This window comes from Lolium rigidum, chromosome 3 (genome assembly GCF_022539505.1).
Source record: "Lolium rigidum isolate FL_2022 chromosome 3, APGP_CSIRO_Lrig_0.1, whole genome shotgun sequence".
Taxonomy (NCBI): Eukaryota; Viridiplantae; Streptophyta; class Magnoliopsida; order Poales; family Poaceae; genus Lolium; species Lolium rigidum.
In genome coordinates this window covers 12981578-13053666 of record NC_061510.1, presented here as the reverse complement: position 1 = coordinate 13053666, position 72089 = coordinate 12981578, and the positions used below count along the sequence as shown (strand labels likewise).

At 45.7% G+C, this 72089-nt stretch overlaps 3 protein-coding genes and 1 non-coding gene across 4 annotated transcripts; 3 read left to right on the top strand and 1 right to left on the bottom strand.

Moving 5' to 3' along the window:
• The first annotated feature begins 18628 nt into the window (after window positions 1–18628).
• On the top strand, window positions 18629–18702 carry TRNAN-GUU. Its single transcript has one exon. It is a non-coding gene; the product is annotated as a tRNA-Asn (tRNA).
• A 10889-nt stretch (window positions 18703–29591) lies between these two features.
• Window positions 29592–31467, top strand: LOC124694338. The gene is made up of 4 exons (XM_047227334.1): window positions 29592–29970; window positions 30259–30343; window positions 30452–30884; window positions 31147–31467. Exons 1-3 carry the CDS (start codon window positions 29592–29594, stop codon window positions 30486–30488), a joined length of 501 nt encoding a protein of 166 aa, XP_047083290.1. The 3' UTR covers window positions 30489–30884; window positions 31147–31467.
• A 6288-nt stretch (window positions 31468–37755) lies between these two features.
• On the top strand, window positions 37756–41232 carry LOC124701199 (mechanosensitive ion channel protein 6-like). The gene is made up of 5 exons (XM_047233251.1): window positions 37756–39592; window positions 39863–39986; window positions 40086–40379; window positions 40468–40670; window positions 40879–41232. The coding sequence occupies exons 1-5, from the start codon at window positions 37947–37949 to the stop codon at window positions 41159–41161; spliced, it is 2550 nt and encodes an 849-aa protein (XP_047089207.1). The 5' UTR covers window positions 37756–37946; the 3' UTR covers window positions 41162–41232.
• An 11319-nt stretch (window positions 41233–52551) lies between these two features.
• LOC124701198 (DEAD-box ATP-dependent RNA helicase 50-like) lies at window positions 52552–55877 on the bottom strand. Its single transcript, XM_047233250.1, has 8 exons — window positions 55541–55877; window positions 54853–55373; window positions 54439–54630; window positions 54156–54343; window positions 53825–54038; window positions 53442–53573; window positions 53167–53339; window positions 52552–53085 (listed from the first exon to the last, which is right to left on the bottom strand). Exons 1-8 carry the CDS (start codon window positions 55860–55862, stop codon window positions 52863–52865), a joined length of 1965 nt encoding a protein of 654 aa, XP_047089206.1. The 5' UTR covers window positions 55863–55877; the 3' UTR covers window positions 52552–52862.
• Between the last annotated feature and the right edge of the window lie 16212 nt (window positions 55878–72089).

The following is a 72089-nucleotide window of genomic DNA, read 5'->3' as shown; positions in this document are numbered from 1 at the left end:
GACAGTGTTGTCACTCATGAGATGTCTTTGCAACCAATTGCCGAAGGTATTCATGTGTTGACGTGTAATCAAGGACTCGGGCTGGCCCAGGTTTATCTCTCGTACAACATTCTTGTGAATCTCGATGTACGGAGCCACCAACCTGGAATTGTATAAAACTGTGTAGTATGCTTGATTGAAAGAAAGCTTGTCCCTGCACACCATTGCTTTCCTTTATAGTGTGCCTTTTCCAGTCAGCTTCCCCTCATACCGAGATTCAGGAACACCAATCGGCTTAAGGTCACGAAGAAAGTCAACACAAAACTCAATGACCTCCTCTGTTCCGTAGCCCTTTGAGATACTTCCTTCTGGCCTAGCGCGGTTATGAACATATTTATTTAAGACTCCCATGAACCTCTCGAAGGGGAACATATTGTGTAGAAATACAGAACCGGAAATTCTAATCTCTTCAACTAGGTGAACGAGGAGGTGTTTCATAATATTAAAGAAGGATGGTGGGAACAACAACTCGAAGCTGACAAGACATTCGACCACATCAACCTGTAGCCCTGACAAAGTTTCTGGATCCATTACCTTCTGAGAAATTGCGTTGAGGAATGCACATATCTTCACAATGGCTAGTCGAACATTTTCTGGTAAAATTCCCCTCAATGCAACCGGAAGCAATTGTGTCATAAGCACGTGGCAGTCATGAGACTTTAGGTTCTGGAATTTTTTCTCGTTCATATTTACTATTCCCTTTATATTCGACGAGAAACCAGACGGAACCTGATACTGAATAGGGCTTCAAAAAATGTTTCCTTCTCTTCTTTGGTAAGAGCGTAGCTGGCAGGCCCTTCAAACTGTTCTGGATGATTGTTGTCTCGTCCTTTATGATGTTGCTGGTCCTCTCGTGCTTCTGTTGTATCTTTTGTCTTCCCATACACGCCCAGGAAACCTAGAATATTCACACAAAGATTCTTGGTAAGGTGCATCACGTCGATTGCAGAGCGGACTTCCAAAACTTTCCAATATTCTAGCTCCCAAAAAATAGATTTCTTCTTCCACGGGCGCGTGTCCTTCAGCGTCTTTCGGAACAAGTCGACTACCTGGACCCTTTCCAAAGATAACATTTAAATTCTTGACCATGTAAAATACATCAGCACCACTACGAGAGACTGACTTCGGACAGGTTTCTACCTAGCCATTGAAATGCTTTCCTTTTTTCCTTGACGCATGCCTGCGCGAAAGAAAACAGCGATTGTATGGGTACACATTTTTCCTACTTTTTCCTAAATATTTACTTTCTGTCTCATCTAAACAGTGTGTGCATGCATTGTATCCCTTGTTCGTCTGTCCTGAAATGTTACTAAGAGCATGTCAATCATTGATGGTTACGAATAGCAACGCTCGTAGGTCAAATTCTTGCTCGGTGTGCTCATCCCACACACGTACACCTGGTTCAGCCCACAACTCCAAAAGTTCATCAACTAATGGCCTTAGGTACACATCAATATTGTTGTCTGGTTGCTTTGGGCCTTGGATAAGCACTGTCATCATAATGAACTTCCGCTTCTTGCACAACCAAGGAGGAAGGTTGTAGATGCATAGAGTCACGGGCCAGATGCTCTGACTGCAGCTCTGCTCCCCAAAAGGATTCAAGCCATCTATACTTAGACCAAACCATAAGTTCCTTGCCTCACCTGCAAAATCCGGAAACTCTCTCTCGATGTTTCTCCACTGCCGACCATCAGCGGGGTGCCTCAACATCGCGTCTTTCTTACATTCTTCCATTTTCCATCGCAACAACTTGACATGCTCTTTGTTTCTGAACAAACGTTTCAACCGTGGTATTATGGGAGCATACCACATCACCTTCGCAGGAACCCTCTTCCTGGGTGGCTCGCCCTCAACATCAGCAGGGTCATCTCTTCTGATTTTATACCGCAATGCACCGTATATCGGACATTTATTCAAATTATCGTACTTCTTACCGCGGTAGAGGATACAATCATTAATGCATGCATGTATCTTCTGCACATCTAATCCTAGAGGGCAGAGAAGCTTCTTTGATTCATACGTACTTGCGGGCAATTCGTTCTTTCTTGGAAGCAGCTTCTTTAATATTATCAACAATTTTTCAAATCCCGAGTCAGTCACACCGGCCTCTACCTTCCATTTCAGTAATTCCAATATGCTACCCAGCTTTCTCTGCCCATCTTCACAACCTGGGTACAACAATTTTTGGTGGTCCTCTAACATCTTATCGAACTGCAACCTCTCCTTAGCTGTGCCACAGTCTCTCCTTGCATCAGAAATGGCCCAATGAAGATCATCATCACCAGGATCAACTGGTGCCCGTTCTTCACCTTCTTCCACTGGTGGAAAAAGGGGCTTTGGTCGCGGTTGGCAACTGCCATTAGTCGCGGTGGCCCAACCGCGACCAAAGTAGCGCGACTAAAGGCCCCCACCTTTAGTCGCGGTTCCTTACGAACCACGACTAAAGGCCCATACACGTGGGCCGCGAGGCGGCGCCAGGGCGGAGGACCTTTAGTCGCGGTTCTTCGGCCAACCGCGACTAAAGGCCTCCGCAGGGTTTAGGGTTTAGCCCCCCTCCCCTAAATCTGGTTTCTTTTTAATTTGTATTATTTTATTTCTTTTGGGTTTTAATTTTGAAGGAGTTTCACATATTCTACGGTACTCGTATACATACATGCATATGAATGTACAATTTCAAACAAATTTGAAATTAGAACCAAAAAGAATTCAAGAGTAATATACAATATATATTCAATATCGGATGACCATATACAATATATATTCAATATCGGATGACCATATACAATTTTGAACAAGTTAGTTACAAATTCCGGTGCGTATAAAGATCTACGTCATCGTAATAGTGTTCTCCTCTAGGATCGATGACTTCCCTCGCCAACCATCCAGCTAGTTCCTCTTGAAGTGGTCGGAAGCGAGCTTCCGGACTAAGCGTCTTCCGGAGGTTATTCCTCGGGATGTTGTTCTCACACGTCCGGTCCCGCTCATTGCGGTATCTCCGGATCCTCTCACAAACATAGTATCCACATAGATTGGTCCCCGGTGGCTGAGTATCCCCGATCGTCGGCACTCGCCATTTTAAAATGTAGCTCTTTTTTGAATTCACCGACCTTGGTATCTACGAACCATCTCCAAACCCTACGAGGCAAAGAAAATTAAATAAACAAGAGAGTTATTAATTAGTTACTTGATATTAGGAAATGATGAACGAAATAGGCCGATCGATATAGAGCGCAAATGAATGAAAATAATTACTTTTGCATCATTTTTCTCATGTCGCCCCAAAGCGCCGGATCCATATTCGGAGAGTCGTGGACGAGAACCGAGGAGGTCTGAACTTTAATTACCATAAGAATCCAGTGGAACTCGCGGACACGATACATGCACGATCATGCATAACTCATCGATTAGCCACATACCATGCATGGAGTAAACAAAAGAGAATGTGCTCAAGACAGAAACACTCACCCAAAATGGTAAGGAAATAGAATATCACTTTTCTCTTGCTGTTTTCTAATAAACCGCCACAGGTCTTCCTCCACGTCGGCGGGGTGGTATTCTAACACATATGAATTAACGATGTGTGGGTCAATGAACCCAACATCATGGATGTTCCTTATTCGCATTTCCCGCTTCTTCATTCTGCATAATATATAGCGTACACAACAAGATAGTTAGGACAATATATATATATATATATATAGTGCGGGCAATGAACGAGATGGGGTAGAAATTAATAAATCACTTACGTAACGTAGCAACCGATGATAGATTTGTCGAGCTCGCGCAGATTGAACAAGCTGGAACAATTCACTCGGAGGAATTTGTACCCGGTAACGTTTGAAGTGATGCACATATTTAACTTCCGCATAGATATAGTCTTTGGCGTTTTCATGTTTTATGTAACCCTTGTACCAATTTAGCAGACCTTTCATTTGTCGAGGTAGATCCTCTTCTGCGCGCAGGCTCGATGAGAGGGCCATTCTTCACATATGTAAATACTACGTCCTTCATTGGCGCCTCATCAAGGCCTAACACCGCACGAAGAGTGATACCTAAGTCGGCCGCTTGTTTTCCGGCACTTTCTACGATCAATCCATGTGCTGCCGCAGCTGCTATGATATCGGGGGCATCCGGACCGGCGGCTTGCACTATGAGCGGGGCGATCGATTGTTTACTTTGTTCCCCGAGCTGGGCAACTTCTTTCCCCCTTTCTAATTTTTTCTCGGCCTCCAAGGCTTTCTTCTCCGCCAACTCTTTCCTGTTCTTGAACGCGAGTGCTTGCCTACGAAGTTCACGTAAATAGTCGTCAGGCAGATTCTTCGCGGCTTGGGACGGTGTGTTCAAAAATGACTTAGCCCACTGCTTTTCCTTGTCAGAATATACTGGCTTGGGCTCGCCCACTATTTTCTTCTTGACGCTCGCCTGCCATTTCTCTAAATCAGCAGCCGCGCCCGCCTCGACTTCCTCGGCACTACTTTCCCAAGACCTCCTGGGGAGAGGCTTCAGTGATACCTCCGGTACCTTTGTTTTCTTAGGTACGTAAGGGTCCGGGTTAATAACCCGGGACTGCTTCGCTTCTTCGCCGGAGGTGGATTGGGGGCGGTACCGGTGTCCGATCACCCGCCGGACGAGGACGGGGGGCGGCGTCGGGCGACGTGAATGAGGTGTATTAGGTGAAGCACCACCGCCACCGTCACCGCCACCGCCACCGTCACCGCCACCGCCACCGCCACCGTCACCGCCACCGCCACCACCACCACCGTACGGGGGTGGACTTGTTGGCGCCTCGCCCGGAAACTTGATAAATTTCTTACTGCCATAGAATGAGCTGGCGCTTGACATCTCCGAGTCTTTTCACCCCTTCGGGTGTAGCAATGTCAATGTCCAGGTCCTCAAACCCTTGGACTATCTCCTCCACCGTCACACGAGCATAGCCATCTTGAATGGGGTTGTTGTGGTGGAGTGCTCCATGTGGTAAAGCATCGCCGATGGCTACCTTCATGGACATGTTCCCGATAGGATAATACAGATGACATGCTTTCATCTCCTTTATATCGTCCACGGGGTAGCGAGGAGGCTCCGGTGCAGTAACTCCGACCACCAGCTGAGGCTCCGGTGCAGTAATTTCGATCGTCGGTGCACCGGCCGGTGAGGCCTCCGTGGAAGCCACGCTCGCTTCTTCTCCGCTGCCGGCTTCCGAGATCCATTGGATGATCTTCATGCTGCGCCCGAGCTGCATCTCTTTCGGCGACTAGTACACTCACGGTTTTCTTCATCACATCCATTTCCGTTACCAACTTCGCCACAACATCCGCATCCCGATCCATCTTTCTCTTACGGCTTCACGTAACCGTACGGGTCATCTTTCCGGGGGAACCCTAGTTTCCACGAAATGTCCCCGGGCATGCCTCGTACACGTCCTCCGTGTTCAGGATTCCCGAGGGCTTTTGTCAGGGCGTCGTTCTCTCTGTTGAACCTGATCCTCCCCTCTTGAGCATCCCTCATTGCCTCAATAAGGTTTTGGGTGGGTGTAATTATTTTGCCCCGGTAAACACACTCCCTGTCTCCGGGTTCGGCGATCCCCCATGCCCGTACCACCAGCTTTTGGCCCTTGGGTCCCATCCCTCCGTACACTGGACGGATTCCTCGCGCCCTCGGCTCGTTCTCCATCTTCTCCCACTTAGGCTGCCAAAAGCGATACCCTCCCGGCCCCATTTTATGATTGTACTCCTTCTTGGCCGCATTTTCCTTATTTTTTTTCGATAGTTCAAGGAACTGCTCCGATTTCTTTTGCTTCACAAATTCTGGCCAATCATGTTGCAGTTTCTCATATTGTCCTTTGAAATCCGGAGTCTTGTCCTGGTTGACAAAGTCATGGGCTAGATTTTGCTTGTATTTCCGGATGCGTTGGCCATCCTAGAAAGAGCGAACTCGTTTGACTAGCTTGCGCCTCTTCTTGTTTTCCGCAATCTTGTTACCCTCCTCATCGTATTTGCGGTATTCCGGAGGTAGAACGAAATGTTCCATAAGCTTGTTGAAGCAATCTTTTTTTCTCTCCGTTCGACAAAAGTGAAACCAACACGTGCCTTCTTTGGCTCATTCCACTCCTGGCGGGTGATCGAGACGTTGTCTCTAACAACGGCTCCGCATTGGCCGACAAACTTGGTGGCGTTCTTGCTTGGGCTCCAGCGGCCTGCCGGTTGCTTCGTCGACAACATCGATGGTGCATGTTTCTCCTGCTTTCATCGTCTTGGTTGCGCCACGCTTTGACGACGACGTACTCGATTTTTTCGACGATCCGGCCGAGGGCTAAAATAAGAAAGAGAGTCGCGCGCGTTAGTACACACACATTTATTCAAATCGGTTAGTTGTATCACCGGACGCTCAATATGTATATATATATACCTCGGCGCCGGAGGTGGTTGCTACTTCCAATTGAAGATCGTCGTTTATCGACGTTTCTTCGGCATCATCTCGCTTGTCGACGGCGCCCTTCATCTTCACCCTCAAGGTTCGGATAAGAAGAGATATCATCTTCTTCTTCTCCGGTCGGCACAAATGGAATATCGCCTTTTATGATGCCGAAGATATGGTCTTCGGCGACCGGATCATAGTTGTCCGAGAATCGGGTCAGCTCTATCGTCCGCCATATGTCGATCCCGAAAACATGTAGTCAAAACAAATTAATTGTGTATATGCCAGCATTATCATATCTCTTCTACATATAAAGAGAGAGGGCGATGAGGGAGGCGAGAGGGGGACGCAGTGATCGCGTGACCGAGAGAACAGTGGTGGTGGCGAAAGGGGGACGCGGTGACCGCGTGACCGAGAGACCGGTGTAGGTGGGTTCGGGATGCGGGGAGAGGCGGAGTGGCGCGCTATGGCTCGACGCACTGCTGGGGTTGGCGGCGGCTCGATTTGGGGATGAGATTGCCGGGCCGAGAAAAAAAAGATGGAGGGGAAGACGGTGACGTAGGTGGGACCATACGGGGCGGAGGCACGGGACGAAGTTTTCCTTAGCGTTTTCTTTACACAATCTTTTAGTTTTTTCACAATCTTTTTTAAGTCAAGTTTTAGTTTTAGCGTCGCGATTTCTTTTAAGTTACAAATTTAGCGTCGCGATTTCTTTTAAGTTATAAATTTAGCGTCGCGATTTCTTTTAAGTTACAAATTTAGCGTCGCGATTTCTTTTAAGTTACAAATTTAGCGTCGCGATTTCTTTTAAGTTACAAATTTTTAGTTACAATTTAAATTACAAATTTTAGTTACACTTTTAATTACAAAGTTTAGTTACAATTTAAATTACATGTTTAGTTATAATTACATGTTTAAATTACACTTTAATTACAAATTTTTAGTTAAAAAAAACTAAAAAAATTCTCTCCTCTCGATCTCTCTTCTCTCTCCCTCTCCCTCTCTGGTGGACACGGGCGGCGGGCGTGCGGGCGGCGTCTGGCGCGTGCGTGCGGGCGGCGGCGCGTGCGGAGGCGCGTAGGGTGGCGCCTGGCGGCGGTGGGGAAGACACACGGCGCCGGCGGCCGCGCGCGCGCGACAGATCGAATACACGGTAGGGCGCGGGCGGGCGGCGCGGCGACATACGGGGAGATGGCGTCGTCGGCGCGAGAAGAGGCCGAGCGTCGACGAGCGCGAGAAGAGGGCGGCGGGGCGGCGCGGCGGCGTCGTCGTTGGCGGCGGGCGGGGCGGCGGCGTCGATCGGCGGATGGAGGCGACGGCGTCCGCGCAGAAATCGCACGGAGAAGACGAGATGGAGGCGACGGTTCGGGCGCGATTACTATAGCCCCCCCTTTAGTCGCGGTTGGGGAGGCGACCCGCGACTAAAGGGCCTTTAGTCGCGGGTCGCCTCCCCAACCGCGACTAAAGGTTATTTCGGCGGGTTTTTCAGTTCCCGCGCGCAGCGACCTTTAGTCGCGGTTGGCTTGGCCAACCGCGACTAAAGGTATTTTTGAAAATACTTTTCTTTTTCAAAATATCAAAAAAATCAGAAAAATAAAACTAATACAATTCAAATTCTTAAAAATACAAATAATATATCAAAAAAATCATAAAAATTAAACTAATTCAATTCAAATTCTTAAAAATACAAATAATATATCAAAAAAATCATAAAAATTAAACTAATTCAATTCAAATTCTTAAAAATACAAATAATATATCAAAAAATCAGAAAAATTAAACTAATTCAATTCAAATTCTTAAAAATACAAATAATATATCAAAAAAATCAGAAAATTTAAACTAATTCAATTTAAATTCTTAAAAATACAAATAATATATCAAAAAAATCAGAAAAATTCTTCCCGCCACTTTCTTCCCGCCTCTTTCTTCCCGCCACTTTCTTCCCGCCACTTTCTTCCCGCCACTTTCTTCCCGCCTCTTTCTTCCCGCCACTTTCTTCCCGCCTCTTTCTTCCCGCCTCTTTCTTCCCGCTCTCATTTTTCCCGCCATTTGTCACTACATATAGGTAGCCCGGCTTGGCTAGCATTATCACATCTCTACAATCTCTCATCACTCTCTCATGGCTTCCACCGCACCCACTCTAACCTACCAACGAGTGGAGGAGCTTTGCGCCTCGAACTACCCTTGCCCTCCGAGCTACCGCGTCCCTCGCCGGCCGGAGCCTAAGCGCCGGCGGCGTGCCGGTCCCTCCCGTCCCGCAGGGTACTGCGCGTCGGGCGGCCATCACGAACCACTACTACCTCGACCTCACGCCGGAGCAGCGGATGAATCCCCGCTGGCATCCCGATAACCAGCATACTTGGGACGCCTTCTTCATCAATCGGCGTGAGAGGGCGCTCGCCGAGTATGAGGAGGACGGTCCGCCTCCCGGAAACTTCCACGAGGCCGGCCGTCGGCTATGGTGGTACGGCCGGACTCTGCGGAGCGTCATGGACTACATCACGGCCGGCGATATCCCCGCCTGCGCTACCCTCGGTTCGAGCCACGAGCGCCGCCCGACGACAGCGGCGACGAGCGGCGGCGACGACGACGCCGGCAACTTAGAAGGCGACGACTACCGGTACAACGGCGGCGGCTATGAAGACTACGAGTATGCATATTATACGCCTAGGCAGGAGTATGACTAAATTACTCCAAATTTCATGTATGCGGGAGTATGACTTAGTCACTCCAAATTTCCTGTATGCGGGAGTATGACTTAGTCACTCCAAATTTCATGTATGCGGGAGTATGACTTAGTCACTCCAAATTTCATGTATCATCGGTGCTATCTCGAGTCAATTGAATCATTCGAAAATGGACACCAAACACATCACGGGTAATATAATTCACATGATTCATTCAACAAAGTTTGGTACAATAATAAATTATTACACATCATTTCTTCCCTTGTGTCCCCGCTTGCTTACGATTGTGCCGTATCCATGGAGCATCCTCATCATTTAACTTAATGCTTGGGTCGGTGTTCACTTTGAAGGGCGGAATTTCAGCAAACATATTATAATCTTCCGACATGTCTCGTCTTGTCCTCCACTCCCACGATGTTTCTTTTCCCTGAAAGAACAATGTGGCGCTTTGGATCATCGCATGATGTACTCGATCGTTTTCTTATCTTTCCGTTTCCTCGGTTTGCTACTCATGTCCTTCACATAGAAAACCTGAGCGACATCTTTCGCTAGGACGAATGGTTCGTCAAGGTAACCAAGATTGTTGAAATCCACCATTGTCATTCCGTATTGCTGGTCCACCTTTACCCCACCTCCCGTTAGCTTGAACCATTTGCACCGGAACAAAGGGACCCTAAAGGAGGGTCCATAGTCAAGTTCCCATATCTCCTCTATGTAACCATAATATGTGACCTTTTGCCCATTCTCGGTTGCTCGCATGAAAGCGGACACCACTCGTTTTGGTTGGTGCTCTTTTTATCTTGGGCGATCGTGTAAAATGTATTCCCATTTATCTCGTACCCTTGGAAAGTCGTTATAGTCGAAGATGGTGTCTTGGCCAACATGTACAGCCTGATCTACAACCTTATTGTCACTCATTAAATGTTTTCTCAACCAACTGCCGAAAGTCTCCATGTGGGCCTTCCTAATCCGGGATTCGGGCTTCCCGGGGTTGTCCGAGCGTAAAATATTCTTGTGTTTCTCAAAGTACGGAGCCACCAAGCTGGAATTGGTCGGAACCGTGTGGTGTGCTTCGATCGAGAGAATGGCCGTCCATACATATCATTGATTTCCTTCCGATCGTGCCTTTTCCACTTAGTCTCCCCTCGTGCCGCGATTGAGGAAGACCAATCGGCTTAAGGTCGGGAACAAAGTCAACACAAAACTCAATTACCTCCTCATTTCCATAGCCCTTGGCGATGCTTCCTTACGGCCTAGCACGGTTACGAACATATTTCTTTAATACTCCCATGAACCTCTCGAAGGGGAACATATTGTGTAGAAATACGGGACCGAGAATGGAAATCTCATCGACTAGGTGAACCAGGAGGTGCGTCATAATATTGAAGAAGGATGGCGGGAACACCAACTCGAAACCGACAAGACATTGGATCACATCGTTCGTAACCGTGGTAGAACTTCTGGATTGATTACCTTCTCGAGAGATTGCATTGAGGAATGCACATAGCTTCACAATGGCTACTCGAACATTTTCCGGCAGAGCCCCCTCAAAGCAATCGGAAGCAATTGCGTCATAATCACGTGGCGGTCGTGAGACTTCGGGTTTTGGAACTTTTTCTCCGCCATGTTTATTATTCCCTTTATATTGGACGAGAATCCTGACGGGACCTTCATACCGCTCGAGGCATTCAAAAAAGATGACCTTCTCTTCTTTGGTCGGAGCGTAGCCGGCACGACCTTGAAACCGTTCCGGATGCGGGTCATCGGGGTCTTTCAAACTTTGCTCGGTCCTGCCGTGCTTCCTTTGTATCATTTGACTTCCCATACACGCCCAAGAAGCTTAGGATGTTCACGCAAATATTCTTCGTAACGTGCATCACGTCGATTGCGAGAGCGGACTTCTAGGACTTTCCAATATTCTAGCTCCCGTAATATAGATTTCTTCTTCCACATGGCTACGTGCCCGTCAGCTCCCTTCGGAACCGATTGTCCGCCAGGACCCTTTCCAAAGATGACTTTCAAACCCTTGACCATATCAAATACCTCAGCACCGAGTGTGTTCCGCAGGCTTCGGCCGGTGATCTGCCTTGCCGTTGTAATGCTTGCCTTTCTTTCTTTCTGGATGACCTTTCGGAAGAAATCGACGATGCCCAAGGTACACGTTCTTCTTACAATTTGGCAAATGTACACTTTCAGTCTCATGTAAGCAGTGCGTGCATGCATTGTATCCCTTATTTGACAAGTCCCGAAAGGTTACTAAGAGCGAGGCCAATCGTTGATGGTTACGAAAAGCAACGCTCGTAGGTCAAATTCCTCTTCTTTGTGCTCATCCCACACACGGACACCAGGTCTGCCCCACCGCTGTAAAAGCTCATCAACTAAGGGCCTTAGGTACACATCGATGTCGTTGCCGGGTTGCTTCGGACCTTGGATGAGCACTGGCATCATAATGAACTTCCGCTTCATGCACAACCAAGGAGGAAGGTTGTAGATGCATAGAGTCACGGGCCAGGTGCTATGGCTGGAGCTCTGCTCGCCAAAAGGATTCATGCCATCCGTACTTAGACCAAATCTTATGTTCCTTGCGTCAGCTGCAAAATCTTTGAACTCTCTGTCGATCTTTCTCCATTGCGTTCCATCAGCGGGGTGTCTCAACTCCCCGTCCGACTTACGATCCTCTTTGTGCCATCGCAACAACTTGGCATGCTCTTTGTTCCTGAACAGACGTTTCAACCGTGGTATTATAGGAGCATACCACATCACCTTGGTGGGAACCCTCTTCCTGGGTTTCTGGCCCTCAACATCGTCACGAGGGTCATCGCCTCGATCTTATAACGCAATGCGGTGCATACCGGGCATTCATTCAAATTCTCGTATTCACCGCGGTAGAGGATGCGGTCGTTGATGCATGCATGTATCTTCAGAACCTCTAAACCTAGAGGGCTGACAACCTTCTTTGCTTCGTACGTAGTGGCGGGCAACTCGTTATTCTTTGGAAACATATTCTTCAACATTTTCAGCAAGTTTTCAAATGCCGAGTCAGCTACACCTGCCCGTGCCTTCCATCTCAGCAAATCCGAGTGTGCAGCCCGAGCTTTTTCGGACCATCATCGCATCCGGGGTACAACGCCTTCCTGTGATCCTCTAACATGCGATCCAAATTCTCCCTCTCTTTTTCAGTTTCGCAGCGTCTCCGTGCATCAGCAATGGTCCGACCAAGATCATCAACGGGATCATCACGTGCCTCTTCTTCACCTTCCCCTTCACCTTCCCCTTCACCTTCAAGCATCCTCCATGAAAGTATCACCGAAATGAGAAAGATAGTTTTCATCGATGAAATCGTCCCCTTCTTCATCATCTTCCATTATAACCCCTCTTTCTCCATGCTTGGTCCAACAATTATAGCTTGGCATGAAACCGTGCCGAAGCAGGTGCATGTGAACATCTCTTGAGGAAGAGTAACCCTTCTGATTCTTACACTTAACACATGGACAGATAACAAAACCCCCCTGCTTGTTCGCATTGGCCACTACGAGGAAATTTTTCAAACCCGTACTGAACTCGCCGGAGAGTCGGTTACCGTACATCCATTGCCGATTCATCTGCATTATTATAATATAAAATATATAATTAACCATCATGCATTTGTTAAACTAACTAGCTACAAACAATATAAATTAAACAATGAACTACACACACATGCATATTTTATCAAAATGACACATCAAAGGTTCAAGTTGCTAACCGCGATCGAGGAGGAAAAAATAAATGAGAAACCTCAAGTGTGGCTCCAACACTTCATATCATGTTTGTTTCATGCTCTTGGGGCATTTCATCAAACACCTTATGTGCATAAGAGGAACCAAAAGCAAACCTAACACTCACTTGTGAAGTTTGTGAAGAGAATGGCTCCAAATGACTAAGTGTTGGCTGCTGGATGGGTATATATAGGGGAGGGGCTTTAGTCCCGGTTGGCCTGGCCAACCGCGACTAAAGGCCTTCGGGCACCTTTAGTCGCGGTTGGGCTGGCCAACCGCGACTAAAGCCCCCACGTGCACCAGCTGGCCACCGTGCGCCCGGGCCCGAGCCTTTGGTCGCGGTTCGCCACACGAACCGCGACTAAAGACCCCATTAGTCGCGGTTCCTTTACCTTCGCGACTTATGGGGCTTCCCGGATGCCTGTTTTTCCACCAGTGTTCTTCTTCTTCTTCTTCTTCTTCTTCTTCTTCTTCTTCCATTGCGGTATCATCATATTCAGAGAACATAGATCGGTACTTGTCATCGCTATCTTCTTCTTCATCGCCATCTTCCATCATAACCCCTTCTTCTCCGTGCTTGGTCCAAACATTATAGCCGGACATGAATCCGAACCGAAGCAGCTGGCTCTGAATGTCTCTTGAGCAAGAGTAATCCTTCTCATTCTTACATATCAGACATGGACAACAAATAAAACCTTTCTTCGACTTGTTGGCCTCGGCCACAAGTAGGAAAGATTTCACGCCCTCTCTGAAAGCGGGATCACATCGGTTACCGTACATCCATGGATGACTCATCTGCATCATAAGTACAATTATGTATCAGATGCAATCACCATGCTAAAATTAGTATTGTGCGGACTATGTATACGAGAAAATAGTTGATAACCTTTTAGGATCAAAAAGAGGAGAAATCTTATCAAATAAAATAAAGTGGCATCCTCACAAACATTTCATCAAACACCTCTTGTGCACATGAAGAAAAAAAGAGCTAGCATAAACCTCCACCTTTCACCACCAAGGAAAAAATGTAGGGAGGTGGGGGGCTGGCTGTGTATATATGGTCCTGAACCTTTTGTCGCGGGCCGTACCACGACCCGTGAAAAAAGGGGTCATTTTATCGCGGGTCGTGGTACGGCCCACGACAAAAGGCCCAGAGCACTCCAGCTAGTTTCAGAGCGACGTGGCCAGGCCATTTGTCGCGGCTCCAGACGCGGCCGCGACAAAAGGCTTAGACGAAAGCCCTGTTTTCCACTAGTGGCATGGATCTTGCACAATCTATCGGCAGTAATAGGTTAGCCATCATGTCCGACTGTTTGGAGGTGGTGGAGACGATGAAGAACGGAGCTATTAGCCATGGCGTGGCAGCGGCAATCTTTGATGATTGATATCATAATGCGTTTGATGTTGTTAAAATCTCTTTTGAACGTGTTCCAAAAGATTCAAATGTAGTAGCTCATAAACTAGCTAGAGAGGTTAAGAGATCTCATCCATATGTTTGGATGGACGAACCTCCAAATTTTATTTGTATTTTTTTGTTACACGATGTAATCTTGGTACGCAATAAATAAAGTGTGTTTGAGTTGTAAAAAACAGGGATTTGCGAGTTCTCAGCTAACTAAGAGCTCAAGTCTTACATCATTTGATTTGCACCATGATTCATGTTATTCATAAGTTGCGACTAAAATTTGATAACATCATCTATCTCAGTCGACCGAGAAAATAGTCAGATCCAAAAAAATATATACCGTGAGAAGTAGATTACATACTTGCCCAGCTACCTAGTAGGACATTCCATCGATGCATCTATCCAACTTTAACTGCTCGATCCATGGTGCGAACCCAGTGGACAGACCAATCGATGGGGCTCGCAGGTACGCATGTTCTCCTACGGGAACCACATGAACACGCGACACGATCAGTCAAGCCTGACGTGACAGAACTCCATGATCCTGCCTCCTTCTCGCTTCCTACCCACACGCACCAACCAACTAACCATCCATCGTGTAACTAAGCAACACGTAAGAGTTGCATATATACCCATCGACACGCTCCTCCACTTACAGTGGGTCAAACGGCTGCGGTTCCGTCTTATCTTAATTTACATCCTAGTGCTCAAACGCACGTTTGTTCTCAGTAAAAGTTTCATTGATTTTACTGAAGACGAGTACCCTTTTGCATGAACGTGTTTGTGGCAATGCGCGCGTCTGCGTTCTGCAAGTGTGTGTTTATCCTGCAATTGCACGAGGATATTAGTATATTAAGGTGACCAGATCATGCGTCTTAATTTATACGACGTCCAGAAAGCTAATGGCCTTTTCAACCTTGGTTTCTTCCAAGTAATGCATCAAACAAGCAATGCCATTTTTCTTCCGGAGGGACATGGTTGGGACAGCGGCCAACGGATAGGGAGAGTGTGGATGCCGGCGGCCATTCATGTTGAGCTTTTGCTCCCACTGGCTCACTGGATCAGTGCTCAGTCAGTGGCAGCCTCAATCGTCCATCATTTTTAGTGTCCATTTCGGAAGGCTTTCGGTTCAGCGACTTGTCAATCCTTAGGTTGCAACAGGCATTCCATGTAGGTCCACGAAAGCATTATCTAGTTTAAAAAATATTTATTTTCTAAAGAAAAATTAAAGTAATCTTACCGGTTTTTACTAGGACGCGGTGCCGCTTTCCATTCCTACACTTATCTCAATCAGAACTTTTTTCTAGGAGTATTGTGCTATGCTTGTTAATCTTCTGATGGATGGACGAGAGAATTACCTTTTTTTTTTTCATAGAAAGAATCGACGGGACAGATATGCTAGCTGTGCTAGCACCGTGCATGCATGTATCCATTCATGCACCTTCGTATTTGGTACAATTTCTGTACTTCCTCCATTCACAATTACCCGTTTTACGTCTAGTGAAAGTCAAAATTTATAAAATTTAACTAAAATAGGCAACATTCATAATATCAAATGGATATGATTTTAAAACATGATGATTCTAACAATATAAAATTTTATATTATAGATGTTGATTTTTTTTCTAAATATATGATCAAACTTGTTTAACTTCAACTAAACTCAGAACGCGAGATAATTGCAAAGGGAGAGAGTAGCATTATGATGCACATACGAAGCGCCGGAAATCCTTTCAGGCTCATGGGTGCGCGTGAACCGATTGTCTGAAAACACATGTTAAAATCTCATAAAATATGAAATAAGGTCTCCGACATACACAAGTTTTCGGACTGAAAACATATTTTTATGTCCCCTGTAAAAAGACAAATTGTATTGCTCCACCACACATGACCATTCAGGTTACTTTTTTCTGTCTTTTTTACACAGGCAACTTAAAAAAAAAATTCTTCCATGGAAATTTTTGTGCGAACATAGTATGTTCCGATATTTTTTCGATAAAGAGCATGTTTCAATATACATCAAGTTTTATGCATTTTACACAATAAAATGATATGCGTCCATGAGCCAAAACACCACACCTGTCACGCTAGGTGTAACCGACCAGCAAAACCAGCCACTCGAGTGACACCCGATCGAGGCGAGCGCACGCGCGCGAAAGCAAAGCGGATAAGAAGAGATTTGATTGATAAGAGTGGCACTGAGTGCGGGCATATGCGTTTGCTGTTGGGCCGTACCTGCAGGAGATCGATCGAGAACGTAGGCGGAAAGATTGAGCGCGCGCCGGCAGGGACGGGACAGAAAGGGCGCGCGGCGGCGAGGCTGCCGCGCGCTGCCGGCAATCCGGTCGGCGACGGCGGTTGGGCGGCAGCTAGCTCGATCGAGTAGGGAGGCGATGGAGTGGCCGTCCGAATCACCACCCACCGCTGCACGAGCGCGCGTGCATGGGCTATGGAGTAGCTCCTGCAGCTAAGGTTCCATCGTTCTAGCGGCCGGCCTCACATCTTGCAGTTGCACGCACACCGCCGGCGACAGGTCTAATCGTCGTCGCGTCGACGAGCAGCTCGCGGTCATTTGGCAGTGGCAAAAAATGGTTTCCACGTACTTACTTAGGAGTGCCAGGCTGCGAGCCGCTAGGATTTGACTGACAACTGAAAACAAGTCTTCTTTGCCGCATATGCGCGACAGGTGTCGAGACTCGAGACTGGGGAGATGTGTCTTACAGAGAGCCATGGAGGTCATTTGTAAGGAACAAAGTGACGAAACAGAAGAGCAAAAGAAGAGAGGAAGGGCCGGTGTACGGGACGAAAATAGTACACTCTACTACCTCCATCTTACAAAATTTGTCTTGATTTTGTTAAAATTTAGATATAACTATAGATATTATTTACCATCTACATACATATTTAATTTTTAACAAAGTTAAGATAAATTTTACGAGACGAAAGAAGTACTTGAAATGATCCTCTGTCGCGGATAACGCGAGTGTTCCCGATGTTTCTTTTACATTCTTGTCCCGAAGTGCTAGTTGCAAACTCTGTAAACTTTATCTGCTGCACTTTAAGACCAATGAAGTGACATATCTAGATCGAGATGCGGGTGTATCTAGACGTGTTTTAATGTGTAGATATATTTGTATGCAGACAAAACTACATAAGGAGACAGGGCCTTAGCCGCATCGCTCGTGTCCTTGTTGACCGTCTATCGATGAGTACACAGCGAATGAGCGAGAGCACCTACCTTGAATCTATGTACAAATTTTGCCAATCCGTGATTACGGTATTTGGCAAAATTTACTTGAAAGCCATCAGTTGAAGACACAGCATGGCTATTGTCCATCAACGAGGTAAGAGGCAAGAGGGTTCCCATGGATGGTCGGTAGCGTAGATTACATGCCTTGGTAGTGAAAGAACTATCCGTTTACATGGCAAGGTCAATACAATGGCCATATCGAGGAATGCACTTCCATTCTTGAGGCAGTGGCATCACATGATTTGCGGGTTTGGCACTCTTTCTTTGGCACAGCTGGTTCCGACAATGATATTAATGTGCTTCACCGCTCTCCGGTGTTCGACCGGCTTCTATAAGGCACTACTCTTGTGGCGAACTATGAGATCAATGGCAATGCTTACGACAAGTCATACTATCTTGCAGGCATCTATCCTGGCTGGAACACACTTGTGAAGATAGTCTGCAAACCTAAGAAAACCAAGAGGTTTAAGCATAGGCAAGAAGCTTGCGAGAAAAGATGTAGAGTCGGCATTTGGTGTGCTCCAAATTTGATGGGTTCGTCACCCAACTAGAACATAATCTTTGAGATCATGCATGAGGTGATGACTTGCCTGTGTAATCATGCACAACATAATCGTTGGGGCAGAGTGTCCGGATGGCCTCGGTGAAAGTGGATGGGAATTTTAGGGTGGCTTGGTTCGGTTGCGGCTGAAAAGGGATATGGGAGAGTTTCTGCACATGAATGTTGAGGTCTCCGACAACCACATTTTCAAACGTTTGTACATAGATTTAATTGATCACATATGGACATTGGCATGCCACGAAGAGAATGAGGAGTAGTCACTCTCGTCTCATATTATTTCTTAGTTATGAACTATGCTCTTTCATTTTTCATGTAAACTTCATTATTTGTTTGGACATAATAAAGTTTGTTAAACATTACAATGAAATATTTGTAATCCCATGATTTACAAGAAGGCGTCGGGGAGAATGGGGGCGTACCGGTTTCCCTCTTTCTTGGTGTGTTTGAAATGCCGGAACGTCATCGACTGGTGAATGGTTATCAATGTTCTATATCAAAATGCAATCACAAGCTGGAATAGCTCAGTTGGCTAGAGCGTGTGGCTGTTAACCACAAAGTCGGAGGTTCAAGCCCTCCTTCTAGCGTTTTTGGTTTCATTTAATTTTTTTTTCGTAAGTCATCACCTTAGTTTTTCAGCGCAGAATACAAACGTCATTAGTTTTGAACCTTTGCTGCGACGAGACCAGCCATTCGGCAAGCTTGCCGCATCGGTAAGATGATGCGCTAGTGGACGTGTGACAAGTCACGGTGACAGGGATATCATTTCTGGTCAAAAAAAAAAGTTGTCACCTACATATACAAATATTGTTCTACGCTGCTACGTAAGACATCTTCTCAAGTCAGCATCTGTGAAAAATTATTCCAAATTGTAACTCATGTAGTTGTAATCTTGACAACATTGTGGCCACAGTCTAGTTTCGATGACATAAATGGTTCTTTATGGATCCGTGACTAGGGATGGGCATAAAAACTGCTGAACCAAAACCAAAACCAATAGAGCGAGAACGATCATCAAAGATGGGGCAGTAAAATTCAAAGAACAAATTTAGTTCGGTCAATTTGTTCTAGGTAACCAAATGGACCAAACTTTAAGTGAGGGGCGGCAGCTAAACGACCGGGTAGACAGCAAGCAAGCAGTGAGCAATCATGCAATGCGAGTTCATATCTTTGTGGAAGTCCATGCCAAAGTGAATTTCGGTGAATGTTGAGTGTAACATGTCTCCGATTAATTCAGTTTTATACATCAGTCTCCAAATAAAAGTTGTAGATAATGCTTCAACATTTTTTAAACTCAGTCTCCAAATAAAAGTTGTAGACAATGCTTCAAGCTTTGCATAGAGTATTTATTTGCGAATTTTAGATAGATTTTTATCCCTGCCAATTAATAATGAGTTATGCACTGACAAGGATATTCCGGTCAGAATGACAGCTTTGCATAATATTGTACAATTTCTGTGCTTACACAAACCACCACATTCCGGTACTGTAATTTATCGGGTAGTAAAATTGACAAGGATATTCCGGTCTTCAGTTTTGAGAGACTGAATTAAAAATAGATCAAAAATATACAGAATTTTTAGTCACGACTGAACGCACACAGCTACCGTTGACAAACGCGGAACACAATCTCACTTTGGTACTCCACCGATTGGTCCAAGTGTGACACGGTGGTTGGCTTGGGGAAAAGGAGATAGAGACCAGGAAAAAACTAACGGCATTCACTCGCGTACTGTCGCCGCCTCCCCTGGCGCTTCCCCCTTCTCACACACGCAATCTCGCCTCCGCCGCTGCGGTGAGCGCTGATCCGCCGATGACCTCCCGCCACCCACCTCCTCTTTCCCCACCGGCCTCCCTCATCTCCTCCCTCCGCCTTTCTCATCTTTCCCCAACGTCCTTCACCTCGTATCTATCGCGCCGCCTCGTCGTCGTCAAGCAGACGGGTGCTCGTCACCGGCCTCCCTTGGTAGAAGGGCCAGTGGTTGCAGGAGCTGCGGGAGAGGGGCAAAGAAGACCGGGCTCCTTCCTCTCCACGCCGCACGACCAGGACATGTCCATGTTGAGGGGTTGGAGGTTTGGACACAGGGGGCGGGGAGCAAGGCATCTCAGCCTCACTCCACTTTTCCTGCTAAGTTCGCCATGCATGAACTGTCCGGCGTCCTCAAGATGAATCCTCGGTGTCGAAACGATGGATACTGCTGCAATCGTCAGGCCATCCGCGAGGCACCAGACCTAGCAGGTTTGTGCCATGCCCACCATATGTTTGTTGAAACGCTCCAATGCAGCAATAGCTGCAGAAAAAAAAAATAGGACTAAAAACGAATTTCATGTTATGAAGAAAGGGAATACACCGCTGCTGGGAAGGTGATTGCTTTGACGCCAATCTGGTCGTAGGAGCATGGCTTCCCTACATTGTAGCTACCGCTTGTATTGGTTGTCGGCAACGTCATGACTGGCGACATTGGTCGTGGGTGTATAGTCACAGCTGCGGGGTTGTCGGCCGAGGCGGTGGAGTCTAGGAGCATATGCCACCGAGTATGATGGCATTGGGGCTCTGGATTGGCTGCGGAGTGCTGCAGATGAGCTAACACAGAGTACATATGGTAAGTTAGTGATAGACTTCTGCTTGGGTTGTTGAGTCTGCTCTGGATCCCCGTGCTTTTCCTTCTTTTCATTCTATATATAGATAGCCTTCTAATACGAGTAACAAAGATGATCGTTGGTCAGGATCTTTTGCAGTGGAAAATACGTGATGCAAATGGAGAACGCCTACCATTATCCTAGGAGCAGGTCCCTTAAATGATAATCCCTGTTAGGGTATTCATGATTTCATCCTAAACACTTGCATATGCTTTCTTGTTGTCACGCTTCATCTCTTTATTAGGTATTTGGCCATATGCTTGAGTTTGCTTTTGTGCTAAACTGAGGGAGTATTCTTCCACACATCTTAAATGTTGCTTCCTATTCATGTTGTGAAACAGGTAGATTTTACTTGCATGCAGTAAGTTATTGGGGTCCATCTGTTCAGTTTGTTCCTGGAAGATGTGTATGTAAAATCTCATCTCATTTCCTTATAAATGGATGCAATGTTCCTGATGCTCACACATTGACTGCTTTCAATAATGTATCAGGATTCCTCAGTTTGCCCCCATGAAGGCCATCTTCCTGATGCTAAGAGAGGTAACTGCTGCAAAATTTCTTTCTACTGGTCAATATATTTCATCACTTCACATTCAAACATTTTGATTTCTTAATATATCAACCAAGAATGTGATCTACAAAGTTATGCGCATGTACTCCCATGGTATATTTTCTGGACTGGTCTGCTCACGTTCATACTCTTGCATATAATACTTTCTGGTATTTCATTGAAGTAGATTTGTCTGGTTGTACGTTTCCTCTGTTTGCACCCACTTTTTTTTTCTTCATATACACCACATTTTCTTCAAAAATTGATGGCTCAACTAATCTTATCTTCATGCATCATCAGTAGTTCTATTTTACATGATGTACTCGCATATAGTTCTATCGTCTTATTTCACTTTTTCATATATAAGAGTTGTTTTGCCCCCCTCCTCATATGATTAGTCTTTCAAATAGCAGTGTTAGTATACTGCTGGTATTTCACTGCTTATGTTCGTTAGTACTTGCTACAGCTTGTACATCTATTATCGGATGGGCCAGGACCTTCTACCTCGGCGAGTGCCGGCAAGAAGAGAATGCAATCATGCAACTGGTTGTGCCCCTCTCTGTCTACATGCTCACCTCTATGCTTTTGTGTGGAAGCCGCTGCTTTCACGAACATTGCCATCTCCTTTGCTGGTGAGAACGTGGCAAACTCCTCAAGTCTCATCTCCCCCTCCCTTCTTGTTAAATTGTGTGCTAGCCTTTTTTCCCTTTCTTTGCGTCAGATAAGAAATATGTGGTAGTGTACAAGTTGAAATATAAAGGCTGGACCAGAAGCTCAACTAAAGCATTGGACTGAAAATATATTTTGATGGTTTCTTCTTTCCATGAAGTATCCAGATCCAGATCCAGATCAATAGTAGTGATTTAGTGTTATTTTTAGGCTTGATGATGCAGTTACATGTGGTAATTATAAAATTTTAAAGGAACCCAAATTATCGGCATGTACTACCAATTTACCAAATGGATGAATCAACATTTTCGCATGGTACTATGATTCAGAAGGTTTGTGGTACTGTGCACACCAAAGTTTTTTGTTTTCAATAAAGAATTATACTTTCCTTACTGAATTTTTGATGCATATGAAGGAACAAGTCAATGACTACATTTTTTTTATCTTTGAAGAATCTTTAATTAAGATAGAATAGCATGAAGAAAAATGTAAAATTGCAGGCGCTAACTGAATTCTCTACTCTACACTAATTGGACAAAAAAAATGTTTTGTTAGTAGTCTGTTCAAAATAAAAATTTTCATTATGTTTCAAAGTTCTTTTAAGGCGCTAACTGAATTCTCTACTAATTGTCCATTCTTTCAGAAAGCACTCCCTGAATTCTGGTTCCACTCTATAATGGGAGACCTACTGATGGAAAGATCAATTAATGATGGGATTCCCCAGAGGTACATTTCCAAAAGGCACATATGCATGTGACCTTTATGTATATACTCCTATTTGTTAAGATAGGCATCTTCATATTTTGAAATTAAGTATCCAGTTTTGGATAATCACCAAACAAATACAGTTTAGGTGAAACAAGTAATATGTTAGATCTATGATGGGTTACCATTCAATACTATGCCCTACACAGTGCATACTTCTACTTTCTTGTTCCTGGAGCTTCATGTTAACTTTGTTACTGATTACTGATAGAATCAATCTGATGAGTCATGGGACTATATATGCTTTAATGTATTCCTTGTTAGATATACTTACCACTGAATTGGTGTACCCAATGCACTGTTACCCATATCTATTGTTGATTGGATGTTCTGACCGCAAAAGTTGAAATTCTGCTGCTAAGGTTTCATTCATGTCATGTGATTCCAAAGTATCAATTACAAATGTGTGCATTGGGGAGGATGTTAGCTTTCTTGCTACCATTTGATTTTTCAGACTTCTAATATTGACTTGGTAGACACTCAGCATCAATATATATGCACCCTTGCTGAAGCATGGACTGCAACGGTAAACTTTGCAGGTCGACAAACTGAAAGTCTTGCATATTCCCTTTCTAATTTACCCTCGAAAGGAAAGAAAAGAAGGTGTATTGTGGAGCTTTCATACAATTTTTCTATATTTGTATTAAGGATACCTCAGACTTATCATTTTTGATGATTTTCTTTCGGTGTATATCTTCGCCAATATAAAGTGCAAAGTGTACTGTAGCTATTGCCTTCATTGCAAAATTTAATGTAAAGTTAATGGTGTCCAGTAAACATGTTGTGCCGTTTTGGGCCATTTAACTATGGAGAGTTTACTGTGTAAGTGGATCTAAATAATAAATAAAGAAAAGTAAACATGGGCATAGGAAGTGCCCTTTAGACTCAGTAAATTTACTTTCATGCGCATGAATTGGGATGCATTGCTCCGGCGAGGAGGCGCCCCAAGGGGGGCCCCAACCACTAGTTCTATTTAATTGAGCTACCCTTGTACTACTAAAATTCTTATTGATATTAGTAGGAATTTGCTCCACACACGACAATGTATGTACGATCCTGGTACGATGCTTCTCCACAGCGCTAATTTTCTTCTGAACCCACCACGCTAATCAACCTCAGCCCCAGTTCCTTATGTTAAGTCCCAGCCCAAAACAAAACAACAGCCGTAATATTCTCTGTCTTGGCTTCTTCCACATCGTTATATCTAGCCTGATAAGTCTGATCAATCCTTATTAGCGCTGAATACCTTGATCTTTACGAAGCTGATGGACTAAGGGCATCTCTAGCGGCGCGACGCATTTTAGCGTCCGCGCGCGTCCGTTTGCGTCGGCCAAAATGGTAGAAATCGACCGCGCGTCCGTTTGCGTCGAGGGTGGCTCCAGCGGCACGACGCATTTTTTTGGCCGAATCATTTTTTTAAACATGAAACATAATTTACATAACATGAAAAAAAACCCTAACGCCTACTGCTGCTCCTCGTCGCTGTCGAGCACGATGAGCTCCGGTATCACCCACGGCCAGTTGCCATCCGGGGGAGCGTACGCCGGGCGCGCCGGCGGTGCTGGAGGTGGAGGAGGCACCCAGGGCTGCGGCGGTGGAGGCGCCCAGAGCTGCGGCTGTGGCGGCGGCGGAGGCGCCCAGGGGTATGGTTGCGGCGGTGGAGGAGGCGCCCAGGGCTGCGGCTGTGGCGGTGGTGGAGGCGGTGCCCAGGGCTGCGGTTGTGGCGCCGCCGAGTCCTGTAGTGCCAGTCGAAGGGCTTCATCCTCCGACAGACCCGGCGGCATGACGCCGGTGGCGTACCGGGGCAGCGGCGGCTGCACAGGCGCGTCGTTCTCGGAGACGAGGACGCCAAGCTTCGCTATCTCGTCGTCCGTCATGTTCTCCGGGAACTCGAAATTGCGGCCTGCTGCCATTCGTGGAAGACGACCGCAACGTAGAGATTGATTTTCATTTTGTGAGGGAACTTTTCACAGAAGCTATTACAAATCAAATTCATCTCTTCAAAAGATCAACTTGCGGACATCTTCACCAAGCCTCTACCTTTGCCTATGTTTGAGGTCTGTAGGCGCAATCTCAACCTTCTTGCTACATCAGGATTGAGTTGAGATTGAGAGAGGGTGTTAGACTTTGTATAGCCTTTCTTGTATTATACTTGTACGTGTACGTTGTACCCATATATATATGAGATATGTCACCCCTAGAGGGTTGAGCAAGTTCTCCCAATTACATTGTTTTACAGTCTGGACAGTTGTCGTTGCCGCAGCTATCGTCACCTTGGTTGTCGTTGTCACCGCCATGATATGGACTTGTGGTTCTCTAGTATCCCAACGTGTTCTTTCTTTTCGTCCTTCCCAGCCGAAAATCTAAAATATTGCCCGAAAATCGTTTTCTTTTTCTTGGACCAAATTCGGTTACCAAAATATATGAAATATCTCTGGATTTGATCTTGCACTTGGCGGCGTAGATTGGCTGGCTTTAGTTCTGAGTAGGAGTAGGCAAATAGCTGTCAGGCACACTGTTATGTTCCGCGCGTGAAGTTAGCTTGCTGTCAGGCAGATCGTACGAGTATCGTACATGGATTGTCGTACGTATAGCAGGGCTCATATTAGTATCATATCAACCCTCTTAAGCCTTCTTAGTGTGTATGTGTGTGTAGTTTATGTGTGGTATGTGTATGTGTGTGTGTGTTTGTGTGTTTTAAAATTTCTCAAAAATTATAAAATTTCAAAAAGAAAAATAAAAAAATTCAAAAAGTTTACAAATTTTAAAAAATATAATTTTTAAAAAAATTATAGTGGCGGAGCTGGGTCTGGTGCTACCAGGGCTATAGGCACCGGTCCAGCCCAATATACAAGGGAGCTTGTATGTGGTAAACAGGGGAAAATTTGGGCAACGTGTTAGCTTAGCACCGCATGGCCCTCCTAGCACCTTCTGGTCCATGGGAGACTACGTGCCTTCTGGCCCATTCGGTCGTCGCTTGGCACAATCTGATCGATCGATCGAAACTCCCAGGCCAGTCACGGTTTGAAACATAAGGCTCGAGCAGAGCCCGGCTTTAAATTAATAAAGCCCCAACGGCAGCATTCATACATCATCCAAACACGAACCAGACACAACACGACAAGATGGAGGGATGCTCCACACAACCACCAACACAGGTTACAGGACCTGGACCGCACAAGATACAAGGTAAGCGACCAAGATCACCAGATGGAAAGGCGACGCCCCAACGTCACGCACCTGCCACCTAGAAACACCGGACGCCACCGGACACCACTTGGCCCCGCAGGGGAGCACAAGGAACTAAACACTATCTCCGATAGAAGCATGAAGAGCTCGGATCCCGCCAATCACCGGCTCCACCGCATGCCGGTCTCCTCTCCTAGCCGAAGCTTCCACGCCCGCAGGTAAACAGATCATTTTGTACAAGCCGTTAGCCGGGTCAGTAGGGAAACTACCCTCAATGGTGAATTTGTTTCTAACGTTCCAAAGAGACCAAAGCAGGGCAGCACATGCCAACCAAAGAACTCTCCGAGTCTGGCCGACATGGTTTGTCTCCTCTACTCATCTCTCTGCCTAGTCACTTCGTTTCTTCTCCGCTATCCTCGCCCTCGACACCCGAGTTCCGACCATAGGCAACATTGAGCCATTGACCCCAAGAAATTCTCGGTGATGTTCACCTGGTTAGAGCATCCCCACTCGTTGGCGCTCCCCACGCCAAAATCCGGCGAAATTTTCGTCCGGATTGGAGGAAGATTTGGCGTGGGGAGTAGTAGTTTCCCAGCCGCGTGCCCAGGCGAAGTCGACGATGCGAATTTAAAAAACGGAAACTTGACAAACTACGGCTAAAAACGGGTGAATATAGACTAAATTTAATGATATTTATTACATTACGGGACGAGTTCATACATAGAGGCCGAATTCGACTATATTTCGAATTCGGCTAGGGGAATTCAAACGCTAATTTTAAAACACGGCGCTCTACATGCCGAAATGGCGGTAGAACACCGTGTAGTCGCCGCCGTCGTCGTCGGAGCCGTCGTCGTCGGAGCCGTCGTCGTTGGCCTTCGGCTGCGCGGCCTGGCTGCTGCTGCCCTGGCCGGCGTCTCCCCACCCCGGGGATGGCTTGTACCAGTCGTCGTCGGAGGACTCGAGGTCGACGACGGGGACAACGACGCCGGATGGAGGTGTCGCAGGACGGCGGTACCGCGCGACATCGTCGTTGGCGGTTGGAGCGGCGCGGGCGGCGAGTTGGCGTGCGGCGGCCGGGTCCGGCGGCCGCCGCCGCTGCTCCGCCTCCTCGCGCTCCCGGCCGCGCCCGGCCCGATCCGGTGCGGCGTCGTCCGCGCGCTTCTCCTCCTCCATGTCGTGCGGCGACCGGCGATCGCCTCCGCCATCGCGGCGTCCTCCGCGCGCTTCGCCTCCTCCTCGGCGAGCTGGCTTGCGGCGGCCTCTTTCTTCGTCTTCTTCCGGCCGCTCTGCGGCGCGGAAGGCTGTTCGCGGATGACGAGGGCGCCGCTGCTGCGCCCTCTGGTCGTCGGCGGATACGCCGGCTCCTTCTTGACGCGCACCGGCGTCGAAGGCGACGTCGCCTCCACCCTCTTCACCGGCGCCAAGGATGACCTTGACGCCGATCCGGAAGATGACGAGCTGGCAGCCATGCGCCGTGGCTGCCAGACGCTTCCCCGACGGCGGCTCGCCGATGCCCTCGATGCCGATGGAGGGGGCATCGTGAGCACCGGGAAGTTGCCGCCCTCGATGTGCGCGAGGACGTTCGCCAATGTCCTTTCCGGCGCGCTCCACCACCGTCGGTGGCCCGCGGCGTTGTTGCGCGCAGGCGGAGGCGGCGGGCCGTCGTAGGCCGCCAGCTCCCGCTCCCACCGCCGGAGGAAGTAGGAGTTCCACCGCGTGTAGTTCTCGGGGTGGTGGCGCGGGTCGGCGCGCTCCTCGTCGGTCATGGTCATCCTCGCCTCCTCGATGGCGACGTCGAGGGCCTGGCCCCGCGGCGGCGGCGGGATTGGAACGCCGCCAGCACTTAGCCGCCAGCCGCCTCCGGGAGGCCTCGTGTCCGGCGGGCAGGGGTACCCCGCCTGGTGGAGGAGGTGCCCCTCCCACGCGTGGAGCGACCGGCGGGGGAAGCCGTTGTTGGCTGCGCCGTCGTCGTCGTAGAACGCCATCTTGAGAGTAGAGGGAGAGTGGAGGGGAGAGTGGAGCACGGGGTACGCCTCGCGGCGAGCGGACCGGCGTATATAGGCGTGGCTGGCGCGGGGATTAAATGCCGCGTGGATTGCGACGCGTCCGCGGCGAGCTGACCGGCGGCAGCCTTTAGTGCGCGCGGAAGACGATGCGTGCGCGGAAGACGACGACATTATAACTCGCCGCGTGGCCGGCGAATGCAGACCGGCGGCAGGCTTTTACAGCGCGCGGAAGACGATGCGATGAGGACGACGATCGGTTTCTCTCGCCGACAAGTTGGGGCCACCAGACGCGCGGGAAGTTTCCTCGCCGTTTCGCGCGCTTTCGTTTCGTCCGGAGTCCCCGAGCGCTCCCCGGGGGCCGGGGATGTCGTGGGATCGCCGGATGAATTTAGGCCCAAATCCGGACGAAAACGAGGAACCGGGGGCGCGACTGGGCCGAATTACGCCGTCCGGATGGAAAAAACGCTCGCCGGGGGCCTGTTCGGGGGAACGAGTGGAGATGCTCTTAGCGACAGACCACAATCACATCCTAATTGTGCATTTCCTCCACCCTCCTCCACCAATTTGCAACTATCGATTATTGAAGAAGTGAGGATTTGTTCTTCTTTGACTAACTTCTACATGCAATGTGAAATTTCCGTCCCTTCTTCTTTAGTCGATATGTAAGACCACAAATAATGATTTTATGTTTGATATTCTGGTTTTATTTTCTTTGGTTCCCACTGTGCACATGCGATTAGAGATGAGGTGATGCAGCGGTTGGATGTTTATTTATATGAAGCTTTGCATATATGAAACATATGTGGGCATGCCAAGTGAAGTAGGAAGATCACATGTGAGTACCTTCAAATATTTGTTTGATCGCATGTGGAGGTGTATGAGTGGATGGTCTGACCGACCGGTGTCTCCGGCAGGGAATGAAGTTCTACTAAAATCTGTTATTCATGCCATTCCTGCACATGTTATGAGTTGCTTCCAACTACCGGTGTCAACGTGTGATTCTGTTAGAAAATCAATAGCCAACCACTAGTGGGGTATTGCGAATAGGAAGAAAAAGTTACACTGGAGGTCATGGGAGTGGCTATCGACAGCAAAGGCTCTTGGAGGAATAGGATTTCGAGATCTTGAGCTTTTCAACCAAGCAATGTTGGGTCGACAACGTTGGAGACTTTTGATAGATCCCATCTCCTTATGTGCTAGGGTGCTTAAAGCACGCTATTACCCAAACTGTGATTTCTGGGATGCTCCTAGCCCACGATCTTATCTATACTTCTTATAAAACAAAACCCCATTAAGTGCAATTAATATTTGTCTATCTCAACATGCAAGCTATCCACATCACCTATTCCCTTAGTCAATCATTTGTCCATCTCATCCCACTAATAGTTCTTATTTATTATCTATCTCTACAAGCAAGATATTTATATTATTAATACTCCCTCCGTCCCGCGGAGAGTGTCGGAGTGGTCGTTTTGCAAAAACACCCCTGTAGAATTCCCGACAAACCTCGAAGTACTCCAACTCCACCGCTCACTTCTCCTCTTCCTCGCTCACCGCCACCGGACGCCGTCCGCCTGGTTCCTCGCCGTCGCCTTGCTGCCCCCGCGCCTCGCTGTCGCCTTGCTGCCCCCGCGCCGCGCTCGTCGCGCTGACGATGCGCCGCGCTCGCCGCGCCGAGCTCGTCTCGCTGACGCCGCGCCAAGCCTCCGCCTGCCAGCCTGAGCGCAAGGTCGTATTTTTCGTCGCCGGTGCTGGCTTGAGCGCCATGTTAATTCTCACATGGGTCTGGATCTGCGAGAATCTCTGCTCGATCTGCTCTTCTATGGCGATGAGAAGCGGTGGGGAAGAGATGGCGGCCGCCTGCTCCAACCTGAATCGAGTCCATCGGCAGGCAGCGATGTGCGGTACTGGAGCACAGAGGTCAACGGCGCCGATGCACTGTGCTGGCCGGTACTGTCTGCTCACCGCCCCCAGCCTCGCGAGGTGCCTCTCCGCCCAGGCCGTCTCCACCTCACCTGCCCCTGCACCCCATGGTGAGAGTGTTAAATTAGGCATCTTTTAGTAAAATTGTTTGATTGAAAATACTCCGTACTAGCAATACCATGTAGGCAGACAGTATGCTAGCAGTATTTCTGAGCTTGTAAGGTATTCTGATGTTTGGTGCTTACTTGACTGAATGATTCTATTCTGATGTACTGATGTTATACTGATGCATCAGCCCAGGGCCTTTTTCTTACTGTTATACTGATGTTTCTTGCCTGTCATTTATACTCATACACTTCTTTCTGATGTTTCTTACTGATGCTCCACATCCTGTGTAGGTACCCTGTCAATTATGCATTTTATAAGGGATATTGCATTCCCTAAAAGGGCATCAAAATTTTCTGTCCAGTTTTCAGATTACAGGTTGTAAGCAACAAGTTCAGAATGCACTGTCATCATATAATCTTAATTGTGAGAAATGTCAATGCTACAGCAGGATTTTCTGATGTTTTGTGTGTACTGTGATTTCAGGGCACATACTTCTGTGGTTATGCAACCTGGTACATAAAGTCCTGTGAAACAAGACTGTTGGTAAAGAGGGCAAGGTTCTATGTGTTACATTTTCTATTCTCCTTTTATTTTACAAATTTGGTTCCCCAACCATCTAACGACAGCAAGTTATCACTTGCTTGTGGAGCACCCACTTAATTATGAATGGCTATATTTTCAAACTAGTATCTGATTTGCTCCTTTGTTGTGTATTCCCATGTTAGCACTGCCGAGAAAGCATTTCCAGGTGACACTGCCGGGAAAGCACTGCCGAGAATTGGGAGATGTGCGGAGATCTAGTGTAAGTATGAAAATGAGCAGGTCATTGATGTTGCTTCGGCTGACGCAAGCTCATCCTTACCATATCAGGTGCTAATGCAATGGAAAGATTGGATCAGAGCGACTATAGCAACAGGTACCCCCTTGAACAACAGTTTAAGATTCTAAGAAAAAATATTCTTATAAGAGTTCATTTTCTGTTGTACTCCATTACTTCTACTCCCATTAAACAGCGTGTGGCTTCTTGTTGGAGTATGATGGCTGGGAAATATAGTGATTGAATATTTGCAGTAATATTTTTCCAAGATAGATCCATCCACCACATATGAAACTGAAGTTTTTCTGAAACTGAGCATTTGCAGCAATTTATCTGAAACTGAAGTTTAAACTGCATGCAGTACCTTCTTCAGGTAACAATTCACGGACGACGACGACGAGCTCGTTCAGGAGAGGACAGTGAGCATGTTCAGGGGAGGACGAAGATCTTGTCCAGGGAGCAGAGGAGCTCGCCCTCGCAGCAGCCGGCGGCGCAGTTGCGCAGGGAAGAGGTCGATCCGTCGAGGACAAGGACGAGCTCGGCAGCAGGGCCACGAGTGGGCTAGCGGCGAGCCTGAGCCCTGAGGAGCAGTAGCGCAGCGGAGGAGCAGCGACGCACCGCAGGACCAGCAGTCGCAGCGCCGGAGGGAGATCGTGGCCGGCGGCGTGGTGCTGCTAGCTGGCCAGCGGTGCGTGCGCGGCGCAGCGAAGCACCCACACGGAGCAGAGGCGTCCGCGGTGGAGACAACAGCCGGCGGAGAGCGAGGAGATCTCGGGCGCGGCACGGCGGAGCAGTCAAGCGCGGCGCGCCGAGGAGATAGCAGCCGGCGGTGAGCGCCGCGCGCTCTGCAATGGAGGTCGCGGTCAATCGCGAAGACAACGGGGGCGACGGTCCCAGATAGGGTCAATCGGTGTTTGCTGGCCTCGCTCCCGTCGTAATTGCTGATAGATCGGTCGCCCCCAGCGACGGCGAGCTGATACCTCAACGGCGGACGGCGGAGATCCAGGACGGAGACGGAGGTCGGGGAAGATCGTTGTTTCAATTTCAAACCGGAAGTGTCCTATTTTGAAGCGTTTTCACTGTTTCCGGACTTTTTTGCAAAAATTACTTTGTATTGCGGGTCCGACACTCTCCGCGGGACGGAGGGAGTATTTGTCTATCTCAATATGCAAGCTATCCACATCACCTATTTCCTTAGTCAATCATTTGTCCACCTCATCCCACTAATATTTCTTATTTATTATCTATCTCTACAAGCAAGATATTTATATTACTTATTTTTAACCATTAAACTAGCAATGCAATCTATTTTTTCCTGCTCGATTGATAATATCGCACCCTCCTGTTATATCATTACATAGTTAAGTCATGTGCAACTTGAACACCGAAATAGTTTGACAACCAAATGAACTCTTTGCGAATTAAACTCAATGTTAATTATGTGCTCTCATATGTAACCATATATGACTTTTTTAAAAACATGTGGCAATGTGCATGCATTTTTCATGCAAGCCATCAATATCATTTGGTTCTTTACCTTATCAAAATCAATCACGTACACCTCTGGAATATGACGATCTTTAAATTTTCAAATACCTATCCATTTCATGCCTATTAAATTTAGTGTCTCAACTACTATGGCCGACTAAATATTGCATATTGCATATTCTACAAACCAAGTTTTATGTGTTTTATTAGATTTCTTAAAGAGATATGCTGCAACGCGCGGGGTATCGTTCTAGTTCATATATATGGCGCAGCCTTATTTTTCGCAAGAAACTTGTTCAACAAGGTCTCAAATGGGGTATTGGAAATGGCGCAACAATGAAGATCTTAACTGCCAACTGGATTCCTGGTGTTTCCCCTAGACTGATGCAACCTTAGGTGGGGCGTCCTGAAAATCAAATTGTTGATACCCTTATTGCGGAGGACTCGCGCACATGGGATATAGATATGATCCGTACCATTTTGATGAGGAAATAGCACGACAGATTCTCCAAGTTCCAATTAGTCATCATGGTGGTGATGACTTCCCGTCGTGGCCTCATACTCGCTATGGTACTTATACGGTCAAGTCGGCTTATAATCTTGCTCGATCTAACCAGTTCCATGTTGACCGTAGCCGTCGGGGTGGCGGCTCCTCTTCAGGGACAATTGCTGGTGCAAAACAGTGGAAGAAGCTTTGGATGACCAAGGTACTCGAAAGATGAAAATTAACTTCTAGCGGATTGCTGACAATTGTTTTCCTTATGGTGTTCAGTTATGCAAGCGCAACATACTAGCCTCTGATGCATGTATCTTCTACGACAAGCAGGAAATGATCTAGCACTCACTCCTTTTCTACCAGTTTGCTAATGAAGTTTGATAGGAGGTCAATGTTGAGTATAGTGTCCACCTACACCGCCAACAATTCACGTCTACGCGGGTATGGGCTCTGGAGTTTCTTCAGCGGTGTTCTGACATGGATGCTACATATGTTATGACAACAATGTGGTAGATTTGGGATGCACAAAACAGAATCAGATAAGGTGAAAACCTGATGCATCTAAATGCTCCGGCGATGAAGGTTAAATCTTATATTGACATGATTCTTCAGCATCTATACAAGCCAGGTACTGACCAAAGGTGTGAGACCAAGATATCCTCAATAAATTCATCTCCACCGCCGGTTGGCACTGTCTCTGTCAATGTGGATGCAACAATCTTCTCCGCTTCAAATTGGATGGGTAGTGGCGTTGTGATCTGAGACCACAATGGTGCATGTTTGGCTACTTGTAGCGAACACTTTGAGGGGACCACATCGCCGGAGCTAGCTGAGGCTATTGCGGCTAGGCAGGCCCTATGCTTTGCTCAATCTGAAGGCTTGGAGATTTTTTATTTGTTCAATGAGACTGTCTCTCCGTTATTCAGCGTGTCAACTCTTCAACTACTGATCGTTCTATTAATGAACCAGTTATTGAAGACATCAAAAAAGTGATGAAGTCGTTTATGTCTTGCTCTTTAAAACATATTTATCGAGGATCAAATGTTGCTTCTCACTCCTTGGCTCATTTATGTGATTTTTCTCCTAGATGTGTGTCATGTGGTCTGACTCCGGAGTGTCTCCGTGAGATCATTTGTAATGACAGTATATTTATGTGATCAATAAAGCCCACGTTCCCCTAAAAAACTATAGTGTGTTAAATAATTATGTCGATTTCTAGGATGGAGAAATATTATCTCTTTAAACCTACAAGGATTCGCTAATTGAGAAAACAATAAATTCAGTAAAGATGGTTATGTTAATTGGGGACGGGGACTTGAAACTTACAATGCTTCTGTTGGAGAACCTGATATTTGTTCTACATGTATGAGCATTAATATCTCAAGTTGATGGTCGCCGTGAGATATCTTGATGCCATGATGGTACTTCTAGGGAGGATGCATTAATTTATGTTTTTTTCATCAATTACTCAATTATCTACTTATGTTTTTATCTGCCGTACTATTTTTACTATGGAGAAATTTTGTGGCAATCAAGTAGAATTTTTTTCGTGCAATTAGTTAGCATCCCCTTTCTGGGTTTCCGGCTTCGCCACTGCTTATACTTGGAGGTCAAGTGGGTTGCAATAGATTGGTTATCAATATTGACTCTATGGAAGTGATTGAAACCATGCTCGATGGAGGAAACTCAATTGGAGGTGCTCCAACTATACATGAGGAATGTTCGTTTTTAAACAGAGATTTTACTAGTGTTAAGTTTGTCCATTGTCCTAGGGAAAGCAATATAGTCGCTCATAATTTGGCTTGTAATGCGGAGGAACCTCGTCAATTGTTTGGCATAAGAATTCGCCTATATTTGAATTTTTGGCAAAAAGGACCACGTTCATGAAAGAATTGTCAGAAAGGACCACTTCCGAGTGAAATTGACAAAAAAGACCACCTACGCCGTGGCGGCAAGCTCGTCAAGCGACACATGGCACGTGCCACCACAGCCTATGGCGGCAAGCTTCTCCAAGCGACACGTGGCACCTGCCGCCACAGCCTGTGAACAATACCTGCCGCCACGGGTGGTTGTGGAAGGTGCCACGTGTCTCTTGTCGGTGCGTGAACATTACGTGCCGCCTCTGGCTGTGACGGCGGGTGCCACGTATCGCTTGGGGGAGCTTGCTGCCACGACGCAGGTTGTCTTTTTCGTCAATTTCACTCGGGGTGGTCCTTTTTTCACAATTCACTTATGGAGCTGATCCTTTTTGCCAAAAAATCCCTATATTTGTTACTGGCCACTTGGCAAACGATGTAAATTTATTCAATAATTAATAAAAGTGTCGTGGTGGCTTTCCCTAAAAAAAAGTTAAGCTGGCCTCTCCACAAGTGCTCTCCACATTGTTTTGCAGCGGCAAAATGGGAGGGAACCTCGCACCGCACCCTTGCAAGAAACACACCCTTCATCACCACCCTGACCCCTCTGCCTGGGGTCCCAGTCGCAGCCATAGAGGAAAAACGAGGCGCTGTCCACCACGAAAAGCTACCGCTAGCTGTGTCTCATAGCGGTAGAAAAGGGGTCCCATCACGACCCACAAATTCGCTGCCAATAGGGACCTACATACTCCCTCCGTCCATAAATAGATGCCAAAGATTTGTCTAAATTCGGATGTATCTATACACTAAATCGTGACTAGATACATTCAAATTTAGACAAACTTTTGGCATCTATTTATGAACTATTTATGGACAGAGCCACAGAGGTAGTAGATAGGGTCAGAGAGAAACAAGGAAGCATCATGTCAAACAAGAGAGAACGAGGAAGCATGACATCAAGACTTGCGGCAGCAGGCACACATTTGCCGCCGGAAGAGGAGGAGGCAGCTGCTCAGCTGCCGCAGTGGAGGTGGTCGCCGGTGCGGCCGCTTGCTGCGACAGCTGGACGGCCTCGAGGCCATCTACTTGGCTCGCTCCTCCGCCTCGGGGACGAGCAGGACGCGACGGATGACCTTCTCATTCATGAGGTCAGCCTCCATCGGCTCACAGTCGCCGTCGTCTTCGTGCTCGTCCTCTGATTCGTAGTCGCCGTAGCTTCGCATTCTTTCTTGGGAACATTCGTGATGGCGAGATCACGATCTTTCGCATGAGTGGGAAGCGCTTTCTGAATATTGGTGTAGCGTAATTGGTCAATGGGTCCAGGGTCAGTTCACTATATGCATGGCCAGAAAACCAGCACAGGTCAAAATCTTTCATGCGACGGCTGCACTCACACGTGAAGAATTTACGTTTTTGTTCCGACGTTGAGCAAGCCGACCTGGTTAATTCAGCATGTTGTACATGACCATCAGTCCATCATCCATCCAAATCACGAGATTGGGACGGTAACCGATAAACGCATCAGCCGAAAGCGGAGAGAGCGAAAGATCAGCGTGCATGCACAAGAGCTTTGTACGTATGGCTAGCTAGCCACGGAGCCGAAAGCCAATTTTTGAGAATATATTGACATCGTGAAAATATAAAGTACATTTAGATTTTGCAAAAACACAATACCTTAACAGCAGTACGGATGTATAAATCTAAAAACAAATAACCAAAGAAACACAAGCCGAAAGCAGATAATACATCTCACAATTTTATAGGAATGACTATTTCTCAATCAACTGAGTATTGAGCTATATGTCATCAAATTTCACTTGCAACTCACGAGTAACACGAATCAGGAATCCTTCCTACGGTCCATGATAGTTTTATCAGTTCTAACTCATGTTGTAACTTATGATTAACATGAATCATGAAGAAATCAAATAATTGATGGTGTTTTTCCAGCTAGGTTTCAACCCCATGTGCAAATGAGAATATCTCAATTACAACTCATAGCTATAACAAATCCAGATGCAATCTAACATATTTTATCAACGGAGGTAGTGCATCACATCTTTTTTTGTCGATCGACCACCTTCACTAACTAAATGATGGCGTGGGCCCCACGGATCCCACTTGTGCGCCGCTAATATCTCGGCGACGATGAGCCAAGTGTGTTGATGTGCCTGATATACTCTGATCATCCCATCTTGTTTGGCTATTGATACCTCTTAAATTCCAGTCTACTATACACCAAATTATATTCATTAAATAAATTGCTGCTGGGTATTGTTGCCAAGTATGGGTACACTACTTGTGCATTGGATTAATCTGATTTTTGACTATGTGTAAATATTTGGTTAAATCTGAATTTTGACTATGTATAAGCATTTGGATAAATCTGAATTTTGTGTGAGAAACCTTGCTATTTGACCGATATGTTTCATAGAGGTGCAGAGTATATGGCAATATGTTCATAGAGGTGCAGAGTATATGGCAATAGTATGCATGGCTCACAGAAAAAACATAGAGTATCCAACAATATTTAATGTCTGATACACAGAATTTAAGCAGATCTGACTTCTGAGACCTTTTTAATGGGATGAAGGGAGTACTACAAATATTACTTCTGCTTCACAACATAAGACGTATTGGTAGCCTATATGATTCTACGAAAACATCCTATATTTAAGAACATAGATAGTACATCACATCTTTATGGAAATGGTTAAATCTCACCTGAGCTAATTCCCGCTTGATGTTATTAGATTTCAGTTGCAACAATTGATAACTAACACGAATCACGAATCATTTCTACGACTGTAATATTTTTCTTAGTTGTAACCCATATTGTAATTTATGGCTAACATGAAGCAATTAAACATTTGACGGGTTTTTACCCGCTAGGTTGCAACTCCATATCCATGAGCAGGTGACAAAATCTTAATTGTAACTCATAATCAAGATGCAATTTAGCATCTTTTTATCACCGGAGGTAGTACATCACATATTTTTGTCGATCGACCACCTTCACCAATTAAATGCTGACGCACACCCCCACTGAACCCACTTGTGCGCCGCTAATATTTTGGCGACGATGCAACGTGAGCCGCTGCCTACAAAACGAAGATGAATTTGCCCAGTGTTGTCAGCTTGTCAGCTTGCAGCTGCTGCTCCAAATTGTTCAGCTGGAACCTTCTCCAGCCCTAGCTCAGCAATGCGGAAGGCAGCAATTAAATTCCCAACCTAGCTGTTTCGCGGATTAGTAGGAGTAGTGTATATCCATCCAACTTCGTGCGCGTATTTCTGGTGTTTGTCGGCCGGCGCGCGGCGGCCATGGATCGGGAGCTCAGGTCCAACGGCTCGACCAAGTCGCTGTCGCGGTCGGAGGAGCTGCCATTCTCCTTCCCAGGAGTGAGGAATGCCAGCTCGTCGACGGCGAGCAGGATGTTGTCCAGCGTCGCTAGCTGGCCCGCCAAGGGGTGGGACGAAGAAGGTAGCCACGACTTGTTGAAGCACGAGGAAGACCGAAGAGGGGGACGCCGCGTCGAGGACTTGAGCTTCAAGAACCGACCGGTCGGCGGCGAGGACCCGCCCACGCGCCTCATCGGAAACTTCCTCCGGGAGCAGATGGCGTCCGGAGTGGAGCTGTCGCTCGACCTCGACCTGGTGACCGAGGAGGTCGGCAGGCCGTCCTTACTAAACTCCCGAGAACGGGAGGCGCGTGCCACTGACCAGAGCTCATCATCTGACAACTCTGACTCCGATGACGGCGAGGTGACTCCAGCGGGATCTGAAGGGAGGCCATTATTGCGAGCCATGAGTAAGACACGCTCCCGGCTCATGGACCCGCCGCCGCGGTCACCTCGTGCCGTCGACGAGGAGCGCAAGTCGTCTGCCTTGCGGCCTCCAAAGTCCGGCCCGAACCCATCCGGGCGTATGACCCGCAAGTCGGGAGCAGTCGGCATGTCAGGTCTAATGGAGGAGGAGGAGGACGACCCCTTCGTAGACGACGACATGCCCGACGACTCGAAGCGTGGGAAGATAGACACTCTCACCATATTGCAGTGGGTCAGCCTGGTGCTCATCATCGGGGCACTGCTGTGCACCCTCACCATAAGGAGGCTGGCCAAGAAGAAGCTCTGGGAGCTGCACCTCTGGAAGTGGGAGCTCCTCGTGCTCGCGCTCATCTGCGGCCGTCTCGTCTCCGGGTGGGCGATCCGGATCGCCGTGTTCTGCGTGGAACGCAACTTCTCGCTGCGCAAGCGCGCGCTCTACTTCGTGTACGGCGTCCGCGGCGCCGTGCAGAACGCTCTCTGGCTCGGTCTGGCTCTCACCTCCTGGCACTTCCTGTTCCACCAGCGGTGGACCAACACGGCGGTGCTGCCCTACGTGACCAAGACGCTGCTCTGCCTCCTCGTCGCCACGCTCGTCCGCCTCGTCAAGACGCTGCTTCTCAAGGTGCTCGCATCCTCCTTCCATGTCTCCTCCTACTTCGATCGCATCCAGGAGGCGCTGTTCAACCAGTACGTCATCGAGACGCTCTCCGGCCCGGAGCTAGTCGGCGAGGACTACGTGCTTGCTGAGGTGCGTGAGCTCCAGCGCGCGGGCGCGACCATCCCAGAAGAGCTCCGTGCTGGCTTGCCACCCAAGACCCTATCGGGGCAACGGACCAATCGGGTCTCAGGCTTGATTTCAAGAGGAAACGGAATGAAGCAGCTATCGGAGGAGAAAAAACAGCGCGAGATGGACGAAGGGATCACCATCGACAAGCTCCACAGGCTCAACCAGAGGAACGTCTCGGCGTGGAACATGAAGAGGCTGATGAAGATTGTTAGGTTTGGGACACTAACGACCATGGATGAAAAGATTCAGAAGCCAAATGGAGAGATGGGTGAGTCGGCGATACCCATTCACACTGAATTTGAGGCTCAAGTCGCCGCTAAGAAGATCTTCAATAACGTAGCCAAGCCTGGATCCAAGTAAGAATTTCCCTAGCTTTCAAAAAAATAAGAGTAAACATTTCTCTATTGTGCGACTTTTTAGCTTTTTTTTTGTTTGTTGGTTGGTTAGGATATTTTATGCTTTTCGGATAATTCCATTCAATTAGAAATAGCATGGAAGTAAGTTTTACATTTATGTAGTGCACTGCTTTGCTTAACGAGAATTCTTTACCAAAACTTCCAAATTCTTGACCGTATAGAGACAATGTCCATTCACATCTCTTGACCACCAATGAACCTATAATGCAGGCACATATACTTGGCGGACTTGATGCGCTTCATGAAGCAGGAGGAAGCCATCAAAACTATGCATCTCTTTGAAGGAGCACAAGAGCACTGTAGGGTTGGCAAGAGGTCTCTCAAGAATTGGTTGGTAATGATCTTGTTATCGAAGTTGTATCAACCATTATATCATTGACTTATGACTTCCGTATGTGTTTCCTAAAAAAAATTCATATGGTTTCTTCTGTAGGTGAATGCATTCAGGGAGCGCAAAGCTCTTGCCCTGACACTTAACGATACGAAGACTGCAGTTAACAAGCTCAACGTGATGGGAAATGTTGTTGTTGGCCTCATAGTGTCGGCTCTATGGCTTCTTATTCTTGGAATAGCAACGACACATTTCTTTGTCTTCATGGGTTCACAGCTTCTTGTGGCAGTCTTCGTGTTTGGGAATACCATGAAGACAATATTTGAGGCTATTATATTCTTATTCGTGATGCATCCTTTTGATGTCGGTGACCGCTGTGAGATCGAAGAAGTGCAGGTAATGAATATATTTTTCCTGGTTCTTACCTAGTGAAGCGGATAGTATATTAGCATTGCATTGTTAAGTTGTCTGAAATTGATTTCAGGTTGTTGTAGAGGAAATGAATATCATGACAACAGTCTTTCTCCGTTATGATAACCTGAAGATCTATTATCCAAACAGTATACTGGCCACCAAACCAATATTCAATTTCCACAGGAGTCCTGATATGGGAGAAGGAATTGACTTCTCTATTCATGTTGCCACAGTTGTGGAAAAACTGTCCCTCATGAAGGAAAGAATATTACGGTTCGTATATGTGCTTCCAATGTCTTAGTTTTTTTGATGTCCACTACAAGCGTAAACGTACTGCTTAGAAATGCCCTAACTTCAGTAGGCAGGCATGCTTGTTGATTGTTGTAGTAGCATTTGTATTCATAATTAATTCCTACTGTTATTTTTATGCTGATAGTACTTCTTCCATAGGACTAACCAGTTATTTCACTTCCGTCTCTAGTTACATCGACTCCAAGAAGGAACATTGGTACCCCGGCGCAATGGTTGTTCTCCGAGATGTTGATGAAACTAACAAGCTGAAAGTGTCCATATGGCTCCGTCACACACTCAACTTCCAGGACATGGGGATGAGATTCGTGCGGAGGGAATTGGTTCTCCAAGAGATGATCAGAGTCTTGAAGGACCTCGATATTGAGTACCGGATGCTGCCGCTTGACGTGAATGTGCGCAACACGCCCCCTCTTCAATCTACAAGGATGCCAACGACATGGAGTTATTCATGATGTAGCTCATGCATTAAATATGTACTCCCTTCATTACAACGAATGAATAAGGCACCATTATTTTTCGTATTTTTCTTTAACGAAGAATTACTTCAAATATATAAAAATTGTTGGTGTGAATTTAGCATCATTAGAAAGTGTTTTCACTATGGATCCAAGAATACTAATTACGTACAATATAATTAAAATGTTGGTTGATCAATTGTTTAAGTCAAAATTTGTCTTGTAATACGGGCGTGCCTTATTTACTGAAAGGGATATAGTATTATTAGAGACAGCGGATACACAACAGTAACATTCGCATCCAGTCTAGTGGTGAGCCATGTATGATATTTGATGAGATGGAGGAGAGGAAATGAATATAGAGACAATTGTTTTTCATTAGCTAAGGGATCCCTTAGAAAATAAGACAAGACGATTTGCTTCATTGTACTGCATGACTTCTGTTAATTAGCAAAATAATTTCCTACACTACGGGAGAGACGGCCTATGCCGACGGCCACCCGATGTGCCGACAGCCAAATGTCGGAGCCATCGGCACAGAAGCCCTCGTCGACCGGCGACGGAGCTGACCGTCGGCACAGGCCGGCCGTCGGCACATTGCATGTTACACCGACGGTCACCGTCAGCGCAATGGTGGCCATCGGCACAGAAATATAGCGCCCGAAGGTCACCGTCGGCACAGATTCACCCGTCGGCACAGGCAAAGACAGGCGGGCCCAGCCGTTAGGCTGTCACGACGCCGTCTAGGCTGTGCCGACGGAGACCCACGGCGCAACCGCGGCCGTCGGCCCAGAGCCTGACAGCTGGGTCCCCTCTCCTGCTGTGCCGACGGTGACCCACGACGCAACCTCGGCCGTCGGCACAGCAAATGATGTCCCACCTTTTTTTTACTACAAAAATAATTATTACCCATATAATTGTTAATCCCAATCATTTTTATTTGTTTATTTCTTTCTCACTGCTATTTTGGCGAACCCCTTTGCGGGAAACCTATATATGTATAAGGGCGGTATAGATCCCCCACCGGGACCCCGGTCTAGGGTTTTCTCAGAAATCAAGGATCGGAGAGTTATTTGAGATGGTTTTATATCCTAGGCTACCCCCTAGGTCTGTCCGGCTTCTCGGACATGGGGTTCCTACACTTAGGCAGATTCTGGATGTATAGGGGGAACTCCCTCGGAGGTGAACCGGAGAGAACCTTGAGATCATATGGGACGATCCTTGTTACCACATGTACCTATGACCTAACCAAGCTCAAATGGAGGCATATGCCCATCGGAGGACCCCCGATGGGATGCAGTCAAAGGGGTAGACCGCGCGGTCAACAGAACTAGAGTTTCGTCAGAAATCGAGCCTCGGAGGGGGTGAATGGCCCCAAAACTTGTGTGTGTCCACATGGCATGCACAAAAGTGATATACTTAAGAACTTAAGACCCAGACACGATACAAAACACTTAAATAACTAGACCCACACACATACCAAAGCGCTTAAAGAACTAGACCCACACACGAACCGAAACACTTAAAGAACTACACCCACACAGGAACCAAAACACTTAAAGAACTACACCCACACATGAACCAAAACACTTAAAGAACTAGACCCACACACGAACCAAAACATTTAAAGAACTACACCCACACACGAACAAAGCACTTAACACTGGGTCGACGCATTACCCGCAAGACACACGGACTCGACACGCACACATATTAATCAGAAGTCGAAATCTTCGTCCTCGCTGGGGGCGTCCTCTAAAGCGGTACTTGAGAGGTTCCACAACCACCATTCATCATCCTCCCCCCATGTCGACGCCTCTCCTTTGGCGTACTCTTCTTCATATTCGGCCCTCCTCTGCCGCTTTCCCGCCCTCATCTCTCTCATGTACGTCTGCTTGTCCTTCCAGAATGCGCGCTCTGCCTCGATGGCTCCGGGATGGTCTCTGCGCCACTGTGCCATGAACTGCTCGTCCGCCTCGGTGGTATAAATCCGCCGCTGGCCAGACCTGTACCGCCGCGCTTCACCCTGTGAGCGAAGTAGCGGCTCAGTAGAGAGACTCTGAGCTTCCTTCAGAGACCTGACCTCCGGGAAGTTCATTTCGTGGCGCGGCCGGCCAAACCTCCAAGCCGCAACGTCGTATGCGCGGGCAGCAGCCTCCTTCGTGTAGAAGGTGCCGAGCCACACACGCGTACCACGTCGTATGCGCGGGCAGCAGCCTCCTTCGTGTAGAAGGTGCCGAGCCACACACGCGTACCACCGGCGGTGATTTCTACGGCGAAATGTCCCGCAGGCCGCAGGAGAACGTCGATGAAGCCCGTGTTGCTACGGCGACGAGGAGCCATCTCAGCGGTAGCTCAGCTCAAAGGATTTTGTGGTGCTGTTGGATGAGAGAAGTGACGAGGGGAGAAATGTTGCTGGTGCTGTTAGTGGAGAAGACATGGCTATATATAGGCCGACGAGGTGCTGAAACGGCGGGAAAACTTGGCGGGAGAGAATGGGCGGGAAAGGGTGGGCGGGAAAACTTGGCGGGAAATCATGGCGGGAAAAAAGGGCGGGAGAGAAGCAGCGGGAAAGGGTGGGCGGGGAAAAAAGGGCGGGAGAGAAGTAGCAGGAAAGGGATGCAGTCTCGGGGGAACTCCCTCGCGGAGGTGAACAAGAGAGAAACTTGGGATCATATGGGATGATCCTTGTTACCACATGTACCTATGACCGAACCTAGCTCAAATGGAGGCATATGCCCACCGGGGGACCCCCAATGGGATGCAGTCAAAGGGGTAGACCGTGCGGTCAACAGAACTAGGGTTTCGTCAGAAATCGAGCCTCGGATCTAGGGAATGGCCCCAAAACTTGTGTGTGTCCACATGGCATGCACAAAAGTGATTTGAGATGGTTTTGTATCCAATGCTACCCCCGCTTGTGTCCGGCTTCTCGGACAGGGGGTTCCTACACTTTGGCAGATTCTGCATGTATAGGGGGAACTCCCTCGGAGGTGAACCGGAGAGAAACTTGGGATCATATGGGATGATCCTTGTTTCCACATGTACCTATGACCTAACCAATCTCAAATGGAGGCAAATGCCCACTGGGGGACCCCCGATGGGATGCAGTCAAAGGGGTAGACCGCACGGTCAACAGAACTAGGGTTTCGTCAGAAATCGAGCATCGGATCTAGGGAATGGCCCCAAAACTTGTGTGTGTCCACATGGCATGCACAAAAGTGATTTGAGATGGTTTTATATCCAATGCTACCCCCAGGTGTGTCCGTCTTCTCGGACAGGGTGTTCCTACACTTAGGCAGATTCTGCATGTATAGGGAGGAACTCCCTCGGAGGTGAACCGGGGAGAAACTTGAGATCATATGGGATGATCCTTGTTTCCACATGTACCTATGACCTAACCTAGCTCAAATGGAGGCATATGCCCACCGGGGGACACCCGATGGGATGCAGTCAAAGGGGTAGACTGCACGGTCAATAGAACTAGGGTTTCGTCAGAAATCGAGCATCGGATCTAGGGAATGGCCCCAAAACTTGTGTGTTTCCACATGGCATGCACAAAAGTGATTTGAGATGGTTTTATATCCGATGCTACTCCCCGGGTGTGTCCGGCTTCTCGGACAGGGGGTTCCTACACTTAGGCAGATTCTGCATGTATAGGGGGGAACTCCCTCGGAGGTGAACCGGAGAGAAACTTGGGATCATATGGGATGATCCTTGTTTCCACATGTACCTATGACCTAAACAAGCTCAAATGGAGACATATTCCCACCGGGGGACCCCCGATGGGATGCATTCAAAGGGGTAGACCGCGCGGTCAACAGAACTAGGGTTTCGTCAGAAATCGAGCATCGGATCTAGGGAATGGCCCCAAAACTTGTGTGTGTCCACATGGCATGCACAAAAGTGATTTGTGTGTGTCCAGGATGAAATGTGGTCAGGAAGGAATGGTCCCACTCCCACGCAGTGGTACACTCTTCTGAAAGAGGGTGCCTCGCCCTTAAATAAAAGCTTCGTGAACTGGTTCCATGAAAAAGTAATTTCTCAAATGTTCCTCTTATTTTGCAATCCGTGACTTGTCTTATTACACGTAACTAATGCAAAAAATAATCTGAACTGAACCTGTAGGGAGCTGATCCCAACGTTGAGATGACGGACGAGTTGAGATGCGTTTCCCAGGGTTTTAACCGTAGAGTCCATACGCATGAGAAGTATGATGTAAATGGGTATCGCTTCCATACGGAGTTTCACCGAAGAACCGGCCTAATGCAAAAACAATAAATACCGGGGTCTACACCGCGTGAGCCGATGATCTTGATTACTATGGAAGGTTACAAAAGGTATACGAGTTGACGTTCAACAACGCAAACATAGAACTCAAGCTCTTTGTGTTCAAATGCCACTGGTTTGACCCACACGGTGGAATGAGAAGCACCCCCTCCATTGGGTTAGTTGAAGTTAGACCTTCAACCACCTACAGCGGAGCCGACGTCTATATTGTGGCTCACCAAGCCAAGCAAGTTTATTATTTGTCCTACCCATGTCATAATGAGGAACTCATGGGCTGGGAAGTCGTGCTCCCGGTATCGCCACATGGTAAGCTACCCATCCCCTCCGAGGACGATTACAACAACATTGACCCGGTAACATATGAGGGAATTTTCTATCAAGAGGAAGAGCAGTTCGGGGACCTTCAAATAGACATAGCTCTTCAGGATCTCCACAACGATGTACAAATGCGTGGTGAGACCGTGGTGGACCCAAAGGACATATCTATGCTCACCAAGCGCCATGCGAACAAAGACAACATTGTCGAGACTCAACCGGAACCCAATGCCGACCCTGAATACTCACATGATACTGATAGTGATAGTGAGGCTGAGAACCCAATGCCTAGAGATGAGAGTGGTGATGAATGGTGAGGGTCTTTTATGCTTAGTATCTACATTGTCATTATGCTTAGTACCTACATTGTCATTATGCTTAGTGTTTACTCTTTTTCAACATGCTTATTAATTATTTTCTCTTTTCTTATGCAGGTAATTGCCCAATATGAGCCAACGGAAGGCATCAACGAGCTCCTTGCTTGATCAAATGCAGCAATGGAAGCCAGGGGGTGCTTCGAGATGGAGTGGAAGACCCATTGTTCCCACCCGGCGTTACGAAGAGGCAGACAGGGGACAGGGAGGACGAGGGGGTGGACGAGCTTGAGCACGAGCTGGAGGACGAGGGGGAGGACGTGGAGGACGAGTGGGGATGCACAGCTCCTTCTAGCTGACATTCCCTCTACTTCTGGCTCAGTGGCTTCCCGGTCTATGGACGAGGACGAGGACACTAGGGAGGAGGAGGAGGAGGAGACTAGGGAGGAGGAGGAGACAGAGGAGGAGGAGACTAGGGACGAGGAGGCTTCGACGGAGATGGCTCCGAAGAAGTTGCGGATTCGTGGGGAAGCGCGCAGGTTCCCGATGAGAGTAAGGAACCTGCTACGGAGGATGACAAGTGGCTCCTTGTGCCAGGAAAGATAGAGTAAGTAGTAAGGTGATTTCATTTTGGTTATGACACTTAGAATTTTCTAATGTTTGATAATTGTGCAGCAATTTCACATATACGGGGAAGATCCGCGTGCCAGGGAGCCGGATTGGAGCTGCTATTAGGAAGTACTGGCCGGGGATCTACACTCCGGTCCTTGGGGGAGAGTCCAAGCTAGCCTACAGTTGGGAAGACTATGAGATAGCGCCTTACCAGGGCTTTACTTCCGCCGCCGACGCCGTGATCAAGAAGTTTTGGGTACGTAATGCATACTCTTTGGGTTTCGTTCATATGTAGTTGATAACCCCACCGTGATAACTCATGCCTCTCACACTTTCTGTTATGCTTGATTGCAGCGCAATTATAGGGTGGCGACTGAGCATAAGGAGAGGGCAGACGTGATCCTCCGTGCCATGTGTCGGAAGTTGACACGACAGCAGTGGTACAACCAGAGGATCACGTGCATCGGCCACTTCTATGCTGTGCAGGGCGTAAGGTACACAAAGCCTGAGATTGTGCAGGGACTCGCCCCGCCTATGAAGATAGAGGACTTCATGTCGGTAAGTAATTGTCAATGCGATTCTATGTACTGTGACTAATTTGCAATTATATTGTTTGTTCTTCAAATGAGTTTTGATTTTGCAGGTTGTACCACATTGGGCTGATAATAATAAGAGGGCCGCCTTCATGGAGTTGGTCAGGAATTGGGTCGGCGAAAACCCCGATTTCAAGACCGTGAGCGATCGGAACAAGGTCAACCGCGGGCATCAGGGAACACACACTGCGGAGCAGTAGCACCGATCGCTATCGGGACCATCTGGTACATATAAAAAATGGAACAAGCTGCATTTATTTGTTTTTCGATGATATGCAAAACATTTGTTTTGTGATGCAGGGGAAGAAGCTCGGGAGGGAACATGGTGAGATGGTAGCGTGGACGCACATGAAGTTGGTGACGCCCGGTCCGAACGAGCCTCCGCCCGCGCATGAGATGTACTACGGCAAGGCCAAAGAGAACAAGGAAAAATACTGCGAGGAGTACGCCAAGCTCCATCCAGAGGTGGAGAACCCTATGACCGAGCTGGTCGATGAGGTGGTGATGATGCTGGCGGGGTGCGGCCAGCCGCATGGCCGTCCTGCCTGCCTTGCTAGGGGTTTCAAGCCTGAGAGGAACTTCACGCAGATCAAGGCTACCCTCCCCTCCGGCAGCTACGGTACCTCCTCGCGGACTACATGCCGTTCTCGGGCAGAGGTAGATGTAAGTCATCCAAATTTTCATCCTCTGTTTTGACTCTTGTTCCTGAATGGCTATGTTGATGAGACACATTATTTCTGAAATTGTAGGCTCATCTCGAGGAGGCCTATGCATCAGCTTATGAGGAGTATCTCGACAAGGTTCAGGAGCATGACCGTGTGAAAGATGCCTACATCCAGTGGACGAGCAACCAGATGGCGGTAAGTTTCAATCTCTATGGTTGCAAAACATCATAAGTCCCCTTGTTTGAACCTACATATCTCTCCCATTTCTTGCAGACTTTCACTCGGTTCATGATGACTGGAGTGCGAGAGGAACCACTGCCAGAGCCACCTCATCCGGGGCCGACGCCAGTGTTATTAACTTGGCTAAGTTGTTAACTTGGTGTTACATGGCTAAGTTGCTAACTTGGCTAAGTTGTTAACTTGGTGTTACATGGCTAAGTTGCTAACTCCCTCAAACATGTAGGGATTGGGAGAATCCGGGAACGTCTCTGCTGATGGTACACCGGTGCACCCCGGTCGTCATTCTCCTGGTGCTTCTGGCCTCCCTCGGAATGGTTCTGCTTCCGGTGGCTCTCGCCGTGGTTCTACCTCCCCGAGCACGTTCCCTCGCTTCAACACCGACGAGCTGGATGAGTACTCGGGTCCGGGTCGTAGATCATCATAGTTGCTACATTGTACTAGCTACATGACACATGCTATATGTGTAGAATGATCTATGTAGGATGACTATATGTACCGTATTGCTTGTGTGCTATATTTGTACTAAATTTGGGATTTGGTGCCATATTTGTGATATATCTGTGATATATGAGCTATATGTGTGCGATTCATATATTTCCTGCTATTTTATATGCAATTGCTATGCAAATGGAGCAAAATCAGGAAATAAAAAAAACTGTGCAACTGTGCCGACGGTGTCACCGTCGGCACAGGGCCTTTGCTGTGCCAAATGACACCGTCCGCACAGCTGCTGCGCGGTTCACCCCAATTTTTCCAGCCGTCGGTGTACGAGTGTGCCGACGGTGTCATCCTGTGCAGACGGTGAGTGCGCCGCCCTCGACGTGATCTGTGCCGACGCGGAGACGCCGACGGTGACCGTCGGCAGAGCCGGTGCCGACGGTGGTTTATCCTGTGCCGACGGTGCGGGGCCGTCGGCGCTTGGCATGTCTCCCGTGGTGCTACTAAAATTTAATTAATTATCATTAATTACAAGAGATGACAATAAAAGATAACGCATTGTACATGTTATAGTTATTGCCTTCTCTAGATAACATGGAGAACAAAGAGAAGAAGTGCTTTCTCTACCGTTCTACATGCCCTAACCGGTTGCAAACGTTGTATGCACCTGCCCACTTATTATCATCCGTGAACAACAAGCCAAAAATGCTCGACGTTCTCCAACAGAGCTTATTATCTCAACCAATGTTTATGCAAATCATATTTATTACTCAGATAGTCCCGCATACGGGTAAAGCAATCTTTTCAGCTTCAGCTAGGCATCGATGCACCGAAAACTTACACACCCAATCACTACATAAGAAACCCCAAATGCTTAACCAAAACGAGTCAGCATCGCTTGCAACTTCTTCCTAGCTATGACGGCACCTTGGTTCAATTTAAGCCTTGTCCCCTTGTTTCGCTGTGTGATCGTCTGCGTTAGGCGCTGCGGCAAACCTGACATTGATCATTCAAATGAAACAAAATAATTGTCAGCATGAATCGGCTTGTATACAGTTTCACTACTTTCTTAGAAAGTACTTACCTCGTGGACGGGTACTTGCACGTGGCAGTGCTGGGGTCGGTCCTGGTGAGCATGCCGCTGCCGCCGAAGTCGCACCTGGCGGTGCCAGCTACATCCTTCTGAAAGTAGGAGTTGTAGGCGTAGCCTGCGTGGTCACGAAGGGTGTCCGGAATGAAGCAGCTCCCGCCGGCTTGGATCGCAGAGCAGTCCACGCCGCCCTGCCCGCACGCGTAGTTCAGTCCGTCCTGCAGCGCCGCCTCAGTGGCCCTCGGGCTCGCCACGCACCATAGTCCATCCCCGGCCACTATATATGACGCAAAATAAACCTTTTGTTTGAGCTATTTTATGAAATAACATCCATTTGTCCGTTGCTATTTTATGAGTCACGCCCTCTCAGATATGTACTCGTATGGAATTCACGAACTCACCATTGCGGCACAAGAGAAGCAGGACAATAAGAGGAGCCAAGCAACCATGGACTTGGGTAGGACCCATGCTACCCTCAAGCCCTGAACAGCCACACACAAAAATAGCGCTGGAGTTTGAAGTGAACTAGCTTAGCTTCTCCTCTACCTCACTCGCTCAATTCTAGTCAGTGTTTTACCATGAGGTTCCTTCCTTCTATTTATATTGATTACAACATGAGGATAATGGTCCTTAAAATAGGCAACATATCGCCCCTAGGAAATATGGTAGGAACTAATTACTACGATCTTGTAATTAACTAGGAAATATGATAGGAAATATTATTATGATCTTGTGATTAACTAGGAAGATATATGCACTAAAATTTCCCCTCAATCCCCACAAGGTTCAGATTGCACCGTCTCTCTCATTCATCAGTCAACGTTAATGATTTGCCGTACCCAACTAGGTATGAATCTGTCCTCCATATGCATGAGAATTCGAGACCATATGCTACGGGCAGCAGTTCCAAGTGCCACCTTTTCACGAACAAAATGGAAACTAATTTCAATATGCTCAGTTTTGGCACTGAAATAATGGATTTTTTAAACATATGGCATCACGCCTGCTTTAAATTAATAATAAATCCAGTTACTGCTAGAATTACAAGGCGATGAGGAAACCAACAAGAAAGACCAAACACATTAGAAGCAAGCATGATAATATAACACGACTCATAGCATGCAAACGCTTGGATCTTCATACGCCGAAACACTTGCTGGTCATGTGGTAGACCCGGAGGAGGAAGGCCACGCCATTTGAGGAAGGCCTTCATCAAACTTTGAACAAAGACAAACTGCTTCACATTGCAATCCATCCATCACCAAAGAGGGCCCTTGCCCTCTCGCTCAGGTTTGAGGGCGTGATACCGTCAAACGATGGAGTCCTTACCCTAGAGCTCGAATTGCAACCGAAAACAAGACCATCAAAGAAGAAAAGAGTCCAAGCACACCCTTTGCGGGGAAGCCTGCACTCGGTAAGCCACACCTCTGTAAGAGGCGGATCATTACGCATCCAAGGAGCGAAGTGGTGCACAAGAGCATTGGCATCACCGGCACCGACCTCATGTTGGTAGGGCATTCCCCCGAATAGAGACCGTCGTCCATGGAACCCACAAGCCACAACACCTCGCACAACTGGAGAGGTGAAATCCAAGCAAATTGAGGTGAAATCCAGTTGGCCTTCTAATGTTATGTTGTGATGATTCAAAAGGTTAACGGAGGGTACTGTTGGTACCCTTGCTGGTGGCCACCATTGACACCACCCGCACGAGCAGCACCATCGCCTCTCCCCTCGAAGTTTCCCCAAGAAACAGTTAAAGTATGATCGTGCAAGAAATATAGAAATCGATTATTCGTGGCTAAGTAATGGGCCATGAGATTAAAAATTTACTGTATTATTATATGGCAAAAAAACTAAATTGTACATATATATACAAGGAAAACTCAGTCTAGATGCCAAATAACTTGTTTATTTTCTCAGATTTTCGTTGGTTAATGGGGCTACAGGGAGTATGATTGCGCATAATATATGTGGTATCCGCTGCTAATTCATCATTCACCAGCCACAGTAAATTGTGCTGAATCACAACGTTAATAAGTTATACATATAAAGAGTAGAATGCACGATTTTGGTAGTCCACTTTACTCGACCGATTTTGTTCAGAAAAGTGCAAAGGTAGTTTATTTGCCCCACATATTGTATTGTACATTCGTACTGCGGCAGGTCTTCCACATAAAACAGATCTACTTACAAGAATTTGTTTCTAATCCAGAACCCTAAGGAAGGAAATCCATGGAGGAAGTAGCTAGCTAGCTCCTCCTCATGCCTGTCCACCACCTGTACTCCCCTCGACGCCTGTACGCCCGGATCTCCTCCGGCGTCGGGTTGGTGTCCTGGTCCAGGCCACTGTCGATGCGGTCGATGAAGTAGTCCCCGAACCAGTCGGGTCTGGCGCCGAAGCACTTGCGCAGCGCCGCCGTGGCCTTGATGCACGCCTCGGCATCGGGGCGATCGTCAAAGCGGCACCTGCGCGTCGCCGTACTGAACTCCTTCATGCAGCCGCCTCTGGTAACGTGGTGCACGATGTACACGTCCTCCTTCTCGCTTTCCTTGGAGGCAAGCCAGCCCAGGGCGAAGATAAGCGGCCACATGGCCTGGCCGCCGGCGATTGCTAATCTCTCTCTCTCTTTTTTTTTCTCTGAAACGGAGTAGCTAGGGCTAATCGGTTCCTAGGTCCATGCTATATATAGGGGGTCTAATCGGTCCAAAAGAAAATATCTTTTTCTTGTTCTCTCTCTCGCTCCAACACGACATATATATCTGGCCGGGGCGTGCAATGTATGCTCCACAACATCATCAGTTCAGTTCACGCAAGGCAAACAACCCGTCGATCTGCGTGCAAACAGCAGCTCCAAGTTTCTTCTGATTCCTCAACTTACCAGCATAGCTAGCAACGTCAACACGTCCAGTACTCCAGTTTGATGTACTACAACTATATAATATGCTCGATCGTATGAATCGGAACATGAATGCTCTACACTTAATCTGACTGTGTTAAGTTCCTTACACTCCTCATTGCACACATTACCGAACTGCTCTTCAGACAGGGATGATCAGCAGAACAAGGATTTTACTGATCCTATATGTGATGGTGCTTACACAGAACACAAGGGTGGCGCGCTGGCCTGAGCATCGGCCCCTCTTCTAGAAATACGGGACGTCGTGCAGTGGTTGCCCCTTGAGGTTCCTCTCCATCACCCTCCTAGCTAGGGACACCTGCTTGCCCACCGCGAACACAAAGGCCTTGCCGTCGCCTGACGCACCGCGGGCCGTCCTGCCCACCCTGCGGACGTACTCGCTTGGGTCGCGGGGGTAGTCGAAGAGCACCACGTGGTTCACGTTCGTGAAGTCGATTCCGCGCGACGCCCTGCCACATACAAGTATAAGCATCAGGTTCCACGTACAGTACTAATAAATAAACCTGAAATGTTGTTCAGTTGATCCGCACCTGTCCGTGCACACAAGGAACAGCGAGCCGTCGGTTTGTTTCTTCAGGAATTCCTTCATGTTTGCGATGCGTTTTGCCTGGTCCAGTGCAGCATGGAACGGTAGAACCTTGATTTGCGAAGCTTTCCTATCCAGCCGCGTCAGCACGTTTTCAACCTTCCTGCATGTCTCAATCTGAGAACAGAAAGCATGTTGTCAGATGCTAGGACTTCTTGTTATGTTTGTTTGATATGGATGATAACTTGGGGACTTCCAAAAAAGAGAGAGAGGAACAACCTTGTTGCAGAAAACAATTGTTTTACGAACTGGAGACTCCTCGATAATCTTTAGGAGTGATGTTTTCTTATTTGAAAAGGCTGTCTCTGGATTCTTTTCATCATTGTCATTTCCACTGCAGTCCACAAGAATCTGTAGTTCAAGCATACAAATGTAATTACTCTATGACAAATACCAACACCATACTATAGACATCATGTTTTGTGCAATTATATATATCTACGAGTCACTCGTGTGCAAGCAATTCTGTAATCTGTATATGATATCAGTAGCAACAGAGAGACATGTGACTTGCAAGCGTATTTCCTAGAAAGGTTTTCAGATAACATATTACTACCATAGTAGTAAAAATATTAAATACATGAAGGTGAGAAATGACCCACCTCTTCAAGGCGCGCGCTTGTTCGGTGGACGCTAGGTCCCATGATTACCTCACAGTCAGGAAATGTTTCAACGACCTTGTTATATATATCAAGAGGGAGAGTTGCAGTGACAAATAGATATTGTGTGGTCACTGGTGCAACAGTAATCAGTTGATGAAGCACTTGTTCAAAACCTTCCTCACTAAATAAAATATCCACCTCATCAAACACAGCACTGAAATTATAGGAAACAATTTATTAACTTGGGCCTTGAGCTATTTATTAGTATGCATGTCGGATTATTTTTCTCTCAGTTCAACTTCAAAATAAATGGAGAAAGGAACAGGCATACCATCTGAGGTTATTTAATTGCACAAAGCCTTCCTGCAGCAGGTATAAGAAACGACCAGGTGTTGCTATAAGAACATCTAGCTCTTGCTCAAGGCTTTCAAGCTGCGTCTTCTGTCGAAATCCTCCGGTTGCAACCATAGACCTGAAGGGGACCCCAGATCTTGATAGTGAACGGCAATTCTGAAGAACCTGTATATAGAAAACATCACTCGGCAGGTTATTCCAGAGTTACTTTCCCAAATTGACACAAGAACTATCAACATCACATTCAACAAGTAGTACACCTGAGAAGAAAGTTCAGCAGTAGGTGTCAATACTATGACTCGCGGGTTCCTGGGAGATGATTTCACCCCCATAGCTTCTTCCTTCCTTAAATTTTGAACTATAGGGCAAAGATATGCCAGTGTCTTGCCAGACCCACTTTGATCAGCAATAATGCAACTCTTCCCCTCCAAGACAGGACCATATGCCATAGCCTAAAAAGACGTTACAGTCCAACAGTTAAAGAAAGCACACTTAGCGCATACCTCATACTTGCATGGTGCAAGAATTCAGTAACTTGATAAGTTGATATTTACAGACTGACATGGCTAATGTGTGTTTGACTGATCAATAGGTTCTGTACGCCATTCATGAATGCTATGCTAACAGTTCACGATCTTTTTCATCGCCGCAAAAAGAAAGGGAAATGTATCTACCTGAATATGTGATGGCTGCGGGAACCCAAAACTACTCAATGCACCTAGAATCTCGTCGCCGCAACCAATCTCCTTAAAAGAGCTGCGACTGAAAAATCCACTGTCTAGAGGCAACTTCTGCCTCCGATCCTCTCTTCTGTAGGCCGTAGCATCGGCGACTTTACCCCAGACTTTGGGGCCAGGAGTAGGCTCTTCACCCTCAAAATCCGAATCATCACCGTCACCTTTGTACTGCCTCAGAACAGAATTCAGAGAAGGCGCGCTCCGGGTCCTCTCATCCCTGTAGTTACCATTTGGTCTTGCGCGGCGCGCCGGGTCCGAGGCAGGCTTCCTTCGTCTAGAACTGTTTTCCTCGTCATCGGAATCAGCAAAATATTCGCTACGCGGCGGGGTGGCTGTACGAGTAGAGCTAGTACCCTCTCTCTTGTGTTGGGCTGATGATCTCCTGGCTAACGCCTGCACTTTCTGTGCCTTCAGTCTTCCGAAACTCCCAACACCTGCACTTGCTCCCTTTGCTGCACCTACAGTGTCAAAAACAGCTTCGTATCTTCAGCAAAGGTAGAGCATTTCAGACAAACATTGCAAATTACATGGAATTCTGCCTAAATTATCTCCGGCATGAACACTTGTGCTAAAAATCGGATTGTGGACTTCGAATTTCAGAAATGATGCACGCATTTCGCCGAACCTTTGGAGGCGGGACGGTCGACGCTGATCCTGGAAAGCACATCCGGGGACGGCACGCTGGGCTCGTCGCCGTCGTCGACGCCGCCCCACACGATGACGCTGCGGCCGGTGGTGCGGTCCACGAGGCGGTAAGCGCCGGGGGTGTCCATGGCCACCCGCTCGTAGCCGCGGCCACCGTCTTCTCCCTCCGCCGTCGCGGACACCGCCCAGCTCCGGCGCGCGCCGCCGCAGGAGAATGAGACGGAGGCAGAGCCCCGGAAGGGGGCGGCGGGGTGGCGCAGGAGGAGGGGGATGGTGCGGGCCTGAGCCCCCGCCACGTCCATCGCCGCGACCCGCGAGAGCTGCTGGGCTAGTGCTCTCCGCTTCGCTTCTGAAATCTGAACGAGCTAACTCCTATCCGAAATGACCAAGAGGGAGAAGCAGAGGGAGATATTGTTGCTTTGTGGGCCGGGCTTGGGCAACCGTGGGCCGAGCTGTATGAAACCTCTAAAAAAAGACCTTTGCGAAGCGAAGACAACTCTCTCGGATGAGCCGGTGGAAACGAATGTGACCAGGAAGCCACCTCACTGTTGACGATGTTGCAGGTGCGATGGCGTCTACCGGGAGGAGAGGGCGCCTCCTTCTTCACCTCGCACTTTGGGACGACGAAGGTGGGCTAAGACATCAACGCCATTGGAAGCTCGCGCCACCGAAGACGAAGACCCTGCGGACGACGACAAATAGGGTGTCCTCCTTGGAGCCTAGCGCGGAAAGGAGGGCGGCGAAACATGCAATGGCTCACCACCATTGTAGATGTGGTCCATGGTGTGCCTTAGCACCTCCACCCACACCAACACTTGCGACGGGATTGATTTTTTTTCTCGACACGACAGGGCCGTCGTGTCGGGCGAGCTCCAGCACCCGCCGTTGGTCGAAGAAGGTAAACAATTTCTATAGGTTGTCGGTGTCCTAGAGTGGGCTGGCGCATTATGCCTCTATCATCGTTTCCTGGTGGGCGTACACCTTATTGAATCAATAACATATTACGCACTCGGGCCCAAAGTGACAAGTATTACGCACAACAAGTTGCAACAATGTCATAAATACTAACAACGGATACTAGGCAGTATGCCCATAACAATCTTATAGCTATTACATGAACGAACTCATCCAATCCCTACCATCCCCTACAGCCTACAGCAGGGAATTACTCACACATTGATGAGGGAATCATGATGGTTCATGGAGACGCGTAGATGATGGCGATGACGATGATATACTCCAACTCCCCGTCCCTGTAGGGTGCCAAAACAGAGTTTCTGGTCCCGAATTGGGGTTTCTGGTGGCGGCGGAGCAGCGAAACTCTTTGTGGAAAAACGTCGAACACCCTGTGGTTTTCAGGTCAGGTGCTATATATAGTGCGAAGGAGAGGTCGAGCGGGTGGCCGAGGCGGTCAGACCACCCCTAGGCCCGGTCTGGCCTGGCCCGCGCCTAGGGCAGATCTGGCCCCCTCGTGGCCCTTCTCCGTCTCGTGTTCTGGCTCCGTGAGTCTTCGGGTGAAATATGGATTTTGCGATATTTTCTGGAAATTTTCCTGAAAGTTGGATTTCTGCACAAAAACGAGACACCATAGCAATTCTGCTGAAACCAACGTTAGTCTGCGTTATTTGTATTCACAACACACAAATTAGAGGGCAAACAATAACAAAAATGTTCGGGAAAGTAGATATGTTTTGTACGTATCAGCTCCCCCCAAGCTTAGCTTATTGCTTGTCCTCAAGCAATTCAGTGACAACTGAGTGCGATAAAGAAACTTTAATGAACGCATTTTCTTCATATGATGTACATATTATCACTATATGATCAAGTACTTAGGCAATTCATAATAAGAAGTATGCAACTAAAGCTACTCAATAGTCATGCAAGCTATGAAAAGATACCAACACAACAATAAACAACATGAAACATAAGTATCCATGAGATTGCAATGTTCATAATATGATATGATAAAGGGGTATCTCGCTTGCCCTTATTTGTGGAGCAAAACATAAATGCAAGGCACCTCTGAATTTTAAGAGAAGACTAGAAGTAAGAATATTAAAAGTTCAAACATCACAGTTATACCACAATTAATCTTATTCCAGGACAAGCATGTTACACTAAGAATGAAAACTATTCTTTCGAGAAGATGCTCAAAGAAAGGATGGTGATTCAACATAAAAAGTAAAAGATAGGTCCTTCGAAGAAGCAAGTATGATTAACAAGTTTTATAAATCCCCCAAAAACTATGGTACTTATTAGTTTTGAGCTCTTATTGCCCCTTCATAAGAATCTTGAATGGTTAAAGTTAATGTGAGGGGGAAAATGAGTCATATGCTTGACAAATCATAAGTTGAAAATCTCATGCCCCTTGAATAAGAGTACCTACACCTCATGCTACTCAACTTAGGTCCTAAATAAGTTCTTGTCATTGTAAGTATACATGTATGATAAAGAATGCAACGGGGGTACCTCTTTCCCCATGATATGGAGGTACTCTTTAAAATAAGTGCAATCCCACACTAAAATGACAAGACAAACGGACAATGAGCATCTCAACAATCCTTTTATTTACTATGGGTATAGCTTTTTATTGAAGATGTTTCATAGAATACTCACTATGGAATGATGTAAACTTCCACCATGAATGATGCATGGCCTAGGTTAGCGGCCCAGCGTTTCTTTAACACATATACAAACTCCATGTACTTACAAGTTTCCATTTTATTTCGCATCGATAGGCATCCATAAACAAAAGAACATGATATCAACTAAATAAGAGTAAGTACAATGTTGAAAGCGTGCCCCATGAAAGCATGGTTGTGCTGGTTATGCTAACTCCCAACTTACAACTTGCAAGCATATAACTACATAAGATAGTCACAATGGCTCAATTTTATTAAGTGCAAAAAAGTAAATGTACCATCAAGTTTGTGAGAGCTTTACTAACTAATTTTCTCATGACAACATTTAATTTGGAAGATGAATAAAAACATGATTAATATACTTGGAATATCAATGATGCTAGCAGGTAGATATGGTGGACACAATCGGCAAACTTTGGCTTTTAGTAGTTGGATGCACGAGTAGAGCGTACTTAGTACAGGTGAAGGCTAGCAACAGACTGGAAAGCGACAATTAGGTAAGCAGTAACTTTCATAATCATGCTTGCAATGAAATAAAATTAACAGAAGTATAAATTTGATACAAGAACTCTGAGGAAAAATAAATCATCAAGGCTTAATTGACTTTTGTTTAGTCATATGCATGCGTGGGCATGTGCCAAGTCGGTTCAAATGAAACATTCAGAGAAAGATACCATAATTTCATACCGTATATGAATAGAGAGCAATGCAAGCAAATATCTATATGACATGTTACTTACTATTAGAAAATTGGAACTAATCATAAGAGAGCAGGAACTACTAAGCATCATTAAATAGCATACACCTTACACGAACAAACTAAGCATGTCCACATAATTGACTATATGTACAAAAATGAAAACAAATAGAGTTCATACCAGCCTCTTGGCACATCTCGAATTGTCGTAGGTCGTCATTATTGATTTTCACTTGTGGCTTGAATAATATGAAATGATAACCAAACTCCAATGGAGTCACGGAGGAATATTGAACTCTACAGCAAACTTTACAAAATTAAAGAAGAACAGGAAATATTTTTGGGGTTTCGATTTTGAATCAACACATAAAGCAAAATCTTTTTGGATTTTCGAATAGCAAACCATAACGAGAAAATGAAACAAACTAAAGAAGAAAATAAAGAGAAACAACCGATTTTATTTGGCATTTTTATTTTTTGAAAGTAGAAACAAAAGCAAGAACAACAAAAAGAAACAAAACTAACATAGACACACAAATGCAAAAATTGGCAGAAATCTGCCAACCTCAGAACAACAGGTGAAGATTAATTTTTCGAAAATGTTCTGTAGCTCAAATATAAAAGTTCTCAACTAACGAAAGTTAGATAACAACCTGGGGCGTATGCTAAAAAATTGGCAGCTCAAATTTCCGTTCTAACTGGGAATAAGAATTTTTATGGTGACAGCACATAGTCTGTTTTGGGACAGCAACTTCCCCGATTCTTACCTCCTTCCTATTAGAGACTATCCTAGGTATAAAAACGAAATAAGTATGATAAGGGGAGGTTATTACAGTAGTAACAACTTCAAAGATCCAATAAAATAGAAATTACAAAAATAAACTAAACACAAACAAAAGAAAGAGAAACATAGATATACAAAGTACCGACGGAATATGATGTATCGATAAGTGAGATATCGGTATACCTCCCCCCAAACATAGGCTTTTTGCCTAAGTGGAGATTAATCCCAAGGAGCCCAAGAAGTGGCGCCTCCATAATATGATGAAGAAGCACCTTCGTCCTAATATGAACTCAAGGACGCCCCGGTGTAATGCACGACGTAGTCATCGGTTGGTGCCTCCTCCTGGTACTGCTCATAAAATCCAAGCGGGCGCGGCTGTTCGTCCAGCTCCTCCTTCGAGCGCGACCACGGCATCCTGCGAATACTAAACAAACTAGGTTGTGGCAGGGGAACTTCCCTTTCATCTCCATCAGTAAATAACATTCTATAAACCAAACTTCCTGCACAAGAGTCGGCACTAACAAATTGATGGGTTTCCATGGCAGTAAGATCAAGTCTCGGTGGTGCCAACAATACATCATTGGGATCAACAGGAATATCCAAAGTAGTTATAATACGTGCAGCAATAATCCCTCCATAGATGAGTCCTCTAGCAGCTAAGAGATGAGCAATAAGAGCACCAAGGTTGTACTTATTACTATTACTGAGTGCAGTAGGTAAAAAGCCAAATGATAGTGAGAAATATTACTAGTTTTTTCCCTACCCAGGACACTAGTAGCAAGATAATAAGTAACGTATCTAATAACTGGGAGTTGAATGTTCCTTATCTTGCCATGTTGAGCACTGCTATCATCATCATTCGTCACCCCTCGGTAGAGTTCCAACAAATCAGCAGGAGTGTCTTTGATCCTTTTAGATGTTCCAGTCATCTCAATACCTAGGATGCCACAAAATTTTGACAAGGACATAGTAGTAGGCTTATTATAGATTTTAAATGAAACATTTGGCCTAGACATAGAGTTATTAAAAGCAAACTCCCAACAAAAATCTTAGTCAGTAAAGCATATTGGTTACTCTCATCATTCATGTATGGAGTTAACCCAACCCTGCTAACAAGGAGCAAGAAATAATCATAGATCCTTGCATCTCTCATAAATTCAGTGCAAGCGAAAGTGGATGGATGTGCATCTCCATCATCTACCTCACCAATGCTTGGTACAATTAGATCTTCATTATAGGATCGCCTATACTGAGTAGATGATCTTGAACATCTCCTTAACCTCGGAGCCTCTCTCTCAAAGATTTCTCCATAGGTGTGGTTGTCCATCCTTCTTCTCTGAAATTTTTAGCAAACCTCATAAAAATGATTTTAAAACAAACAAATGAAGGAGAACACAATAGGGACTTATAAGAGAACTACACATACATCAAATAAACTTATCTGAGCATAATACAAGCATGCAAGCTCACTTAACATGTCATCTACAGCAGCAAAATACTCAATAAATACTTCACTAAACAAAATTCTACTTGGATAATCGGAGGAATCACATACCGGAGAGCAAATACTTCAAATTTCAGCAGAAAATACGGGCTGAGCAAGGAGATCAAAAATTTGCAAGCAAGAACACGGGTTTGAACAATGGGTGAGTGTTTTTTCAGGTGAGAGAGTGAAATGGCAGAGGAGAGAGCAAGTGGAGGGCCAAGGGGTCCACACCAGGCCTTGGCGCGGCCTAGTGCTGCCTCGCACCACCACATGGTGTGGCCGGCCAGTGGGTCCCCCTAGGCGGCCCAGGTGCCTCCCTGCCCCTTTTCATGCGTAAATTTTTTGTAGATATTTTATGGAAGTTTTCGAAAAACTTTATTTATGGGAAAATTTCAGAATTTGATAAATGATTCTTTCTCAGGAAAACTTTTATGAAATGATGAAAAACAAACCATAACTAACTCTATAGTAATTTAACACATTCTAATATGGAATTGATAAGTGGACCATAGGTGAAGACATAGTTCATTCATCCAAAATTACTTTGCTTACAAGGTTGATCAAGTATTGTTACCAAAACAATTTCATATGAAACACAACTTTGCAATTCACTAGATGATCATGTTACCTCAATCTTGAAAGGAATAGTCCCAACCATCACAATATGATAATATTTCTTTGGTATTGGCAAAGGAAAATGAAATTTCCCAATTTGAATAGTCTCAATGTTATTGATGGTATTTAGACCATAATTCCTATCAATCTTCTTAGGAAAATAAACCGTGTGCTCCTTGTCGTCAACATTAAAAGTTACTTTCCCTTGGTTGCAATCAATAACAGCCCCTGCAGTGTTAAGAAAAGGTCTCCCAAGAATAATAGACATATTGTCATCTAGCACGACAAAGTCAGTTAATATCATACAATTTTGAGCAACTTGAACAGGAACATCCTCACATATACCAACATGAATAGTAGTAGACTTATCAGCCATTTGCAAAGATATATTAGTTGGTATTAATTTTTCTAGATCAAGTCTCTTATAAAGAGAGAAAGGCATGACGCTAACTCCCGCTCCCAAGTCACATAAAGCAGTCTTAACATATATAATTGTTCTTAATGGAGCATGGAATAGTAGGTATACCTGGATCTCTAAGCTTTTTTGGAATCTTGCCATTAAAAGAATAGTTAGGAAGCATAGTGGAGATTTCCTCATTTGTTCCTTTGTTAGAGACAATATCTTTCATATATTTTGAATAAGGAGGCAATTTAATAGCATCAGTCAAAGGAATTTGCAAAAACAAAGGTTACATCCATTCACAGAACTTATTATAGTGTTCTTCCTCTTTTAATTTGTGTTTCTTATCAAGAAAATGCATTGGTTTTTGCACCCAGGGTTCTTTCTCACTACCATGTTTATTAGCAATGAAATCTTCCTTCGTGTATTTTTTATTCTTAATATGTTTTTCGGGTTCCTTTTCACTTTCTTCTTTATCAGAAGCATTACTTTATCATTACCCTTTTAGTTTCAGCATCAGAGATAGATAGACTATTAGGATCTTTTGCGGGTTCAGAGGATTCTACAATGGTTTATGCTTCTTCTTTTTGTTAGATTTAGTCCTAGCATCATTAACTTGTTGAGAATCTTGTTCCATTCTTTTTGGATGTCCCTCACGATATAGAGGATCCTGAGTAGAAGCACCACTTCTAGTGCTTATTTCATAAGCATGTTTTTCTCTAGAAGCATTACTAGCAAATATTTTTGAACTTTAGTGAGCTGATCAATTTGTGTTTGAACCATTTGAAAATGTTTAGCAAGTGATGACCGCATATTGCACACCATTGGGGAACCCCAAGACGAAGGTATGATGAGCACATCAGCAAGTTTTCCCTCAGTAAGAAACCAAGGTTTAATCGATCAGTAGGAGAAAGGCGTGACTTCTAAAGGTGTTGCTAGCTCACTAGTGGCAGGGCGCACTACCGACGTCAACAACAACGTGGAACCTGCACACAACACAACCAAAATACTTTGCTCCAACTTACAGTGAGGTTGTCAATCTCACCAGTTTTGCTGAACACAAAGAATTAAATGTATCGAGTGGAAGGAGATGTTTGCAGTAATTAAAGAAAACAGAGCTAGCAGTAAGTAAACAGAGCAGGATTGCAGTGGATGAATTTATCAATGTAAAGGAAAGGATCGGGGTCCACAGTTCACTAGAGGTGTCTCTCCATAAAGATAAATAACATATTGGGTGAACAAATTACAGCTGGGCAGACATAATATCGACCATACATGACAAGATGATTACTATGAGATTCGTTTGTGCACTACAACATAATACATAGACCATAATCCAACCGCCTCTATGACTAATAATCTACCTTCCGGTTATCGTCCGAACCCATTCCATTAATTAAGATCTAGGCAACAGATTATCGCATTAAGCAATGTGTGTAAAGTAAACAATAGAATTACCCTCGGATAAAACATTGTTTTTTCTCCCTAGTAGCAACAACACATCTACAATCTTAGAAGTTATTGTCACTCTTCCAGAAAACGGGAGACATGAACCCACTATCGAGCATAAATACTCCCTCTTGGAGTCACAAGTATCTACTAGCAACGAGAGAGCATGGAAGATCAAAAATAACATATGACATGAATATATAATCGATCTCAACATAGTATTCAATATTCATCGGATCCTAGCAAACACAACATGTAGCATTACAATAGGATGATCTTGATCATGTAGGGCAGCTCACAAGATCTAAACATGAGGCACAAATTGGAGAAGACAACCATCCAGCTACTGCTATGGACCCATAGTCTAGGGATGAACTACTCACGCAATACTTCGAAGGCGGGCATCGTGATGTAGATGCCTCTGGCGATGATTTCCCCCTCCGGCAGGGTGCCGCGAAGAACTTCAGAACCCTCCCGAGATGGGTTTTGTGATGGCGGCTGCGACGGAACTTTTTGTGGATGGAGACTCGGGTCTTCAGGGTTTTCCCGATATCGTGAATAAATAGGCAGAGGAGATAGGTCGATGGGGTACCGGGGTGGCCCACACCACACCTAGGCGCGGGCTAGGCCAGGTCGCGCCTAGGCATGGTCTGGCAGCCCTACTGCACCTCTTTGATCCCTTCGGACTTCATCTTCGTTAGGTAAAATATTGACTTCAACTTTTGTTTTATTCAATTCTGAGAATATTTCCTGTACAGCATTTCTGAGACCAAAAACAGCAGAAAACAGGAAACTAGCACTGTGACATCTTGTTAATAGGTTACTGCCAGAAAATGTATAAAAGTGTAATGAAGTGCAAGTAAAACATAGTAGAATTGGTGTAAAACAAGCATGTAACATCAAAAATTATAGATACGTTTGCGACGTATCAAGCATCCCCAAGCTTAACTCCTGCTCGTCCTCGAGTACGTAAGTGATAACAAAAATAATTTTTGAGGTGACATGCAACTATCACAATCTTGATCAAGCTTTTGTAAAGCATTGTAAGCTTGGATCAAAGTACTCCAAACATAGGCATGATAGATATAATTCTAACAATAGAACTTAGCATCTATGTTATAACATGAGAAGTAACTCAAACAAAAGATCATGAATAATTATGAAGTGAAAAGAAACTATTTATTTATGAGCATAGAGAGAACATAGCAAAGTGGTATTTAGCTTGTCCTTTATGGAATAGAAAAACATAAATGCTAGGACACCTTTAAAGTTCAAAGGGTGACTAAATACAAGTAATTTAATAACAAGAAATAGCATAATAATGAATCAATCAATAAGTCTTGGGACTATGCACATTATACTCAAAATGAAAACTATGCTCTCTTAGTGGTGCATAAAGCAAGAAGATGAAGGCTCAACATAAAATTAAAAGAAAGGTCCTTCGAGGAAGGAAGTAAGAATCAATAATTTTTATAGAGCTTTCAAAAAGGTATGGTACTTATTAGCTTTGAGCTCTCATTGCCGCTATCATAGGCATCTTGAATGGTTAAAGTTAATATGAGTGCAAAAAAGAGTCATATGCTTGACAAATCATAAGTCGAAAATCTCATGCCCCTTGAATATGAGTACCTACACCTCATGCTACTCAACTTAGGTTCCAAATAAGTTCTTCTCGTTGTAAGTATACATGTATTATAAAGGACGCAGTAGGGGTACCTCTTGCCCCATGATATGGAAGTACTCTTTCAAATAAGTGCAATTCCATACCAAAATGACAAGACAAACAGACAATGAGCATCTCAAGCAATCCCTTTATTTACTATGGGTATAGATTTTTATTGAAAATGCTTCATAGAATACTCACTATGGAATGTTGTAAACTTCCACCATGAATGATGCATAGCTTAGGTTCGCGGCTCAGCGTTTCTCTAACAGATATACAAACTCCATGGACTTACAAGTTTCCATTCTATTTCGCATCGATAGGCATCCATAAGCAAAAGATCATGATATCAACTAAATATATAATAAGTGCAATGTTGAAAGCGTGCCCCATGAAAGCATGGTTGTGCTAACTTCCAACTTAAAACTTGTAAGCATATAATAAACATAAGATAGTCACAATGGTTCAAGTTTATTAAGTGCAAGAAATTAAATGTGCCACCAAGTTCGTGAGAGCTTTATTGACTATATTTCTCATAATCAATTCGAAAGATAGATGAAAACATGATGAATGTACTTGGAATAACAATAATGATAATAAGTAGATATGGTGGACACAATTGGCAAACTTTGGTTAATGGTGGTTGGATGCACGAGTAGAGTTCATACTCGCATGCAGCGAAGGCTAGCAAAAAGCCGGAGCGGCCAACTAGGAGAGCAATAATGACCATAATCATGCATAGCGACAAAACATTATCAATCAAAGCATAAAGTGATATTAAAAGTCAAAAACTAAATGATCATAGAGGCTTTAGTTGACTGGTCATAGTCATATCATGATGTAAACAGTGCAAAGTCAACCCAATAAAGCATCAAAGGAGAATACCATAATATTTTGCTTTTTATGATGGAAACAACACATGATTCTTTCAATAGCACATTATGTACTCATAGATATTTGAGACAAGTCATGCTACAATAATAAATACTAAGCATATGACAAGAATAACATCCAACATGACATGCCAAAATCTATGTCACAGTCTAGACAAGCTTCCTTTTGCATCACTATTATCATGAAATATTTTACTCATCTCCAACACCAATCAATATAGACCAGAGAGATAATCATACATGAATAAAGCAAACTAAGAAGCTCTGGAAAAAATAGAAGTAGAAAACCAAAGCTAAACGAAGTACTAGAAAACTAGAACACTCGCAGAATAGTAAAAGTGAAAACGAGAGTGTTCTATGCAATTAAAACGGAGTGTGTCATTCTCCAAAAAAAAAATATGCTGGGATCCAACCTCATTGTATAGAAAACAAAACAAAAAAAAATATATAAAAAAATACGCTCCAAGAATAACACATAGCATATGAAGCAATAAAAATATAGCACACGGAAAGATAACCTGTTACTTTGTTGATGAAGAAGCCGATGCATAGGGCATCCCCAAGATTTGATGCTTGTACCTTGGATATTTCTTGGGGTGGCAGGGGCATCCCCAAGCTTGAGCTTTTGTCCATTCTTCACTACATCATTCTTCTCTCCCTACACTTGAAAACTTCCTTCATACAAAACTTCACACAATTCTTTATTAGCAACGTTAGTGCAATCAAAAAAACAAATCCACTTGGATCCAGTTTTAACATATATCAAACATCCATTAAAACATTAGCTACTGTATAAAATCTTTCAAAAAGATCTTTCTATCAAAAGAACGCAAAAAAAGAAAGAGAATAAGAGGCAAATGCAAATAGTGGCAGGATCTGTCAAAACAGAACAACAGGTAAAGATCGATTTGTTCGAAAATCCCCTGTTGCTCAGATCGAAAAGTGCAAAACTAATGCAAGTTATATAATAACCCGGGTCATATGCATAAAAAATTACAGCTCACAATTCAGCTCTGCCTATTTATACGAATTTGTATGATAACAATGAGAAAATCTGTTTCTGGACAGCAACTTCCCCAAATCTTATTTTCTTCCTATTAGAGGCTATTTTTGGCACAAAAACGAAATAAAAATGATAAGGAGAGGTTATTACAGAGGCAATAACTTCCAAGACTCAACAAAAAGAAAATATCACAGATAATAAGCATGGGTTATCTCCCAAGAGTGTTTTTCTTTAACGCCTTTCAGCTAGACGCAGAAAAAGAGCGAGCATCAAGTATTATCAAGTAAAGAAGCATGAACATCATAAATGTCGGGAACCTTTTCAACAAGGAATTGTATTTTATTCATAAAAGTTTTAGAAAAACCTCTCTCAACACTTTTGGGTTCACTATTTTCATCAAATAAATTTTCAGGAATAATCCAATCAAAATTCTTTTCAAGAGCTTCATGCATTCTTATGAGTTTGAAAGGTATTGATATTTTCATTTCCTCGTTATTTTACAATTTGATCTTTTCTATCTTTTCAAGTGTGATAATAACATCTACTTTGATCAATCTAAGTGTAAAAGCAAACATAGCTGGAATCATAGAATCCTAACATAAGCATGATAGATATAATCAAACAATGAAACTTAATAACCATGCTAAAACATGAATAGTAATCAAACAAAAGAAAATGTATAACGTGCATGGAAAGCAAAGTGATTGTCAAGAGCATAGCATAGATACATAATAAAGTGGTACTCAGCTTGTCCCATAGGTGGAAGCAAAACATAAATGCTTGGACACCTTTAAAAGTTTATAAGGATGACTAGAAACAAAAAGTTTGAACAAGCAATACCATAATTATGAATCAATCAATAAAATCTTGGGACCATGCACATAAAACTAAGAATAACAACTATGCTCTCATAAGTGGTGCATAAACTAGAAGGTGGAGACTCAACATAAAAGTAAAAGAAGGTCTCTCTTTGAGAGGAAAGTAAGATCACTCATGTGCTAGAGATTTTTATTGAAACAACAAGAGTATAAAATGCACTTTTGAGAGGTGGTTGTTCATGTCAATGAGTAGTAAAAAGAGCTATTGTCATCTTCCATACTAAGCAAGTTTGAGAGCGGTTCCGAAATATTTGGTCGAAGCCTCTTTTCATTTATACTACTTATAAAATTGTGACTCCTCCCAACATTTGCTTACACATACCATGGCCAACCGAATCCTCGGGTGTCGACCAAGCAATCACAAACCATGGAGGAGTGCCCTTTTCTTATAATTTTCCTATTTTGTTCCCCTATTGGAAGTTGTGGTCAAACCGGCTCTTCTTTTTTTATATAGTTTTTTATGTGACAAGAAAGATGAAGCTCACGAGTCTTTGAGTTACTTAACTAGTATGGAAGACGACAACAATTTTTTTAATTTACTTCCTCATGAGCTAAAAACAATGTCACAAAACGAGGAAGCTGTTTGAATGTTTTAAAGGTAGCACACGAGCAAACTAGTATGGAATGGCAATGAAATACCACATATAGGTAGATATGGTGGATCGATACGTCTCCGACGTATCGATAATTTCTTATGTTCCATGCCACATTATTGATGATATCTACATGTTTTATGCATACTTTATGTCATATTTATGCATTTTCCGGCACTAACCTATTAACGAGATGCCGAAGAGCTAGTTGCTTGTTTTCTGCTGTTTTTGGTTTCGGAAATCCTAGTAAGGAAATATTCTCGGAATTGGACGAAATCAACGCCTAGGGGCCTATTTTTCCACGAAGCTTCCAGAAGACCGGAGGACTTACGAAGTGGGGCCACGAGGTGGCCAGACAACAGGGCGGCGCGGCCTAGGCCTTGGCCGCGCGGCCCTGGTGTATGGGCCCCTCGTGACGCCCCTTTACCTGCCCTTCCGCCTACATATAGTCTTCGTCGCGAAACCCCCAGTACAGAGAGCCACGATACGGAAAACTTTACAGAGACGCCGCCGCCGCCATTTCCATCTCGGCGGATTCAGGAGATCGCCTCCGGCACCCTGCCGGAGAGGGGAATCATCTCCCGGAGGACTCTTCACCGCCATGGTCGCCTCCGGAGTGATGAGTGAGTAGTTCACCCCTGGACTATGGGTCCATAGCAGTAGCTAGATGGTCGTCTTCTCCTTATGTGCTTCATTGTCGGATCTTGTGAGCTGCCTAAGATGATCAAGATCATCTATCTGTAATGCTATATGTTGTGTTTGTTGGGATCCGATGGATAGAGAATACTATGTTATGTTGATTATCAATCTATTACCTATGTGTTGTTTATGATCTTGCATGCTCTCCGTTATTAGTAGAGGCTCCGGCCAAGTTTTTACTCTTAACTCCAAGAGGAGTATTTATGCTCGATAGTGGGTTCATGCCTCCATTAAATGCGGGACGATGACGGAAAGTTCTAAGGTTGTGGATGTCTTGTTGCCACTAGGGATAAAACATTGATGCTATGTCCGAGGATGTAGTTATTGATTACATTACGCACCATACTTAATGCAATTGTCTGTTGTTTGCAACTTAATACTGGAAGGGGTTCGGATGATAACCTGAAGGTGGACTGATGGCGTGTAACTCACACGTTCGTTGGGAACCCCAAGAGGAAGGTATGATGCGCACAGCAGCAAGTTTTCCCTCAGAAATAAACCAAGGTTTATCGAACCAGGAGGAGCCAAGAAGCACGTTGAAGGTTGATGGCGGCGGGATGTAGTGCGGCGCAACACCAGAGATTCCGGCGCCAACGTGGAACCTGTACAACACAACCAAAGTACTTTGCCCCAACGAAACGAGTGAGGTTGTCAATCTCACCGGCTTGCCGTAACAAAGGATTAGATGTATAGTGTGGATGATGATTGTTTGCAAAGAACGGTAAAGAACAAGTATTGCAGCAGATTTGTATTTCAGATGTAAAGAATGGACCGGGGTCCACAGTTCACTAGAGGTGTCTCTCCCATAAGATAGCATGTTGGGTGAACAAATTACAGTCGGGCAATTGACAAATAGAGAGGGCATAACAATGCACATACATGACATGATGAATATTGTGAGATTTAATTGGGCATTACGACAAAGTACATAGACCGCTATCCAGCATGCATCTATGCCTAAAAAGTCCACCTTCGAGGTTATCATCCGAACCCCTTCCAGTATTAAGTTGCAAAACAATAGACAATTGCATTAAGTATGGTGCGTAATGTAATCAATAACTACATCCTCGGACATAGCATCAATGTTTTATCCCTAGTGGCAACAGCACATCCACAACTTAGAACTTTCGTCATCGTCCCGGATTTAATGGAGGCATGAACCCACTATCGAGCATAAATACTCCATCTTGGAGTTAAGAGCAAAAACTTGGCCGAGCCTCTACTAATAACGGAGAGCATGCAAGATCATAAACAACACATAGGTAATAGATTGATAATCAACATAACATAGTATTCTCTATCCATCGGATCCCGACAAACACAACATATAGAATTACAGATAGATGATCTTGATCATGTTAAGCAGCTCACAAGATCCGACAATGAAGCACGTGAGGAGAAGACAACCATCTAGCTACTGCTATGGACCCATAGTCCAGGGGTGAACTACTCACTCATCACTCCGGAGGCGACCATGGCGGTGAAGAGTCCTCCGGGAGATGAATCCCCTCTCCGGCAGGGTGCCGGAGGTGATCTCCGGAATCCCCCGAGATGGGATTGGCGGCGGCGGCGTCTCGATGGAGTTTTTCGTATCGTGGCTCTCGGTACTGGGGGTTTCGCGACGAAGGCTTTAAGTAGGCGGAAGGGCAACGCGGGGGGCCACACGAGGGCCCCACACACCAGGCCGGCGCGGGCAAGGGCCAGGCCGCGCCGCCCTAGCATGTCGGCGCCTCGTGGCCCCACTTCCTTTCCCCCTCGGTCTTCTGGAAGCTTCGTGCAAAAATAGGACCCTGGGCATTGATTTCGTCCAATTCCGAGAATATTTCCTTACTAGGATTTCTGAAACCAAAAACAGCGAGAAAACAACAAGCGGCTCTTCGGCATCTCGTTAATAGGTTAGTGCGGAAAATGCATAAATACGACATATAATGTGTATAAAACATGTAGATATCATCAATAATGTGGCATGGAACATAAGAAATTATCGATACGTCGGAGACGTATCGGCATCCCCAAGCTTAGTTCTGCTCGTCCGAGCGAGTAAACAATAACAAAGATAATTTCTGGAGTGACATGCCATCATAACCTTGATCATACTATTTGTAAACATATGTAATGAATGCAGCGATCAAAACAATGGTAATGACATGAGTAAACAAGTGAATCATAAAGCAAAGACTTTTCATGAATAGTACTTAAAGACAAGCATCAATAAGTCTTGCATAAGAGTTAACTCATAAAGCAATAAATCAAAGTAAAGGTATTGAAGCAACACAAAAGAAGATTAAGTTTCAGCGGTTTCTTTCAACTTATAACATGTATATCTCATGGATAATTGTCAACATAGAGTAATATAACAAGTGCAATATGCAAGCATGTAGGAATCAATGCACAGTTCACACAAGTGTTTGCTTCTTGAGGTGGAGAGAAATAGGTGAACTGACTCAACATAAAAGTAAAAGAATGGTCCTTCAAAGAGGAAAGCATCGATTGCTATATTTGTGCTAGAGCTTTTATTTTGAAAACAAGAAACAATTTTGTCAACGGTAGTAATAAAGCACATGTATTATGTAAATTATATCTTACAAGTTGCAAGCCTCATGCATAGTATACTAATAGTGCCCGCACCTTGTCCTAATTAGCTTGGACTACCGGATCATCGCAATAAACATGTTTTAACCAAGTGTCACAAAGGGGTACCTCCATGCCTGTACAAAGGTCTAAGGA

Bases quoted from the DNA above. Each gene is read 5' to 3' on its own strand.
- LOC124694338 (XM_047227334.1), top strand. From the start codon at position 29,592: ATGCGCCGCGCTCGCCGCGCCGAGCTCGTCTCGCTGACGCCGCGCCAA. The intron at 29,971-30,258 runs GTGAGAGTGTTA...CATCCTGTGTAG, and splicing joins ACCTGCCCCTGCACCCCATG to GTACCCTGTCAATTATGCAT. The intron at 30,344-30,451 runs GTTGTAAGCAAC...CTGTGATTTCAG, and splicing joins GTCCAGTTTTCAGATTACAG to GGCACATACTTCTGTGGTTA.
- LOC124701199 (XM_047233251.1), top strand. From the start codon at position 37,947: ATGGATCGGGAGCTCAGGTCCAACGGCTCGACCAAGTCGCTGTCGCGG. The intron at 40,380-40,467 runs GTAATGAATATA...AATTGATTTCAG, and splicing joins GTGAGATCGAAGAAGTGCAG to GTTGTTGTAGAGGAAATGAA. The intron at 40,671-40,878 runs GTTCGTATATGT...TTCCGTCTCTAG, and splicing joins ATGAAGGAAAGAATATTACG to TTACATCGACTCCAAGAAGG.
- LOC124701198 (XM_047233250.1), bottom strand. From the start codon at position 55,862: ATGGACGTGGCGGGGGCTCAGGCCCGCACCATCCCCCTCCTCCTGCGC. The intron at 54,344-54,438 runs GTGTACTACTTG...TTCTATATACAG, and splicing joins CTGCTGAACTTTCTTCTCAG to GTTCTTCAGAATTGCCGTTC. The intron at 53,574-53,824 runs GTGGGTCATTTC...CTTGAACTACAG, and splicing joins CAAGCGCGCGCCTTGAAGAG to ATTCTTGTGGACTGCAGTGG.